This window comes from Xyrauchen texanus, chromosome 17 (genome assembly GCF_025860055.1).
Source record: "Xyrauchen texanus isolate HMW12.3.18 chromosome 17, RBS_HiC_50CHRs, whole genome shotgun sequence".
NCBI classification, from domain to species: Eukaryota; Metazoa; Chordata; class Actinopteri; order Cypriniformes; family Catostomidae; genus Xyrauchen; species Xyrauchen texanus.
Window position 1 is genome coordinate 41,156,491 of NC_068292.1, and position 72,089 is coordinate 41,228,579.

The following is a 72,089-nucleotide window of genomic DNA, read 5'->3' on the forward strand; positions in this document are numbered from 1 at the left end:
AGATGACCCCTTTCGACTGAAAAAACCCCAATGATTTTGTACAAATATAAATTTTTTCATAACAAATGTTTGCTTGTGTTTTTTGTTTTTTTACAGTTACAGAAATACTCAAACCAGCTTGTCTGCCACCAACAATCATCCATGCGATTATCAGCAATTGTGCAGCAGTGCAGTGTATAAAATCTTGCAGATAGGGGTCAGGGGCTTCAGTTAACGTTTACATCAACCATCAGAATGGGGAAAAATATGCTCTCAGTGATTTGGACCATGGAATGATTGTTAGTGCCAGACGGGCTGGTTTGAGTATTTCTGTAACTGCTGATCTCCTGGGATTTTCACACACAACAGTCTCTAGAATTTACTCAGAATGGTGCCAAAAACAAAAACATCCAGTGAGTGGCAGTTCTGTGGACGAAAATGCCGTGTTGATGAGAGAGGTCAACGGAGAATGGCCAGAATGGTTCAAACTGACAAAGTCTACAATAACTCAGATAACAGCTCTGTACAATTGTGGTGAGAAGAATATCATCCCAGAATGCTATTCTGAGATATATATATATATATATATGCACACACACTGATCAGCCACAACTTTAAAACCACTGACAGGTGAAGTGAATACATCAATTATCTCACTACAATGGCACCTGTCAAGGGGTGGGATATATTAGGAATTTCATGTGTTGGAAGCAGGAAATATGGGCAAGCATAAGGATCTGAGTGACTTTGACAAGGTAAAAACGTAATGCATGTCATGATAGAAAGATGTCAGAACACACAGTGCATCACAGCTTGGTGTGTATGTGGCTGTGTAGCCGCAGACCCATCAGAGTGCCCATGATGACCTCTGTCCACCACCAAAAGCACCTACAATGGGCATGTGAGTGTCAGAACTGGACCTTGGAGCAATGCATATAGGTGGACTTGTCTGTTGAATCACGTTTTATTTTAGATATTGTGGACAACCAGATGCATGTGCATCATTTACCTGGGGAAGAGATGGCAACAGGATGCACTATGGGAAAAAGGCAGGCCGGCGGTGGCAGTGTGATGCTCTGGGCAATGTTCTGCTGGGATACCTAGGGTCCTGGCATTCATGTGGATGTTACTTTGACACGTACTATTTACCTAAACACTAAAAATAATTTGAGAGGTGTTGTTGGTGGTTGCTAGGGCATTGCTGTTGTTCAGAGTTGTTCAGAGTGGTTTTTAACAAGTTGCTATGCAACAAGTTGCTATGCTAAACTAGAGTATTCCTAGTGGTTGCTAGGTGGTTACTTACTGGCCCAAGACAAATATGCCACCACTAAAGTCTCTACGATATTCTTGTCCTTAGAAATGGTCCCTTCTTTAATGTAGCTATATGGAATATTTTCCCCTTGTTTTATCATCCACCAGGCAAAAATCATAAATCCAATCATTAAGAAAAAACATAGCACATCTCTCCTCAAAAAGCCACATGATTTGAGGTATCATATGTCTGTAGCACAGAGTTTAATACTTTATTCAAGGTTTAAAATTTAGTGGTAGTGGTTTGTTCCCAACTCCTAGTACAAGCTTGAGTCAATGGAAGAATATCTGGCTTCTTAATCAGTGTAATTGGGTGCTGTGTAATCAGATCATTAGACTGTGCTCAACTTCATAAAAGACTTGTTTGGCAGCTTATTTCTGAACGAGAGCCATATGGTCCACTCATTCGGCACTAAATATTCCTACAGGCAGCATGATCCGCTTTTGACAGTTTATTTGTTTCCAGTGTGACAAGACATTGCAGCAAACAGCTTATTCATGAACGGCAATAAAGACTTAAAAGATCCATTTAAATGCATCTTTTCTTATTTGAAAGTGGAAAGACACAAATAAGTACACATGAGCAAATATCACCATGCAGAAAAGCTCTGACCGCATAGTGAAGGCCACATGGGGGAAAAAGCAGTGATTTCAACTCGCAAAATTGGGTGACAATTTATTCCTCACTTCCTGAGGTAAGCAATGTGAAAATGCTGACACTTTGAGAGAATTTACTGGCCTCTGAACCTTCAACGAGTTTCTCAAAACTCAAGGTTAGCAAGCGCTGAAAGCATTTGTCTAAATCACCTCCAGGCGTCGAGAAAATGCAGTCTGGGTCAAACGCTCACACTCTGACAGAAACAGTGTGCAAGTGGTCTCGGATGATCATCCTCCCTGTTCAAAAAAAATAAAAATAAAACATCAAGCTTTTAGTGTCACGGCGAGCTCAGAGTTTTCTTGTACATTGTCACTGGGCAATTTATTTGCACCCGTGACTTGCAATTCGACTTGACACCTATGCCACCCATAATCTCGTCTTTTGGGAAGTCTCCTGCTCCGTTCCGTCTAAAGGCGAATGTGGGATTCCTACTTGATATCTCTGAACAAAAAGGCATTCTCTTGAATGACATCTAAAAGATGATTGTTCAAACTACACCCAAGTCAGATTTGAAATTCAATTTTTAGCACTGACTATCCACACTCTCATTTTTCATGTGACCTAATAGGATACATTTGTTTAAACTGGGTCACGGTATGGTTTGTTAGCCTGACACGTTAGTCCCTGCTGGTATATGCTGTAACTGTACCACGGGTTCCACACAGCATATTTTTCCTTTGCAGCCATTCAGAATTAGCCAGCTATTCTGAAGAAGTTATTTATTTATTTATTTGCAAACAACCTTCCCAACTTTAGGATTTCCAGAACATTCTGCACTCAAAAAATTAATTCATAAAAATGAATAATATGAAATATAAATGTGTACAGTAATTCTTAACTTAATATTTTTTAATGTAACGTTCTCTTTTGGATAGCCAGTTGTTCTGATCAACTGTTTAATTAATCATTAGCATAATTTATACATGTGATTATAGTCCAGTAGCCATCCATGATCTCATTATTAGACAGGTGGGTACTTGGTACTTGGTGACCACGTGGGAGTGGTCATTGATTGTTCATTCACTTGGAAAGCTTAAATTTGAAATCTTTGTTCTAAATTTCAGCAACGATTGTATATTTTAATTTGGCGTTAATTTGGCATTAATCAGAAGATAATGGTTCTATTTTATCAGGCAGTTCTGGGTATTCTGTTAAATTACAGGATGCAAGCTTGATATGGGAACCTTTCAGTTCAGTTAAAATCACAGCTTGCTTTATGGGAATGAAGGAATCTACATCCCTTCAATTCATATATGAGCAGTTGGTTTTTAGGAATGCACAAAGAATAGTGGCTGATTCAAGTCATGTATTACCATCGGGGAAGTTATAGAGTACCACTGTGTAAAAGCAACTGTTACAATACCATCTTTTGTACCAGTATCTGTTTATATTCTAAATATTCGGGGCCTGGGTTCCTCAGCAAGTAAGGCGCTGACTACCAAACCTAGAGTCGCAAGTTCGAATCCAGGGTGTGCTGAGTGACTCCAGTCTGGCTTCCTAAGCAACCAATTAGCCCGGTTGATAGGGTGGGTAGATTCACTTTGGGTTACACATTCGCTCTTTTCCATTGGTGAGAACTGAAGCCGCCAGTGTCCCGATATGGCGCTGACATCTTGGGACTTGAGTCTGCGCAGTTGCTATTTCGGGACCAGACCTGCGCAGTAGTAAGCAGGAATCAAGGCCCCGCCCTCACTCTCGCTGAATCAATCGCAAGCACACGCCCCTGCACTTTTGACTTATGATGGTGTGAAATAATTAATTATAGAAATTTGTATATTAAATTTAAAGCTCCAATCTCCTCAGTCCTCCAAAGATCCCAAAAAAAAGTAAGTTGGTGCTTCAGTGACTACTTCACTCAAAGAACCTGTCAATCACAGCTGTCAATCATGATGTCACAGCACCGTTTTTATAGCATCAAATAACTAACTAAAAACAAACTTATTTTTGTCAACGTGATAGAAACTACAGTAAATGACAGAAACTATCTTTGGAAAAAAGATATGTGAAGTGTAATTTAATAGTTTAGTTGGTCTCACGTCCCATTGAATAACATGGGGAGGCGGGGTTTATGACCTATACTAGGACCAGTCACCGGGGGGTGATCGAGACGTTTTGGCTTCACTTTTGAGGGCTTGTGCGGCACACTTGGTCTGACCCGGGTCACTCTTGAAAGTTTTGCCATCCAACTGGGGTAGGGTTGCCCCAATGGCCTGCTTAGGCCCCCTTAGATACCAGGCATGTGTTAAAGGAATGTCCAGTGTTTGTTGGGCACGTTCTGTGATTTTTAAGTGGTTCCTGGGGTCAGCTATAAAGTGCTTTCTATCCGCCTCTAATAGTAGACAGCGCTCATCACTCTGCGCACAGAAAATAAAGCTACTCATCAGAATTATTCCAGACAGTTGTGGTCAGTCTGCATTTAGCGGCTTGTGCTTTATTTACAAAGCATTCAGCAGATGGGGAGAAAACATTGCTCTCTTTCTGACATAAATCGTCTCAAGGACCCTGACAGACCGCAGACGACTGTTCAAACATGTCACAGGGTTGGACATGCCTATGACAGCCGTTTAAGATAAAACTATGTGGTGTATTTAAGACGATTTTTAATGGTAGAAGTACCCAAGAAGGTCTGCCTCAAAAACTGTGCCTTTGCTTCACGGTGTCATTATGAAACTGTTTAAAATTCACAATCCGTGTTGAGAGAAAGAAAAACACAGCCGTACTTGCAGCCATACAACGTATATCTTACAACTCACTGTATTTCTCTTGTCTTAATCTGCAGCCTTTTTTCCCTCATCACGCAAATCCTCCATTCATCTCCTCCACCCACACCTTTGCTAAATCAATATTTTCTTTAGGTTTTCAGGATTTACAAGATAATTTTTATGTGGAGGGGTGGTGGTCTCTTCTCATCTCCCACCCGCATGTGCATGGCAAATCTGCAGTTGCCATGGCAATTTCAGAGGGAAAAAGTAAGCGAGTCATGACTTAACGGCGAGATAACCTGTTTCATTTTATTAAGCCGGAGTATTGTCCATCATTACTGACAACCTGATTTGAACAGCGCAGCAAGCAGCTGCTGTTTTTAATCAATGTGGCATATTTCAGTAGTTTGAAGTAACACAGGCACGAGGGGTGCCTATTTCACCAGATTTCATCTCAGGGCCCCTAAAAACTTGTGATTAACTGAAGCTGTCAGGAAAAGAGTTATTTGAACTAGGTTTTAAAGCACAAATGCCACTGTAAGAGATAGAAATGCCACCGAAATTGACTAAAAAAGGCCCCACATACTTTAAATGTTGGGTTAAAAACAAGGACGTAACCAAATATTCAATAAAATAAGATTAAATATGAAATATGTTTCAGAATATAATTTCTAGGTATACATTTAAAACAGCACCTACACGCTGTAACGGCGATCGTACCAAATTAACAAAACATTTTAAAAAGAGAGGGAAAGGCCAACAAGGAGCGGCAGTGGAAGAGAGAGAGGAGAGAGAGAGAAAAAACCACGTACTCACCGATACGCAGTAGCTTGGTCCTCGGCCACTCCTCCACCTTCTAATGGATGACAGCTGTGCCTCCCCAGACGAAATGGAGGCAGACCTCCGGCCCCTGTTGGACGGAATGCCCCGCCATGTTTTTGGTGGATGGTAGGGGTCTCCCCCGCCCCTGACAGTGGTAACTGCTCCAGGTGGTTGTTGGGAGCCCCTCCTCCCCATTCCTCTGGCGGATGGCCACGTCTGCTCTGTTGGGGTGGATGGTAGTGGTGAAGACTCTACTACGGCGCATCCCGAGAACCGGCTTGATAATATAAATAATATTTTAATATAAAACTGAAACAGAAAGACAAACACACAAAGGTGTCGGACAGCTGTCTGTTAATCTCTCTCTCTCGTACTGCAGCTTCCAGTCAGCCTTTATCCCTCTCTAATGCTTGATTAGCCTGATTAGGTGCAAGGTGTGGAATCACGACCCAGCCTCACCCTCCGCCCTGTCACATTCCTCCCTCATTCTCTCAGGCTGGGGAGCCCCTGCATGACGTACACCTCCCCCCCCCCCCCTTTCCCTGGGGAGGGGCGTGCCTTCCACACCGTCTTCCGGGAAGTCATCCCCATCTACCTGGATGAGGGAGGGGACAAGGTGAGGGAAACCCCCCAAAAAATGTGGCACCTACATGCTGTAATGGCGATCGTACCAAATTAACAAAACATTTTAAAAAGAGAGGGAAAGGCCAACACAGAGTGGGAGTGGAAGAGAGAGAGGAGAGAAAGAGAGAAAAACACATACTCGCCGATACGCAGTAGCTTGGTCCTCGGCCACTCCTCCACCCTCTAATGGATGACAGCCGTGCCTCCAAAGACGAAACGGAGGCAGACCTCCGGCCCCTGGTGGACGGAACGCCCCGCCATGTATTTGGTGGACGGTAGGGGTCTCCCCCGCCCCTGGCAGTGGTAACCGCTCCAGGCGGTTGGTTGGGAGCCCCTCCTCCCCTCGCGGTCGGCGGACTTTGCTCCGGCGGTTGGCCGCGGCTGCTCTGTTGAGGTGGATGGTAGTGGCGAGGACTCTACTACGGCGCATCCGAGAACCGGCTTGATAATATAAATAATATTTTAATATAAAACTGAAACAAAATACAAACACACAAAGGTGTCGGTCAGCTGTCCGTAAATCTCTCTCTCTCTCGCACTGCAGCTTCCAGTCGGCCTTTATCCCTCTCTGAGGCTTGGTTAGCCTGATTAGGGGCCGGGTGTGTGGCATCACGACCAGGCCCCGCCCACCGCCCTGTCACACTAATTAATCCACATAAAGAATTGAGGCCTTTTAAGCTAACAGAACAACACAGACCTTCATAAACTTCTAAGGAACACAAAGTTCTCTTGTACTCTGCTGTTTTTAGAATTTACACAACTCCACTTCAGCTGTTGTTTTCAGGAGCAAAGGACATCACATCCTCATCAATATATACGTAAATGGCAAAACTAGATCATGATGATTCAGCAGGCAAGAGAAGCCAGTTCATCTAAAACAAAACGATGAACAGACCATAGTTCTGATCCAAAACCTGATGAGCTGCTTTTCAGTCTACATACACCGCTGCCTCAGGCAGCATCATAACTGATACTATAAAAAAAAAAGTTTAAGATGAACTTTGAAACTTGGCTTGACAAATCTTTGCCTGGAAGTTTTGAAAAGCCTTGAAGTTTGAAGGTTATCAAGCATTAAGCATTTATGCAGCATTAACAGTCTGAGAGACAGGTATAGAAAGCTAGAGAGACAAGATATAAAGACAGATGATAGGTAGGTAGATATTTCAACAGACAAAATTTTCAATAGATGGCTAAATAGCTATTTCAATAGATATGTTATTACATACTTTAAAAAGATAGCTAGCTATATATTTTGATTTATAGAAATTCCTATATATAGAAATCCACTGACAGACAGATACAGTAAGCTCTCGAAGTGTGCTCATGATACCTTAGGAATAGTTCACCCAAAAGTTGAAAATTCTCACCCTCATGCCATCCCAAATGTGTAGGACTTTCTTTCTTCTGCAGAAAAAAACATTTGTTTTAGAACAATATCTTAGCTCTGTGGGTCCATTCAATGCAAGTGAATGGTGACCAAAGCTTTGAAGCTCCAAAAAAGAAAATAAGGGCGCATAAAAGTAGTCCATACGACTGCAGTGGTTTAATCCATGTCTTCTGAAGTGATCTAATCGGTTTTGTAAAATGTAACTCTTTTTTCACTATACATCTTGTTATTGCAGTCTCTAGGCACGATCATGATTTCAAGCTCAATTACACTTCCTAGGGCTTGATGCATAAGCAAAGCACTAGATGGTACCATAGGAAGTGAAATTGTGGTTGAAATCATGATCGCAAAGGAGATTGCTGATGTCAAGATTTATATTGAAAAATAGAGTTACATCATTGATTAAACCACTGGAGTCGTATGGATTACTTTTATGCCATATTTATGTGCTTTTTGGAGCTTCGAAGTTCTGGTCACCATTCACTTTCATTGTATGGACCAACAGAGCTGAGACATTGTTCTAAAAATCTTCATCTGTGTTCTGCAGAAGAAAGTCATACACATCTGGCCGGCATGAGGGTGAGTAAATGATAAGAGAATTTTTGTTTTTGGGTGTACTATCCCTTTAAAATGCTGTCTAGGTATGCAGCTCACTAGGTCTTAGAACAGAATTAAGTATTGATACATTTCATGCAATACAATGTAGAAAACTTACAAAACTAATCAATAGCACACACCTCTTCCTTCCAATGACCTTTACTCACACATAATCATTCTTTTTTTGTTAGAAATAACATGAAAATCTGTATCAAAGGCGGCATTTAACCGTTGTGCGCCGCAGCTCCTGGGTGGGTTCCAGTCGGTAACCTGCTGTGGCACAACATGAGAAATAACGGCACTGATGTACGCTGTTCAAAGAGCACATAATTATTTGTGATTAAAGCCGATCCGACAGCCTCATTAAAACCCCAATTCAGAGGCATTTAGTACACAGATGCAGTATGAAAGCATTAGAGAGTCTACAAGTCTGTGCATAGAGGTTATAATAGTCAAAAGAGTTAGCATTTATTGTAGGAAAGAGCAGTGCTTGCAAGGCAGCAAATATGGCTTTAAAACAGCTTAAACCAGTCTAAGGTGGTTTGCAAGTCTTATCTGGTCTCCCAGTCAGAACAAAATCTCAAATTCCTCTAATAAACCTGCAAACCAGACAGTCTGATAAAATAAGCAAATAAACAAGACTAACCTATTTGTGTGTGTGCGTGTGTGCGTATATATGTGTGTGTGTGTGTGTGTGTGTGTGTGTGGTGTGTGTTGTTGAGGTTTAGAAAAAAAATTTCTAACCAAAATGTTTGAGGCACTGTATTTCAAAACCAGAAAAATTACCAATTCATTACTCTGTGTGTGTGTGTGAGTGTGTGTGTGTGTGTGTGTGTGTGTGTGTGTGTGTGTGTCTGTTTTTCAATCTATGAACATTCCCGTAATCAAACAGTGGGACTCGCTGCCAGTTGTGCTGCAACTTAATGAATAAAATGAATAAAAATCAAAGAGAACTCATAAACAAAACCAGCATAACTTGGCCACATCCAAGTAAAAATAACAAAAAATCTGTGCAGGATTCCCCAAAGCACATCATGAAAAAGGCAGACGTTTTGGTCGTATCTTCACCTGGTCTCTCTTTGAAATCGCTCTAGCTGATGTGGTCCTGCAAAGCTTCAGCCATGAACAGTTTGCTGAGATTCTGTGACATGAGCTCCTTAATATTCTGACAGTAGTTGTTGACTTGTCCTTTTAAAGAAGAAACCAATAAATTACATATACGGTAACAAGAACAACTTTCAAGTTACAGTGTTCTGCCATACAAAGGCAAAACACAGTAACTACACATTTTGTCAAAAGATGATTACTTGGATTTAGAGAAAATAGTGTGAAAATTTGATAATCAGCATTTGGCTGGAAACTCTTAACAAGTTTAAGGCCTTTTTTTTTTCAGTTTCATTGTTGGGGTAGTTACTGCGTTTTGCCTTTGTATGGCATTGTAGGGCACCAGCCATTGGCAGGTGTTGCAATAATTTCATTTTGGATGCTGTCGATCACTTCCGAGCAAAAAATGTTCATAACTAGGGTTCAGTTAACATCATTACTGACGAAAATGTTTTTTGACAAAGGGTTTTTATAATTACAGCAATGATAATGAAGATGAGACTACATAGACGCGTCATGATGATAATTAAAGGAATATTTCGGGATAAATACAAGTTAAGCTCAATTGACAGCATTTGAGACATAATATTTATTACCACAAAAAAAAAAAAAATTATTCATCCCTCCTGTTCTTTTTAAAAACCAAAATCTGGGTTATTATGAGGCACTTACAATGGAAGTGAATGGGGCCAATCTGTAAACATTAAAATACTCACTGTTTCAAAAGTATAGCCACAAGACAAACAAAATGCATGTGTGAAGTTATTGCCAATTTTACAACTTCATTGATGTAATGTAAACAAAACCTGAAACCGTAAAATTACTGTAAACATTACGAATTAAACAACTTTACAGCTCAAATAATACATGAGTTTTAACAGACTAATTAATGTAAGCGCTATTATAAAATTATAATCTTCAAGTTTCTGCCTTTTAAACTCTCCAAAAATTGTCCCCATTCACTTCCATTGTAAGTGCTTTACTGTAATTTCGATTCTTGCTTTTTTAAAGAAACGGAGATACAAGTAGAAATAAATTTTTTTGTGGTAATCAATATCATTATATTTTTTTCTAATGATGGATATTATTTTTATCCATCATTAGTTACATTTATTTTTAGTCATTTATCTCATCTTTAGTCATGGATCTCGCTCACACAAAATCATTTTGTTTTAATTATTCTGTAAGAAATTAAAAAAAGAAAGTCCTGGTTATTGCAACCTCTGGTTAAATTTACTTAGATTACATTTACATTGATTAAAATGTTTTTTTTTTTTCTTGAAGTTTTTTAAATCACTTAACATAAAAATGTGTATGTCTTGATGTATATTGTTATCAACCTATAATTAAAAAAATATAGCATTAAAAATGTTTTACTCATATCGCTTACCTCATTCATAAATAAATGTTAATGAGAAGGCCACAATGAGACTGCTGTGGACAAGTGGCAAAAATGTTTTCTTCATTAAAAGAGGAATTAACTGCAGTAAAACTTCATTTTGAAAGGAAAAGTACAGGCAAACTTTAGAATTCAAAGATTAATCGTATTAATGCCAAAAAATAGAGATTAACTAACAATCCATCAGAATCATTTCTGTAGAAAATGACACGGTTTAAAGATTTAAGACCTGCAATTAAGGTGCATTCCCATTTCAACTGATCCATTCAGTGCTAAATTGATCAGTTTATGGATCAATTCTTTCAGACAGAGGACCATAAACATCTAATATTCTGCAGACTGTGCAGAAAGTCAATAAAGGTGTTTAACTGGGGCGTAATGGTGGCTCTTGACCGCTCAGATACCTGCGATGAGGAGCGAGTCCATGCGGGGAGGAGGCTAAGGGGGTTTAAACGTCTTAGTGATGTCTTCTACCGTTAATGACTCTGTCGCTGCACGTTCTCTTGCTGCCTCCTCTTGAGATACTGCAGACAGAATGTAAGAAAATACAGAGACATTATACTTAAGTTTGGGTAATTTGTCAAATTATAAATCTATTAAAAATTCAAAGTATTGAGCCAAAAACATGAAAACAGTCAAACATATTCACTTTGTTTTTATGGAAAAGAGATGCAATGAAAGTGAATGGTGAAGGAGGGTAAAATTCTACCTTTAGTGTTCCATGGAACAAAGTCAAACAGGTTTAGAACAACATGAGGGTGAGTATATGATTTTAATTTCTGGGTGAACTGTCCTTTTAAGTATGAGTTCTGTGTCAAAAGTGTAACCGTTTTCTTTTTTTTCTTATAGGGATAGTTCATCCCAAAATGAATATTCTCTCATCATTTAATCACCCTTATGTTATCCCTGGTGGGTATGATTTTCTTTCTTCTGCAGAACAAAATATCTCAGCTCAATAGTTCCATCAAATTCCAGTGTATGGATATGGACAGAGTAGAAGAACATTTCTGGTCATCCAATCTTTTATTTCATTGATACACTCTGCTAATTTGGAGATTGTGAAGTCTCATCAGGTTCTGAAGAAATACAAAGTTGTGTATCGTCGGCATAACAATGGAAACTTATTCCACGATTCCTGATAATATCTCCCAGGGGAAGCATATACAAGGAGAAAAGAAGAGGCCCTAAAACTGATCCCTGTGGTACTCCATACTTTACATTTGTTTGGTGTTACAATTCCTCATTTTCATATACAAAGTGGTAGCGGCCTGCAAATTAGGACCTAAACCATGCTAATGCAACTCCACAAATGCCAACATAATTCTCTAGCCTATTCAAGAGAAGGTCGTGATCTATTGTGTCGAATGCAGCACTAAGATCTAAAAGCACAAGAAGTGCAATGCAGCCACGATTAGATGATAAGAGCAAGTCATTTGTAACTCTGATAAGTGCAGTCTCTGTACTGTGATGAGGACTAAATCCTGACTGAAATTATTTGTATATACTATTTCTCTGTAGAAATGAACATATTTGAGAGGATACTACCTTTTCTAGTATTTTCGACATAAACAGGAGATTTGAAATCGGTCTATAATTAGCCAGTTCTCCAGGATCAAGTTTTGGCTTCTTAATAAATGTTTGATAACGGCCATTTTAAAGTTTCTTGGGACATGTCCTAAGGATAACGAGGAGTTAATAATATCTGGTTCTTTTGAGACTTTATTCATAACCAATTTAGCCACAGTACTGAATAAACATCTAGGATTGTTGTGGTTATTTTCTATGAGTTTGCTAAAATATGCTGACTTGGCAGCTTTTAGTGCCCGTCTGTAGCTACAGACACTATCCTTCCATGCACTGCAAAATACCTCTAATTTTATATTCTCTCCCTTGGGAGCATGAGTGTGATCATTGTAGCATGGGGCAGGGCTTTTTTCTTGAATTTTCTTTAATCGAGGGATGGAGTCTGTCTCTTTTAAGCAGGTCAGGTCTACCCCAAAAACACTTCCAATCATCTATAAATACTGTTCTATTCTCCAGACACCACTCAGACATCCAGCCATACAGTGACACTAATCTACTATAAACATCATCACCACGATGAGCAGGGAGGGAGCCAGAGCATATTACAGTGTCTGACATTGTTTTTGCTCTAACCTCTTTAACATTATCTCTAGTGATTTCCAACTGGCGAAGCCGGACATCATTAGTGCCGACATGAATAACAATTTTAGAAAATCGACGTTTAGCATTAGCCAGCACTTGTAAATTTGATCTGAAATCAGACACTCTGGCACCAAGAATGCATTTAACAATAGTGGCTGGAGTCTCCATTTCCATGTTCCATACAATAGAATCACCAATAACAAGGGCTCTTTCAACATGATTCTCATTGGGTACATCACTGAGTGGGTAGAATCGATTGGAAACCCTAACAGGAATGGGAGGAGTGGTGTTGCTTTGCTGAGCGAGTATGCCGTCGAGACGTCACCCAAATACCCTGCTGCGGGGGCTCTACAGCCGGAACAAAAATGTGTATGTTGCTCTCTGTACTGCCCACATCTGAATCAGTATCTACCGGTTAATTTTTCTCACTGACCGCCACTAGCATTCTGATGCATGTCTCTAACTCATTAACCTTCTCCTTCAGCCTGACTAATTAAAGAAATAACATGATCGGACGCCATTACTTACCTCAACTGATTGATTGTTGTTGTTGTTTGTTGTTGCTGAGCGGTGAGGGTTTCAAATCGATGTGAATCCCTCATGCAATTGTTTGTTTTTATGGTTGTTCTTGGTAAGCTGTACTTTGAGATTAATGCAATAACACAGAGGAGAAAAATAGTGCGCACTGTAAAATGTAGGCAGTTTAATCGCAATAAAAATAGAAAGTGGATGCATGTGGAAAATGCACGCAGTTGAATCGCAATAAGAGAATAATGTGGAGGGGTAACCCAATGCATGCTGAAAAATTGCAGATGTTAAGGATTAAAAGCTGAAAACCGATATTTAAGCAATGCTAAAAAAGCTAGCAGGCTACAAACACAGACTCGAGCTAGGTGCCAGAAGCAACAGGTAAAATACACACAGATGAAAAGCAGAAAAACCCGAAACGCGGTAAAATGACAAAGGATAAAACGACGAATGTATGAGAATAAGAATAAGCATTGCTAAGCAGGCTAGCAGGTTACAAACACTCGTGCAGCATGCCGTCAGCAACAGGAACAGGAAGTCCAGGAACGGTCACCTCTAGAATGCACACACTGTACAGTGTTCCTCCTATTCAGTTGTAAACAGTGTTGCTCTTCCATGTGTCACACGTACATCAATTCTTGTGTGTGTAGTGCCAATGCGATTGCATCACACATGCTTACCGCTGCTGAACAGAAAAGTTAAAAAGTACTTAAATATTGATCTTTTTTACTTCAAAAGTAATCGTATCGCTTTTAGAAGACATTAATTTAACCTCTGGAGTCGTATGGATGACATTTATGCTGAGTGTCTGTGATTGTTGGAGCTACAAATTCGGATCACCATCCACTTGCATTTTAAGGACCTACTGAGCTGAGATATTTTTCTGTTTTTATTCAAACGTGTTCTACCGAAGAAAGAAAGTCATACACACCTGAGATATCATGAGGGTGAGTAAATAATGAGATAATTTTTATTTTTGGGTGAACTTTAACTTTTGAAATGGAATTGGGGTTTTGGGTTTTTAGTAAGATGCATATAAAAAAATACTTTTTACTCCATACAATTTAATTTAGACTTTCCAAGTACAAAGTGTGATGTTTGTCTTGGAATTGTATTAAAACAGTTCAAGTGTTCAGACAAGTTGTACAGAAAGTACAAATTCCCCAAAATGCTAAAGGGCATTTATGTCTTCCGTGGAACACAAAAGAAGATGTAAGCAGTGTTATTACAATTAACAGAAACTAAACAAAACAACATTAAAACATTTTTGTTAACTGAAATAACTATATTCATATCTGTCTATAATAATAATAAAAATGAACTTTTATTAATTTTAGATACAAAGTATATTACAAAATTTGAAGCGTTTACATTTCACCTTAATTATACATAAAAATGCCACTAGATAGACTAGAAAAAACTAAGGAGAAAACTAAATGAACTAAAAGAAAAAGAGTGAAAATGAAAACTAAACTTTTTAATTAGAAATTGAATGTAAATAATAAATTAAAACAATATTAAAAATCCCAACCTATAATAACCCTGGATATTAGGTAGAATTTTAGGGACCGACAGCCTCAGTCACCATTCACTTTTATTACATGGAAAAAAGATGCAATGTAAGTGCACAGTGACCAAGGCTTTCCAACTGCCTAACATATCCTTTAGTTTTGCATGGAAGAAAAAATAATAATTTTTGGGTGAACTATCCCTTCACAAATAGTAATAAAGTAAATTTATTCATGTACTTTACACTCCTGACAAGAGGAAGCAGACAAGGAGAACATTCTGAGCCAAACAAGGTAAAAAATGTAATCAAAATTTCATGGAGGAACTACACGACCTGGTCCAAAACAACAAGACATTAGGTTTCCAAAAGGGTGAGATTGACAGGGAACTGGAGACTTCTAATGGAAAGAAAAATATTCATGGCTGGTGAGTTCAGGTGTCATTGCAGCAGCAATTCATGCTGCACGAATACAAATGCATTTCTAGGCCATATTGGCCACCGTATTCAGTGTTTGTGTGTAGCATCATGGGTTTGCAGATGCCACTTAAGTGTGATAGTTCGCAATCTAATGCAATGACATTCACATATTTTTAAGTGTGATTTAAAGGCATAGCACACCCAAAAACTGTGCCAGCATTTACTCACCCTCATGTAGTTCCAAATGACTTTTATACATTTTTTTTTTAAAGAAAGTCAATATGGGTATGGAACAACATCGAGTTTTATGTAGAAATTCATATCCTATTTTAGTTTGTGCGGCTTATGTCACCGTTGAGGATACTGTCAATTTTTGTTGAAATTAGGCATATGATTTAGGAATGCAAACTGCCAACACATTGGCAATTCTCTTTGATATTAAATGGTGATGGATGCAGGTCATTTAGTTTATATGGTCCACACAGGGGCTGACATACGCAGCACTGTGCAGAGACTGAGACGGGTAGGATATGATCGATGACGAGTAATTACGGCAGATTTCAGCATGGTTGATATAGGGGCCATTGTGGTGACCTGATTGTGCTCAGGCTGCTGGGGTCGGACCACATTTGCGGCACTGTTTGAAAGCACCCTTTAAATTTCTTTTGAAAGGCTCAACCTTCCTGTCAAACAGAAAGTGCTAATATTCTACTAAACACTGAAGTCCCACTGGACAAATGCTCAGTGGAGAGCGCGCTTTGTTCTGGATGATTGTAATGTTGCAAAAATGGTAATGAAAATGGTGAATGCCGATGACTAAAATTAATATTCTGTCATCATTTACTCACCGTCCAAACCGTAATAACTTCTTTCTTATGTGAAATTCAAAGTGAGATGCTTAGCAGGATTGTCCCAGATTCCCAGAAGTGAATGGGGATGGATGCTGTTGAGCTCTGAAAATGACATAAAAAGCACCATAAAAATTGTCTAAATGACTCATGCGGTGTATTCCAAGTCTTCTGAAACCATATTTAAGTTAAACCAGAAAAAAACATTGGCGCTCCAAAATCAATGTAGGTTAAGTTACTCTTAAGTAATCCTCTAGATACACACTATAGAATTACTTCTCTAAAAATTGCAATCAGAGTACTTTACTGATTACTTCATTGAATAGTAATCATGTTACTAATTCATTTACTTTTAGGTTACTTTCTAAAACCAAAAGTTTTAGTTTTTATCTCAACAAATTCAAATGTCAATACACTCACCTAAAGGATTATTAGGAACACCATACTAATACTGTGTTTGACCCCCTTTCGCCTTCAGAACTGCCTTAATTCTACGTGGCATTGATTCAACAAGGTGCTGAAAGCATTCTTTAGAAATGTTGGCCCATATTGATAGGATAGCATCTTGCAGTTGATGGAGATTTGTGGGATGCACATCCAGGGCACGAAGCTCCCGTTCCACCACATCCCAAAGATGCTCTATTGGGTTGAGATCTGGTGACTGTGGGGGCCATTTTAGTACAGTGAACTCATTGTCATGTTCAAGAAACCAATTTGAAATGATTCGAGCTTTGTGACATGGTGCATTATCCTGCTGGAAGTAGCCATCAGAGGATGGGTACATGGTGGCCATAAAGGCATGGACATGGTCAGAAACAATGCTCAGGTAGGCCGTGGCATTTAAACGATGCCCAATTGGCACTAAGGGGCCTAAAGTGTGCCAAGAAAACATCCCCCACACCATTACACCACCACCACCAGCCTGCACAGTGGTAACAAGGCATGATGGATCCATGTTCTCATTCTGTTTACGCCAAATTCTGACTCTACCATCTGAATGTCTCAACAGAAATCGAGACTCATCAGACCAGGCAACATTTTTCCAGTCTTCAACTGTCCAATTTTGGTGAGCTCTTGCAAATTGTAGCCTCTTTTTCCTATTTGTAGTGGAGTGGTACCCGGTGGGGTCTTCTGCTGTTGTAGCCCATCCGCCTCAAGGTTGTGCGTGTTGTGGCTTCACAAATGCTTTGCTGCATACCTCGGTTGTAACGAGTGGTTATTTCAGGCAAAGTTGCTCTTCTATCAGCTTGAATCAGTCGGCCCATTCTCCTCTGACCTCTAGCATCAACAAGGCATTTTCAGCCCACAGGACTGCCGCATACTGGATGTTTTTCCTTTTCTCACCATTCTTTGTAAACCCTAGAAATGGTTGTGCGTGAAAATCCCAGTAACTGAGCAGATTGTGAAATACTCAGACTGGCCCGTCTGGCACCAACAACCATGCCACGCTCAAAATTGCTTAAATCACCTTTCTTTTCCATTCTGACATTCAGTTTGGAGTTCAGGAGATTGTCTTGACCAGGACCACACCCCTAAATGCATTGAAGCAACTGCCATGTGATTGGTTGATTAGATAATTGCATTAATGAGAAATTGAACAGGTGTTCCTAATAATCCTTTAGGTGAGTGTATTTCCTCCTTGTTCATTGTGGCTCGTTCAACTGTCAGAGAAATGCAAGTATTTTCTATTCTACATGTAATCTACATAAATAATATTTTAGAAATACACGGATCAGCAACAACTTTAAAACCACTGACAGGTGAAGTAAATAACATTGATTATATTGTTGTCAAGGGGTGGGATATATTAGGCAAGTGAACAGTCAGTTCTTGAATTTCGTGTGTTGGAAGCAGGAAAAATGGGCAAGCGTAAGAATCTAAACAACTTTGACAAAAGCCAAATTGTGATGGCTAGATGAATGGGTCAGAGCTTCTCCAAAATGGCAGGTCTTGTGGGGTGTTTCTGGTATGAGTAGGGTGGTTTGTGGAGTGGCTAAAGCACAGGGCTGTTAATAAGAACGTCGCTGGTTCGAACCCCAAGGCCACCACCACTGTTCCCTTGAGCAAGGCACTTAACTCCAGGTTGCTCTGGGGGGATTGTCCCTGTAATAATTGCACTGTAAGTTGCTTTGGATATAAGCATCTGCCAAATGCATAAATGTATGCAGTGGTTAGTACCTACCAAAAGTGGTCCAACGAAGCACAACTGATGAACCGGAGACAGGGTTATTGGCACCCAAGGCTCATTGATGCATATGGGGAGCTAAGGTTAGCCTGTCTGGTCCGATCCCACAGAAGAGCTACTGTAGCACAAACAGCTGAAAAACGTAATGCTGGGTCTTAGATAGAAAGGTCTTAGAACACACAGTGCATCACAGCTTGTTACACACTGTATGAGGCTGCGTAGCCGCTGACCTCTGTCCACCACCGAAAGCACCTACAATGGGCACGTGAGCGTCAAATTGTTGCATTCATCAAAGTTTTTATATTTACAAAATGTTCACCTGCTCCTGACCATGTGTAAATCGTTTCATGTACTTTCAAGGCAGACTGCCTTTCGATAGAAGAAAACTTGTAAAAACATGTAAAAACGTCCTAATAATTGAATAAGTGAAAATAACCTTAAAAACTGTCATAAATTAGTAAAAAAAAAAAATAATAATTCAAATGTAATTTTTCCCCCCATTTAATTTCATGTACTTAAAAAAAAATATTATTCTCTCTTTTTTTCATCAGAAACAGCATGGGACATATAGGTTGAGGGAAGATGCAGTTTGTTTTTGCGAATGTCTTTTCACAAATGTTTGGAATTCTGTTTGTAAATCTGTCATAAAGTTGAGGCCTACTGTGAATGAATGAGGCCCACTTAGTTGAAAATGCAACTTGGAGATGCTTCAAAATAGTTTATGCTTTATAGAATAGAGAAAGTGATACAAGTCTGAAACAATATTAAGGTGAGAAAATGTATCCATGTATTATATTTCCCATTAAGCTTCTATATATTCTCATTCCTTAATTGATGTCTGTAAACTGAGTTAGATTAATCGCTGATTATTTTGGCACAATAGCCTTAGAATTTCAGCCACAGAAGAACAAACCTCTTGGGTAGAGACAACAAGAATAGGACCAAACATTGACAAATGTGCACCCATTCCAACCAGTTCTATCATATTCTATTTTGAAAATGAAAAATAGGGATGTTGATATCTGATTTCAAGGGTGGCCTCTCTTCAAATGATCCTGCTGTACATACATGAGGTCAGATGAACAAGTCCATCCATCCATCCATCCATCCATCGTCAACCGCTTATCCTGTGTACAGGGTCGCGGGGGGCTGGAGCCTATCCCAGCTAACATTGGGCGAAAGGCGGGGGACACCCTGGACAGGTCGCCAGTCCATCGCAGGGCCACACATAGACAGACATACACTCACACTCACCTCCACATCCACATCTAGGGCAATTTTTTTGGAGACACCAATTAACCTAGCCTGCATGTCTTTTGGATGGTGGGAGGAAGCCGGAGTAATGAACAAGTCCAGACAAATGAATTCAATCCCTTCTTATGCTATTTCATGTTCTTCTTTCTTGTTTGTGATGTGCTTAGAACTTGTGTTTACAAAATGCCAGCAAAGCAAACACCTGAAAATATCACGTGCATTTATGGCTGATTCGTCAGCCGGGGAATTGGATAAAAATATTAATTTGAAACGAGTTAGGGTTTTAAATCAGACAGCCTGCATCAACGCTAAATAACTACCTATTGACCGGTTTTATCTCAGGCACAGAAGGACGTCAGCTGTTTACGGTATGTGTCAGTACTACTAAGCAATACACATGCCATGGTGTGAGTTAGTGCCATGCACACACTTCTTAAATGAACAATTGACCATTTATTATAGTTAAAAAAACACATATGAACATAGACAAAGTGTATACCTGCTGCTGCTTCTGCTGTTGTTGCTTGCTGAAGTTACGGGAGTATGTATTATACATGACGATTTATTGGCTCATGTCATCCACTCGATCCTTCAGCAGTTGAAGGTTTTTGTCCTGGTGGTTACTATGGCAACAGATTGACAGACAGTTTAGTCAAACAAAGTTTTGTGTATTAAAAGCTTGGCTGCACATTAAAGCATAGCTCTATTGTGAATCCTCCTAAATGAAAAACCCAGGACAACAGAATTATGATCAATCTGATAAGGGCGACTATCTGTGCTGAATTTACATGGTTCTGGGAGACTTCTAATTGTAGCATGTGGCATTTTCTGAGGGTCACCAAATGTCTAAAACCTCCTAAAATACCAGCTTGGTTCCTAAACCTAATGAGCACCCTATAGGCTGCATTTGAAGATAGGTTAGCAATGCAAATGCTGTTCCAAAAGGTATGCGGCGTGATTATAATCCCTGCCGTGTTGCCTTTTTTTTTTGTTTTTTTGAAGGATATACCATTAAGGAAACACGTTACATCCTCCAACTCCCACTAAAGACAACACTTTAACATTCATACTTCCATGCTTTCAGTTTGTGTGTTTCTGAAGTGACACATTTGCCCTAAAGACCTATTGGTATTTGCTAAGAAAGGAAAGGGCATCTCTGTACACAGGAAGACCCAAATTACACACTGAATACATTATGATTATGTGCGCGCTAAACGATTTCACCAGCAGGGCCTATTAAACACACCAGCTCCCGGGATTCTTGGAATTACAAATGAAAGACTTACTCGAAATGGCAAAGATTTTGCTTGCTCATAAAGCGTTAAAGACTACAACACCTGCTCACATCCCAAGTATTTAGTTTATCAATTAGTCTGATTCTGAGGACAGCCCGACCAGCTGCGACTGCTGGAGATGCATAAGCGGTCAGAAAAACTGCATTTTCAGTCCCTATGTCTGTTAAAAGGGACGTATCCCAGAAAACAGGACTTTCTCAGCACTTTTGAAATAGAAGAAATAACTATGCAGACTACGTCTGGGCAATATATCTATTTTTCTGCACTGTTGACAATATTTGAAATGCATCACAACATAAACTTATTTGCTCTGAAATGGCTACATTTCAGCCTCAATGTTTGACATGTTTGTTCAGAAATGATTTTCTGCACAGCACTGTTGTAACATGTGGTTATTTAACTGGTGGTGGTTGAGTAGATTCCCCCTATACTATGTAAAGTGCTTTGAGTGCCTCAAAAAGAGCTATATAAATGTAAGGAATTATTATTTGGGTTACCGTCACCTTCCTCTCAGCTTGGACCAGGCTGGCCATTCTCCTCTGACCTCTGTCATTAACATGCCGTTTCTGTCACAGAACTGCCACTCGCTGAATGTTTTATCTTTTTCGCACCACATTCTATACACTAGAGACTGTTATGCATGAGATCAGCAGTTACAGAAATACTCAAAGCAGCCTGTCTGGCACCAACATTCATGTCAGAGTTGAAATCACTGAGATCATATTTTTCCCCATTCTGATGGATGATGTGAACATTAACTGAAGCTCCTGACCCATATCTGCATGACTTTATGCATTGCACTGCTACCACACGATTGGTTGATTAGATAATTGCATAAATAAGTAGGTGTACAGGTGTATATTGTTAGATTATTTCTCCTATGCAGTTCGTAGTTTTCACCCCCAGCACTGTCCGTTGTCCTCTCACTCAGGAATATGCTAGCAAGGGAAGAGACTCTGACACAAAATTGATATCAAAGCGTCTTCAAAGGTTTATTGACAGTCAAACATATTTATACCATGCGTCAAGGATAACAGACATCTCTATATGTGTGCCAGTCTAAACAAGGCTCTCAGAATACCATTTTATACCAGTTTGTAATAAAGGACGAGCTTAAGAAATCCTTGAGCTTCAGATAAGGAGAGCAGAAGGAACAAAAAAAACAAGTGCTACTTGTCAGTAAAGATTAGTGACAATGGAGGCCCAAAATGAAAAAGTAGGCCTGAAACTGAGAGCAAATCTATATTTCTCATATATATATATATATACACACAGTGCATTCGGAAAGTATTCACAATGCTTCACTTTTTCCACATTTTGTTATGTTACAGCCTTTTTCTAAAATGGATTAAATCCATTATTTTCCTAAAAATTCTACAAATAATACCCCATAATGACAACGTGAAAGAAGTTTATTTTAAATTTTTGCAAATTCATTAAAAATTAAAAAAAAAAAAAAAATCACATGTACATAAGTATTCACAGCCTTGGCTCAATACTTTGTTGAAGCACCTTTGGCATCAGTTAAAGCCTCAAGTCTTTTTGAGTATGATGCTACAAGCTTGGCACACCTATTTTTGGGCAGTTTCTCCCATTATTCTTTACAGGACATCTCAAGCTCCATCAGGTTGGATGGGGAGCGTCGGTGCACAGCAATTTTCAGATCTCTCTAGACATGTTCAATCGGGTTCAAGTCTGGGCTCTGGCTGGGCCAATATGAGGTCCAGAGCGCTCTGGAGCAGGTTTTCATCAAGAATGTCTCTGTACATTGCTGCATTCATCTTTCCAACGATCCTGACTAGTCTCCAAGTTCCTGCCACAGAAAAACATCCCCACAGCATGATGCTGCCACCACCATGCTTCACTGTAGGGATGTATTGGCCAGGTGATGAGCGGTGCCTGGTGTCCTCCAGACATGATGCTTGCCATTCAGGCCAATCTTCAGACCAGAGAATTTTGTTTCTCATGGTCTGAGAGTCCTTCAGGTTCCTTTTGGCAAACTCCAGGTGGGCTGTCATGACTTTTACTGAGGAGTGGCTTCCGTCTTGGCCACTCTACCGTACAGGCCTGATTAGTGGAGTGCTGCAGAGATGGTTGTTCTTCTGGAAGGTTCTCCTCTCTCCACAGAGAAAGGCTGGAGCTCTGTCAGAGTGACCATCGGGTTCTTGGTCACCTCCCTGACTAAGGCCCTTCTCCCCCGATCGCTCAGTTTGGCCTGGCGGCCAGCTCTAGGAAGAGTCCTGGTGGTTCCAAACTTCTTCCATTTATGGATGATGGAGGCCACTGTGCTCATTGGGACCTTCAATACTGCAGAAATTTTTCTGTACCCTTCCCCAGATCTGTGCCTCGATACAATCCTGTCTCGGAGGTCTACAGACCATTCCTTGGACTTCATGGTTTGGTTTGTGCTCTGACATGCACTGTTAACTGTTGGACCTCATATAGACAGGTGGGTGCCTTTCTGAATCATGTCCAATCAACTGAATTTACCACAGGTGGACTTCAATCAAGTTGTAGAAACACATCAAGGATGATCAGTGGAAACAGGATGCACCTGAGCTCAATTTTGTACATGTGATTTTTTTTCATTTTTGATTTTTAATAAATTTGCAAAGATTTCAAACAAACTTCTTTCACGTTGTCATTATGGGGTATTGTTTGTAGAATTTTGAGGAAAATAATGAATTTGATCCATTTTGGAATAAGGCTGTAACATAACACTATGTGGAAAAAGCGAAGCGCTGTGAATACTTTCCGGATGCACTGTGTGTATATATATATATATATATATATATATATATATATATACAGTATATACAGTATACACCGATCAATCACAACATTAAAACCACCTGCTTAATATCATGTTGTTTCCCCTTGTGCTGAAACAGCTCTGACCCATCAAGGCGTGGACTCCACAAGACCTCTGAAGGTGTCCTGTGGTATCTGGTGTCGTGTTTTCAAAATAAGACATGGGATTCAAACTGTATAAGCGTGTTTACTGATAACTCTTGGCAGCAACAACATAGCAATACATGTGCTCTCACTCTGGCGTGTCGTCGCATTCCTTTCTGTCGTCATCTCCAAGCGACTCCTTAACAACCAATAGCAACAACACCACATCTGGCACCAAGATGTTAGTAGCAGAAAATCCTATAAGTCCTGTAAGTTGCGTGGTGGGGCCTCCATGTTTCAGACTTGTTGGTCCAGCACATCCCATAGATGCACAATCGGATTGACATTTGGGGAATTTGGAGGCCAAGTCAACACTTTGAACTCTTTGTTATGTTCTTCAAACATTCCTGAACAATGTGTTGCAGTGTGGCAGGGTGCACTATCCTGCTGAAAGAGGCCACTGTTAGGGAATATCGTTGCAATGAAGGAGTGTACGTGGTCTGCAACAATCTTTAGGTAGGTAGGTCGTGTCAAAGTAACATCCACATGAATACCAGAACCCAAGGTTTCCCAGCAGAACATTGCTCAGAGCATCACACTGCCTCCGCCAGCCTGCCTTCTTCCCATTGTGCATCTCAACCCTAAGGAAGACATACTCTAATGACATCACAACTATGAGCTAATTAACATATGACTGCCCAATTTTACATATCAACACATATTCTGCTCGATAGGAGAAAGGTGATATACGTTCCTAACAAACTGAGGCCCTTTTGAACAATGGGCCCTATTCTGTTATTCAGGTCATACAAAACTCTTAAAGAAACAGTAGGAAATTCAAAGGTTTAGAGGGAGTTATGTAAAACTAAAACAGGAAAAATAAATCTTTAGTGCAAGAAACATTGACTACTATTATAAGTGGATTTCCACAAAGGGAAATTCATAAATATTGCAACTGGGTAATACGTCCCTTTAAAGACTCTTAACTTTCCACTAAATTCAACACTTTTATATCCTGTCCTTGAAGCTACTTGTCATGTTAATAAAAAATAATACTTTTCAACTGTAATGAGACTAATTTCTAGGAATACATTTTCTGTTCATGGAAACAGTCTTGTTTCTATCTGTGAGAAAATTTAATGGAATCTAACTGGGTTAGTTGAATCAGTTTAGAAGAGGAGAATATTTGCAGAAGAACACAATGCCCTACAACATCTAATCCCATTACTGATTGACCTGCCCTACCAAAAATTCATTTTAGGTCAGCGGTTCTCAACTGGTGGGTCAAGAACTGAAAATGGGTCTCACATCTACATTGATGGGGTCATGGTTAGCAGGAAAAAAGCTATTCTAAATGCTTATTCTTAATAGACTATCACTGGACTTTGGAGATAACTTTGCCTTTACTTTTTATGTGAATAAATAACTACATTTCTAGTTTCAACATTATTTGTACTCCAGTCCTTTGTTTTATTGGGGATAAAAACAAGCTTCATAGCATATGACCTAAATTTGTTTTTTGATCATTGAAAATGGGTACTATTTAACAATTTGCATATGGAGCCACATTGAGAGCCCCATATCTCCAGAATAAATTTACAAAAAGAAAAACTTGTTCTGAACTAGAATCTAAAAGAACATTAAGATATCTTTACTACTTATGGAATTATAGGGGCTACAAATTTGGAAAAACAACACTAAAATAAATGTTTCCCCATTTTTGGACACCATTGGCATATAATGCAACAAGGGGTGCTGAAGAAATCTTATTTGAGTAATAGACCTACCTATCTTTGTGTAAAAATAATGATGCTGCTACCTTTCTTGCCCAAAATAACAGGCGGAAATTGTCATATTGACCCATCTCTACAAAATAATGGATTACTCTGTAAATATTGATCCATGGCATTTCATAAGTTAGCTTTCATCATCATTTATGGTTGACTTTCACTAGTAAAAAATAAAAATGTAGGTTTTTATTGACAAGAAACCAGTTGAAAACCACTGCTTTGGGTTATACTGGGGCAAGAGGATATACAAGAAGCAAAGTATGCATCTATATCTGAAGTATGAAGTTTGTATTTGGTTGCCTGAAAGCATCTAAACAACAGGATTGAACAAATGCTGGCATAAAATCACAGCTTTGCATTTGGTACATTTCTCTGCTCCCAGAAGGCTGGTTTTTATGGCAGTTTTCTTATTGCTTTGAGTACAGGCAACATTCAAGCCATATTTCAGGGGTCAGGATTAAACTGTACCATCAGGGCATGTCAGCATGTATTGCATTTTCTCGGTCAACATGCCTTAGTAAAGCATGGTAGAGAGGCTTAAAAGATACAGATCAGCAAGATGAATCAGCAAATTACAAATATTTTCCAAATACGCCTCAATGCATTCTGACCAAATACACCATCATCATTAATAGGCATGCTGGGCAGAGAGGGCAGGGTCAGGGGTGATACTGACCTGCTTGACATATTGAGCAGCTCATGTTTGTCAGCCACTGAACTCTTCTCCTGAAGTTTCCACATGAGAACATTTATAAGATGAGAGTTCTTGATTACGATGGGGACCTCCTCAAACATGTGCTCGAAGCCGATATTGGCTTTCTTTAGCTTGTAGAAGTGGAGAATTTCAGAGTAACAAACAGAATGGTTTTCATTGTATCTGCATTTTGCACAATTTTTCATTTAAACGTACAGTGGATGGCAAGATTATAAATTAATAATGACAAAAATGACAGTTTGTTCCTCACACAAAGCTATATTACGGCTTCAGAAGACTTAGAACGTAGCACGTACTGTATTGACTACTTTTATGGTGAGCTTCTATTCTTTCTTTCTTTTTTTTTTTTTACTTATTCTCATTTCTTGATAGGTTTTGTGAGATTTGTCCACATCCAATCACAGCATTACATTGATATTCTGTATCAATCCGGCAAAGAAATCTGTATTCATGTTTGACAATGATCAACCCCCCTTTGTTAGCAACACAATAAGGGGCTTATTTTAATAATCAATAGCCTCCCTGTCTTTAATTTGCTGAATATTCAAGAAGCAGTGTTGAATGGCAAGTGCACATGTCCTGTCTGCTTAGGGGCACTGGAAGATGATGAGGTCACAAAAAGTCTCGGCTCAGATATTTACAAAGTTTCCGGAGTTGATATAGTGAGCACTTTTCAAAGAACCACTAATCAATGGATTTGGCAAAGTTAGCCAGGTTAGTGGCCTGAAATATTAATTAACTCAAAGAGTTTTTCAGGCACTTATGGCAAGTTAACTAGATTTCTATCAGGAGGACTCACAGACTTGAGTGAAATTTAAGATGACATTTATTTGATGAATATAAAACAGAAAAGTCATGTCTCTCTTTGGCATCTGTCAGTCCGAAGAAGTTGTACTCGGAACCGTCATATCCTGCCAGAGATAGGAGGCAGGGGCGAGGACCCTACCCCCATGCAGGACAGGGCTCAACTGGTGGTGGTGGGGTAGTGGAGGTTGCTGTGTTAGCATACTGAAACAGCAATGTGATAGATTGTGAGCAGACTTATAAAGCAATGGCTTACATGTGATTGGTTGCTAGAACTACACTGTGCTTACATTTCCAGGAGCAAAGCTGTATAATTGTTTTGTTTTCTGAGTTATGTCGTTAAAATAATCTGTATTTGGGTTTCTTCAACTTCAGACAATTTCAAGTCCCAGGGCTTGATTTTTATTAAAACATAACAAGAACATTTTTGGAATATATGTTCTATGAAGATCACATTAAAACTTAACTGGAAACATTTGACCAGGTCCTTATCATTTATAGTTTGGTGCTTTACAAATCTTTTAGCCTTGCCCCAGACTTTCAATATCAATCTATGAAAATCCATTATAAAAGTGCAAATATTTTGTATTATTATGTTTAAAACTATGATAATATATACAAATAGTGAAATAAACAAACCATTTCAATATTCATTGTGTAAAAAATTACAGATGTCCCACAGTTTTGCCCCAAATAACTTTTTCTTTTTAAAAGTTAGTGTTCTTGTTAACCAATTTTACAAAAGTCTCAGTGAAGAGCAAGCTGGAGATGAAATATCGGACAAAAGATGTTTGAAGAATAAATAAATAAATAAATAAAAATAAAAAATATAAGGTAAATATCACTTGTAATATGAATATTGTTATTGGGAGTGACTTTCTGTTAAGTTGTACTATATATATATATATATATATATACAGTTGAAGTCAGAAGTTTACATACACTTAGGTTGAAGTCATTAAAACATTTTTTTTAACAACTGCACAGATTTAAAGGGGACCTATTATGCAAAATTCACTTGTACATGGTGCTTGTACATAAATGTGAGTTGGCAGCATGTGTACACAACCACCCTACAATGTTAAAATTCCACCCACTCCTCTTCCTTAACAAAAACAGTGTGTCAAAATGAATGGTTTTCATTTCTGCTCTAAAGTGACTTCACATTAGAGCAGGCCTCGCCCACGACTGGTGACTGACTCCACCCTATTATCATAGATCCTCCCCTGAGTGATCTTCAAACAGTCTGACATTTGTTTCCACGCTGGAGCAGATGCAGTGAGAAGAACAATGGCTCAGCTTCGTAAGCATCATAAGTGTTCTGTTGTTGGCTGTAAAAGTGAACATAAGAGTCTTCATGTGCTCCCGGCATCAGAGCCACTGAAGACGCAGAGGACAAGTTTTGTTCCCCGTCTGTTGCTCACTTCGACGTTGTGTCAAGTGAAACTATACTAGGGTACTTTCTTGAAGGCCTCGGTTACCTGTGAACTTGAGAAAAGGCCAATGAGAATTTGGCAGACAGAATTTGCATATCCCTCCCCAGACATATGGAATAAAGGGAGGGAATCATGCCTCTGTTCAGTCAGATTTCTTCTACGGAGCCGAGTGGATCAGCGAGCTGAGATCACTTACTGTTCCACTCACCTCTGCAGAGCTAATGCTGTTGGATCTACGGCGCATATCAGCAGCTTTCTCCTTCTCTGCATGGCAGTGCAGCTTTGCCACTGGGTGCTTTGACAGTGCTGCTAAAAGAGAATATTTTATAAAAGAGTTTATTTTCTTTAAAAAGAGCAATACACAGCTGGCTTTGAACATCCTTTTCAGGACGAGTCTTTATAAAGATGCCCTTCCGCCCCTGTGTAGTTCCTGGATGCGGTGGATTTCTCTCCGCTCCTGACGCGATCACACTGAGGCACTGTTTGTGGATAGTTCGTGTTCTCACTGTGAGAACCTAACCATGTTAACGTTGCGGCCGCAGCTTTCCTTCTTAAAGATGAACGCCACTCCAGCCACCCCCCGCGTTGCTCCTTCTTCCCACAGGATTGATGATGACCTGGCTGGCAATGGAGGTGATTTAGGGATGCAGCGGGCTCAGTTTCACCGGATAGATCCCCACGAACCACCCCCCCCGTTGACTTCTGTCCGAGCTCGAGGTGAGAGATGCTTGCCCGGGCCGCCGTCAACATGGGGTTGTACTGGAACCTTCCGTCCTCCCCACAGCCGATTGGTTCCTCGGATCCGGGCACCGCTCACAGCCAACCCCCCCGATTCCGTTCTTCCCGGAGGTGCATGATGAGCTTACAAGGTCATGGAGGGCACCTTTCACTGCCTGCAACCGACCTCCTCGCTCATCCGCTCTCACTATCCTCGACAACAGGTAGGCCCACTGGTAATCGGAGGTCCCCCAGGTGCACAGAGCGCCTCTGCCCTGCATGCCATGGCCCTCCTGCAAGTTCACCAGGCCAAGGCACTCAAAGATCTGCACTTGGGTAATCCTGACCCCGATGTGTTGCAGGAACTGCGCTCGGCGACAGACCTCACCCTCCGGGCCACGAAGGTCTTTGGCCTATGCAGAACGTCTGACCGGGTGTTCCGCTTGCACATAGCGCCCTTCCCCTCCACTGAGGAGGGTGGCTTCACTCAGCACAACTTTGCAGTCCAAAGTTCCCTCCATCAGGGAACGGAGGTTACAACAGTAATCTAGATGTTTTTGAATGAAATGTGCCTCAAAACATACAAAATGTGTGTGTGTATGTTTGTGCAAATAATTTTACACCGGACTGCTTTGTGAATGAGTGTCAACATAAAGCAGGATTTTCAAAAAAGTTGATTCTCAAGCATGGATCAGTACAACTGTTTGTGTTCCAGCTTTACCTCCTGAAGATTTTAGTATTGCACTTTATATTATGTGAATGTATTCACAAGAGATCAGATATACAAATATTTATATTCATACATATGTGGCTGAACTCCAGTATTTACACTGTCAGTCATATTGGTTCTGATTTGTTGTTGCTGTTGTATCCGAAGCACAAGCTGTAAAGGCACATCCCTCTTCTTGAAAGGGGCGGAGAGCAGCAGCTCATTTGCATTTAAAGAGACACAAGAAAACAGTGTGTTTTTGATTCCACTCAAAAAAAGAAATGTATAACATGGTATAATATATGATCCGTGGGGTATTTTGAGCTGAAAATTCACAGACACATTCTGGGGACGCCTGAGACTTATATTACATCCTGTAAAAAGGGGCATAATAGATCTCCTTCAAAAGTTGCAAACTGTAGTTTTGGCAAGTCGTTTAGGACAACTGCTTTGTGCATGACAAAAGTCATTTTTCAAAACTTTGTTTCTAGGTGGACTGATCAAAAATACTATGTTGTGTAGCACCAGCCAATCAGATTAGAACTGGTGATTTCAGCCAGCTCTTGCTATTTAAGTGTTCAATATGCATCAGATTATCAGTGAACAGTCTGCGGGTGTGCCGTCAAATGCTGCATGACACCAGGTCAAAACAGGCCAAGGGAACACCTTTTAAGTGTCTGGGAAACCGTAACCCGCAGGCATTCCTAGAGCGCTTCAGTCCCTGGAGCGAAAGACTTTCCGTGAGCAGTTTGAATTTTTCCTCCTTAATGCTCAAACATCACTGCATTGCTGATACATTCTCCCATAAGACGTACGTCTAGCGGCAATTTAAAAGCAATTACCAGCTGCCAAGAAGCCAGGGAGGTTGTAAACTTTGTGCATTTGTTTGTTTGGCAGACAGTGCTGTCTACCGCTTCAAAGACATCCCATCATGACAAATAAAAGCCCCTCACTAACAGCTCCTTGATAGAGGGAAGGATTTCTTTTTGTGTGTGTTGTGGAAGGTTCTCATTAGTAAAGATTTATAGCAACAAGAACAGGTAGTGAACAAGGCACTTTCCACTAATAGTGTACACATTAAAGGCTGACATTCTTAAAAATCAAGTCTTTTGCTTTTTTGAATGGAGGTGCTTAATCTTCATGAAATGCTGGTCGTTAAACTCAGGAGGTTAAATTAAATATTATATCAACTTTTCTATTTTCTGATTTTGCATTTTGTTATCCAAATTTGGGACATGTACAGTATAAAGACCTGATTTTCCAGCAATAAACATTAAACAGGTAAAATATGATGTATCTTACCCTTCTGTAGAGAAGTTTTTCTTCTTACATATCTCCATTATTCTGGGCGTTAACCTGCAGGTCTTGATGCACAGAGAGCCCTGTGCAATCTTTATGGGATCTACAATTTATTGTAATTTTTTTTAAAACACGTTATCTGTATGTGGGTTTAATGAAACAGTCTAAAAAAAAATGAATGAAGTTTGGACAGAAATATATAAGTTAACTATTACATACTATATTTTCTAATATTCCAACATAATAGAAATAATAATAATAATAATAATAATAAATTGTTTTAACGTGTTATTCAGGTTGGAGATTAATTTATTTTTATTAAATCAAGGCAATTATCAAACTTAAAATATTAAACTGTAATTTTGCAAATCATGCAAAATGTGTGAAAATACTATTTTCTGCATGGATTTAGATTAAAAAAAAAATCATTGTGGGTTTAATCCAACAGTCTTAAAAACATGAAAATAATTAAATTTGTATGTATATATAATAGTAATAATAATAATAATAATGATAATAATAAAAACTTTTAAAATGTTATTCAGGTAGTGCAATATTTGGTGCAAAGTGCTCCAAAAAAAAAAACAATTTGTTAAATATTCAGTTTTTAAACTATTATTTTGAATGCCATAGAATCCTTGCACAATATTCCAAGTTGCATGTAAAAGAAAAATGACAACATAAAATATTTTAGGTGGCTTCAATATGTTAAATATTTTTATTTTCAAATTTTTTTCCAAAAATATAACTAATAGTGTGGTATTTTTCAGGTCCAAAAAATAAAAGTGCAAATGAAAAGTCAAACCTTGTGCAACATTTGTTTAGAAAATTGGTTATATGATTCCAAGGTCGATGTCAATAACTCACTTAAGGTAAATGTGTATTGAGCATACACTATTAAACACATAAACAAAACAGAGAATTAAATCATTTGCAATTATTTAAATGACAATTAATCGTCAGCCAATATATCATGATCTTGTCTATACTACTTCAGAATTCTCTTGCCGATACCTATTTGGTATTTTTGGTGAAACTTATGGCTACTGGCTACCATGAAACATTTTTAATAGGCGAGATACAGTTCAACATTTAATAAAACCTCAGAAACAGATAAAGAATTCCTTTCATAATAAAAAGCCTATGGTCTTCAATCTAAAATGCCCAGGCAGTAGATGGTTCACTTGTAATAGGAACAAAAAGGCTCATTAGAATATCATAAAGGTCACAGAGTTAAACATCACAAAACAACCATTTCCTCGTCCCTCTGTTCTGCAGCTACAAGACATTTATATTCACTCTGCAGATAGCCAATCTCAGGTCCGAAGGACAGGAGGTCACGCAGCACAGACATTTTCCCCTTTTCAAGAAAGAATTCATGGACTGCAGGTGCTGTCAGTTTTCATAATCAAGATGAGAGAGCCAAAAAACTTGCCATTGCTTTTAGTAACCGAGTTACATTGAAATAATGTGCTTGTCAGAGGGCTGTTAAAAGACTTCGGAAGTGTTCTTAAGAGCCTTATCAGTGCCGTCACTCACATCGGCCCTACAGAGGGTCATGCGCACTAAAAACGTCCTTCCAAACATTTGACCAGCTGCAGTTATGGGTGGACCTTTTCAAGTCGGAACATTTGATTGACATTCAAAATAAAAAGAAACTTATTGCAAATATAAGTCATATTTAACCCTAGAATACATACAATACTGTGCAAAAGTCTTAGGCTCATAAGATTTAAGCCCAATATTTATGGACCTGACTGTATATAGTCTACATGTGCAGCGCTTCACAGTGCATTAGTGCTCTGCTCTGTCATCTTATTTAACACACAGCGCTCATGATTATGTGGAGTTTGGAGTTATGAGCAGTCTGCTTCACACATTCACTTTACAGCACGCAGCTCATGCAGACTAAGATTGCTTCCTTTCACGGTTTAATAATCACACTAGGAGATGTCGTGATTTTAATTTGATTGACTGTGCATTATTTTTTCCCCCAAACAGGTCAAATTTGTACCAGTACATTTAACATCACTGTGATGAGGAGGAGGGCATGGCGGGCCGTGAGGGTGCACAGCTGGCGCTGAGTCACCTTATCAGCCTGGAGGGGGTTAAAGACGAGCCGGGGGGGCCAGTTTGACAGAGAGAGAGAGAGAGAGATAGAGAGACAAGCAGCCGCTCTGTGTGTGCGTCTATGTGTTTTATGTTATGTTCAGTTCTTTTATGTCATTAAAGTTAAGTTGACTGTTCTGCCAGTTCCCGCCTCCTCCTTGCCCATCCTTACCCGTAACAATCACTAATGGATATCATAAAAATGTCTCAGTAGTCGAAGTGAGTCAAAGCATTTTGGATGGTTTCCCTCATCATGTATAGGTTTACATTTCTGGATTGTGCATTTGAATTCACAGAGTTTTAACAAAGTGTGTTGATAAATAATTATAAATAAACCGTTAGTTTTTCATATATATGTTCATGCTTATAACCATTAACCATATAACCAGCTGCTGGTTTTAATCAGGCCAATAACTGGCCAATAATATCGGCGGCCAATACATTGGTGCATCCCAACAAAAAAATCGGTTCTACAAAACGGTTATCGGTGGTAAAAAGATCTGAAATGGACTTCTTTCCTCAATAAGCAGAGAGATGTTGGCAGAAATGTATTTAATGACTTTAATCTATCAGTATGCATTATTTATGGGTTTAAAAGTGGCATGATTAAATGTAAAGAATGGCACGGCAGTGTGGCTTTCTCGAATGTGGAGTCGTATGTGGAATGACGAGGAGAGAAAATTCTGGACTTACTGAGAATGGCCATAAACCTTACATAAGCTGGGCCGAACGGTTCTGAGCACGGTACGGAATAGTTACAGTAACATTTTCACTTGAGGACGGTTTGGCACGGCACGATTATAAACATTCTCTGCCTGGAATCCTTTGCATGGTTAGATAACCAAACTCAACCATACTAGTGGAATGGCTTAGTATGTGGCGACTTGTTTAGTGTATCTTTATTATTTTATGATGATGGTTTAACTAGTATTTTGGCCTACATTTATTTTTCTATATGCCTTTTTCAAAACGGAAGTAGATTACTTGCTCATTAAATATAACAATATATTCTCATGTTCTATTTTCTTATAATACTTGTATTATATTTTGTCAATAAATATCCTTTTTAGCTAGTCAGGGAACTTTTACCTTTCTGCCTGTTCGTATCCAGTGGTATACACTAGCACTCATGAAAGCCTTTCGCCTTTTACTTCTTGCTTTCCTTTCTGTGACATGGTTCGTGTCAGAGTAAAACCAGGGAAAAAAGCAGTCCTAAAAACTGGAACATGCAATCATCCTCCATAGTGCACTCGCTCCAATGTTTACCACTCACGTCTCCTGATTTCACCGCACCATAGTGGAAATAGAAACTGTAACCAGGTCAACTGGTCCAGATCGGCACGGACTGGTATGGTATAGTTTTGCGTTGAGAACTGTTCTGTCAGATGGTGGAAAAGCGGCTATAGTCCCTCAACATCAGACAGACCTGATCAAAGCAACCATGTGATGATTCATTCCATTCTGCTGTAAATTAATCATCTAAATCAAGACAGCAGCAGGATTATAATTGCATATTGTAAAAACACTAAAACAAGAAAAATTTAAATAAAATAATTCTGCACGAAAGTGAAGGAAATACAAAGGAAATTAAACTTAAAGCATCACTTGAAAACCTAATATAATTCACACATCTACAACAATAGTTGTTTGAGGTTAAAGAAGCACATTATTTCCCTCTGTATTGATGGCTGTATTAAAAAGAAAATTCTGACTGAAGTCTATTTAAATAGTTCCTCTGTCTAGTTGCATCTTAAAATCTAGAAATGTTCTGTTGTTTCTAAAACGTATTCCTAAAGTCAACTTTTATCGTTAATCAAAATTGAGCCAGTTTACTCCCTTAAATGTATGCTATTGGTCTTGTGATACAAATAAATGTAAAAAAAACGGTCTTTGTAATCTTGTTCTTTTATGAAACATGCATTAACTTGCTCCGTCTATGAAAAGACATTCCTTTTTGGCTGATGTTAACAATCCCTCTTTTTTTTCAAACCCTCCTGTCCAACCACTTCATTAATTGGTCTGCATGCAAAACTCAGGTCATTTTTTTTTACTTACACAGGATAGATTTGAAGAAAAAAAAGTGTCTATTAATTGAATCTATCTATTGAATCTATTCATTTCCAGGATCTTACAAATGGAAATCTGCTCGTGTTTCTCACTATAATGATAGTGAGAAAGTTTAATAGTCATTTAAATGAAAATAAAATCATAGTTTTTTTTATGTATTTTCAAAGTATTTTCTATGTGGTAAGATTGCCCAAATGTTGACATTTCCAAACTGCTGAAAGTTGGTAGGGACATTTCGTATCCATGGTAACAGTAGAATATTATTACGGTAAAACCTTGCTCACTGAAGTAAATCCATTAACGGTTTCCCTTAGCTAAGAGAAGTGTCTAAGGGATTATATGCAACACCCTCATGGGAGGTAAGGGGAAATCGCACTTTAAGTGTTATAATTAAGGGAAAAACTTAAGGTGTTTTATGCAGCCGGGCATTGTGCCTTACTTGTTATTCTTATTAAATAATATACAATAAATATTGGCTGGACTGGCCTTTCTCAGTTTAGAAAGTATAAAAATATATCATTTATATACAATTACGTTGTATAATTTATGGCAGAAAAATTTTAATATGTTTGTTGAAAACGTCATGGTTACTGTTGTAACCTCTGTTCCCCGATGGAAGGAACGAGACATTGTGTCGATTGTAGTGACACAAGGGGTCTCTTCTGAGAGCCTCGCGTACCTCTGAACTTGAACTTGAGAAAAGGCCAATGTCAAGTTGGCAGACAGAATTTGCATGCCCCGCACCGGACATAGGGGTATAAAGGGAGCGGGCGAGTGAATGCCAGACAGGCTTTCACTGAGGAGCCGATACTACGGTTACAGTGCATTACAGTGGTAGGGATAGTGACGTGGCAAGGAGAACACAACGTCTCGTTCCTTCCATCGGGGAACGGAGGTTACAACAATAACCATGACGTTCCCCTTCTGTCACTTACTCGACGTTGTGTCGATTGTAGTGACACAAGGTGTCCCAGTTAAAAAAGCCATGCACTACCCCGTGTTACGTGGCTGCCGAGCCAGGTGCAAGCAGGCTGTTGCGTGCTAGAAGCAGCTGGGTCGGCTGCACATAACCCTCCCCAACGCCCCCAATTAAAGGTGTCATATACCGCTCTTAGGTTCCCCGTACCATACGGAAAGAGGCAACATGACTTGCATGGGAGCCAGCCGGCCAGCCGGGGCTATCTTAACGCTATAGATGCGTTGGGGAAGGTGTCCTTTCCCGTTCCTATTCTTTCAGGGGAAAAAGGCCCTGCAGAGACCATGACCTGCCCAAACTGGGGGGAGGTAACTTGTGGGGGTTGACAATACACAAAGGGGTTGTCAAGCCACCCGTGGACATGTTGCGGTGGTAGATCCTGCCTGAAAAGGGTGGATTTGCTACAGACACGACGACCGGGGGGCAGCAACGACTGCCCCAGGGAGACGCGGGTCCTGCCATTGGGGGGACCGTACCGTGGAAAATAAGTCACAGAGAGTTGCCTGAATCGGGAACTATGCCTGTGGAGTCCAAGCCCAACACGGAGCACTCGACTCATGGTGGGTCTGGTGGCTAATTCCTCTGCTGAATCTGCGGCCAGAGGGCTAGGGATGAAGAGCATCCAGGAAGCGAGAGCTTGCTGGCTCACCTGGGAAAGAAGGCGCACTGTATCAGCTTGGTGAAGGGCGCAAGGTGCAAGTGGAACACCCGGTCGGTTGTTCCATATTACCAAGTTCTACTGGCTCGGACCTGTCAAAACACTGGACGAGACTGACTCAAATATTATATCTTACTGTTGTACCTTTATGGCATTTTGGCATGAAAAAAAATGAAAAAAAAAGTCCTGTACTTTTCATATAACTGATCTTTTTGTATTATTGTTCTCAAATTCATATTGTGTTTTTATGCCAATTCCTGCTGAGTTTACATAATTGTGCAGATGTGGTCTTTTGGGAATCATTTACCAATGGAGCTTGGCTGTTCTCTATTGGACATTTCTGGTACTGAGTCTGCATAAAAACTGCCTCCAAAAGGTCATTTTTTATATATATCGACATCTATTTTGGATCAGAACTGGCTTAGACATGTGGCTTTGATTTTCTAATATATTTACATTTCAGTTGATATTTTAGTTTTATTTATATATTAAATAAAAAGTGTGTGCTGTACATTTTAATTACAATAATCTTTTTTATTTCACTTTAAAAACTGTTTTCACTTGCACAATAAATGTAAAATGAGACCAGGCTTAGGACTGTACTCCCTAGCTCCCTGTAACACTTCATGAGTTAAAACCGGTTAAGTTTATACCAAAATATAGGAAGAAAGGAAGAATAACAGTGAATGTGTTGCCATGGCAACACTATTTAAGATTTCAAATATCCCTTTAAAATTTTACACCAGCAGAGTCTTGGCATTATTCTAAAGAATTTTGAAGCAATTCATGTGAACAGAAGAGGCCTATTTCAAAGTCTGTTCAAATTGACTTAGTTCTTGCTGCCAGTTGGTGGCACTATGACCGTGACCCATAATAGCCGAATAAATGTGATCAGCCCCATTACCAAACATACAGCTGAATTTTCATCAAAATCATACAATGACACAGAAGATATAAGGAAATTCCTGTTTCACATTTTTGCCCTTAATTTATTACATCGCCATGGCAACACCATTTGATATTTCAAAAATGTGTTCATAATTTAGCATCTTCAATGTCTTGGCATTATATTGCCTAAATGTGGTGACAATCACATGAATCCACTAGGAGGAGTATTCAAAATTTCAGGGCCTGCAATCTTCAACAAATGCACATTCAATCCAAAATGGCCGACTTCCTGTTGGGCTGGGTGAATTACTGTCATTTTTAAAGTTGTCTGGCTTGATGAGAACAATATATGAAGTTTGGTGACTGTAGAAGAAACTTTCAGTGATTGGGCCCTAAATATTTTGAATTGTGATGGGGTTTTTTTTTTATACAATGCAAGTCAATGGGGTCCAAAACTTTCAAGCTCCAAAAAGGACATAAAGGACTTGACTGGTTAAATCCATGTCTTATTAAGAAATAAAATTGCTTTGGGAGAAAAAAAGACTAAAACCTTGTTACCCCATTAACTTCCATTTAATGAACTAAAACACACCACACATCCTTTTAAATATCTTTTTTTGTGTACTACAGAAGAAAGTGGTTGAGGTGGCATGATAAAATCCGAGATGCATTTCTACTGACTCCATAGCCTGTGAGCTCACTGTAAAGGTGGAATTATTAATCAATTATATTCAACATGAATGAGCACGACAGGCTCCTTGATGGCATGCTGGTAGCTGTACTGGGAATCCAGCAGTGCTCAACTCACAAAAGAGCCAAAATATCTGGACTGATACCAGCTGACATTGAGATGATCGATATTTGCATGTCGAAAATTCCTCATCATCTCCATTTGATATTGAACTGAAAGAGAGTGAGTGAGAGAGAGAGAGGCATGTGAGTTTATATTTTTCCTCTATAAGGAATGATTGTAATGGGCACAGAAAGTTTGACATCTCCAGGGCCAATCATTAAACAAAAGGTTCACAGCTGGTGCCTTATGGGAGTGTGTAGGAGTGAGGTGCTGGGAAAAACTTGATGGTTTGGGGAGATTCAGCTTGAGTGCCCCGAAAAGGCCCAGATGCTAGCGCACATTCATTTGACCAAATGATAGTAAGAAAAACACTAAAAGGGGACTTTTGAATGGTATATGATGGAATAGTGTCTTCTCCATCCTACTCTATATCACTCACCTAAATCTAGTTATTTGCAAAGAAATGATAAATATCTAATTATGAAATGGATAGTTCGGACTCTAAATCCTGACCGGATGAGCCATATTCCAAACAGTTGTAAAATGCACATCTGTGAATGCACATTCTATCAGGCAATTACTGACCAAATTAAAACCATCTGCATATCGGTCCTAAGCATGAAAACTGCGATATGAAAAACCAATGGTTTATTTAGTATTACCTACATTTACTGCACTGTATAAAGTTTAATAACTTTTTCTATGTGATATTTAAATAAATGGCTACCAAAATAAATGAAATATTAAAAAGCATGTCACTGTGCATTTGAATTATAATACGTAAATGTGTGTTCTTTTGTTTAGAACTGCAAAAACTCGTGCAAGAATTATTTAGAATCACCATTATATTTTTTAAATCTTTTTATTTTATTTAAAATGTATCTGTTGAACCCATCCAATCAATGTTCAAAGGAAATTATTACAACAATATAATATAGCAAACAGTGATCTGAAGACAAAATAAGGTGAATAAATAAAAATAAAATCGGTATTGGACATAAATTGTTAACCTTAAAAGCCCTACAGTTTAAATACCTATGTAACTTGTAGGATTATTATTAATATTAATAACGTAAAAAAATATTTTAATATATATCAATATTTATTAATCACGGGTGTCTTTTATTATATTGTTGTTGCCGACACCGTTTTATAATCCTGCTTCATATTGAGCCTAAAATTAATGGGGAAATAAATTTCATTCAAAAGTTATGTTTGGGGTTCAATATTTCAGCACTAACAGTATCAAACGTAACAACAAAAATACTGACATTTCAAACAGGTTTCACAAACACTTCTGTGGCAGGGCGGAGGGTGGGTTGTGATTATACACACCCTGTCCCTTATCAGGCTAATTAAGCCTCCGAGAGGGATGAAGGCCTATTGCAGACGGTGGTGCGACGAGAGAGAGATCGTTTACGGACATGTCCGTGATGTGTGTGTGTTTGTCTTTTGTTTAGTTGCTCATTAAAATATAATTTATATTGCCAAGCCGGTTCTCGCCTCCTCCTTTCCATTGAACAGCTTTACAACTTCCTTGTTTACCATTGGTTGGCCAAACAGACAGTCCCGCCCCAACCTCACGCCATTGGTTGAGCTAGTAGTTGACATGTCTGCCTGCTCAAACAAACATAACAGTGTTTACACTCTTCGGCTAAACTAACCTAAGAATGGCTAACTTGCAGTTGTGTCTACAACACATATTGAGCTGGGATATGAGAAATAATTTTAACATTAGAAAAAATTACATCATTTTTAATATTTAGGGAAAAGGGTTTGTTTTAATCCCTAACTTAAACTGTGAGCAATAATAACAGTTACACTTGCCTTAGCAAACACAACGAATTATAAATCACAGCAAATCTCCTCTGGAGTAAATAGGATTCTACGTCCTACTCTGTTAAGTCCCAATACAAATTTTATTTCCACAGCCTGTATAAAATTCAGGCCTTGGCAAGTTTACTCGAGTGATCTGGCACATTCAGATAGGTAAAGAGAAAGGAAAGGGGCAGCAGATTATGCGCTGAGATGTCAGCGCGTCAGAATGCAGAGAGCAGAATGGGACAGCGGTGAACTTTAATGATGATTCACACCGGGACAGCTCATTTTCCCTGAAAGGAGTGGTAACGTCACATCTACAGGTGAGGAGAGAATGAGATAAATCAGCATGAAAAAACTAAGTCAGACTCCACACCTCAACTCGTCTCGCAGAGAACTCCAACGCATCTGCTTATAAATAAACCCTACTGGGAAACCGCCACATATCGACTTGGAACAGTTAAATTAAATGGAACAGCAAATTAAAATTCTGTACTTATTTATTCACCTGCATTTAATTCCAAATCAGTATGACTTTCTTCTTCCGTGAAACACAAAAGGTGAATTTTTCTGTAGAAAATCCTGGCTATCTTCTTCTATATACAGTAGTGAAAGTGAATGAGGACTGAGACGGTCAAGCTCCAAAAAATTACAAAAAAGCACAATAGGAGTAGTCCATATGGCTCGAGCACCACTTTCATGCACCCTATTATCATATGATAGCTTTATGTGAGGAACAAAGCAAAATGTATGTCTTTTTTCAATAATAATCGACCAAGGCAGTGGTGGCTCAGTGGTTTAAACCTCTGGGTTACTGACCAGGGGCACCGTATCATGGATGACCCTGCACTTTGACCCCAGCTTAGCAAAGATGCCACTGTTGGGCCCTTGAGCAAGCCCCTTGACCCAATCTGCTCCAGGGGCGCCGTATCATTGCTGACCCCAGCTTAGCTGGGATATGTGAACAAATAATTTCACTGTATATGTTTGTAAAGGTATTCAATGGAAAGGAGGAGGCGAGAACCGGCTTGACGATATAAATAATAGTTTAATGGTAAACTTAAAAGACAACATAAACACACATGACGGACATGCCCGTAAACGATCTCTCTCTCCCGCACGACACCCAGCAGTCGACCTTTATACCTCGGAGGCTTGATTTGCCTAATACGGGACCGGGTGCGTAGGATCACGACCCGGCCCCGCCCTCTGCCCTGCCACATTCCTCCCTCATTCTCTTACGTACACCACCCCCCCCCCCCTTTCCCTGGGGGAGGGCGCGCCTTCCGCGCTGTCTGCTGGCAGGTCATCCCCATCTACCTGGACGAGGGAGGGGACAAGGGGAGGGAAACAGAAATAATTAAAATGGGGGGTACTTCCTCTAACAGTGTAGTACCCCCCAAAAAACTGTAAAATTTAAAAGAGGACAAAGGCCAATGCAGAGCGACAATGAGAGAGAGATTAAAAAAAATAAAAACTCTTACTCGCCAGTTCTCCGATACGCCGCAGCTTGTTCCTCGGCCACTCCTCCACCCTTTATCGGACAACAGCCGCGCCTCTCTGGCCGGATACGAGGCAGTCCTCCAGCCCCTGGCGGACGGAACACCCCACTGCGTTCTCTGGGAACAGAAGGGGTCTCCCCCGCCCCTGGCAGCGGTCCCCTCGCTCCAGGCGGTCGCCAATGAGCCCCCCCTCCGCTCGCGGTCGGTGGTCTTAAACCCCGACCCGAGGCGAGAACCGGCTTGATGATATAAATAATAGTTTAATGGTAAACTTAAAAAACAACATAACACACATGATGGACATGTCCGTAAACTATCTCTCTCTCCCGCACGACAGTCGACCTTTATACCTCGGAGGCTTGATTAGCCTAATACGGGCCGGGTGCGTAGGATCACGACCCGGCCCCGCCCTCCGCCCTGCCACAATGTTCAACATGTATAATGTGTGACAAAAAATAAAGGCTTCTTGTTCTAGATTGAGTCAGTAAGTTAAACTGTGTTTAACTCATGTCCGGTTTGTAAACTAATCATTCAGACAGGTTTTGCAAAATGCATAAATGTTTTCTTTGAAATGATCTGACTCAAAACCCCATGAATGTGCCCCAAAAAATATACATATCTGACTCAAAAGATTGATTCATTCATGAATCGGACAGTACACATTTTCTACTGATTGAGTCAGTGATTTGAACTCGAGAACCGTTTAAGTTTGATTCGTAAACAAATCATATAGACCGATTTTGCAAACTAGGTCAATCTATTTTTTTAGGTCTGAATGAGTAATTAGTTCTCAACTCAGACATCGCTACTTCTCTCATGAATGTGCCATTGAGTCAGTGAGTTGACGAGTCATTTAGACTGGTTTTGCAAACTGGATCAATCTATTCTTTAAAAAGATCTGACATTAAACAGTAAATCATTCACAAATCAGACATTGATTCGCTACTTTTCACATGAACACACCAAAGAAATATCCAACTCATGTGACTGATTCTTTTATGAATCTGACATTGCTACTTCTCTTATGAACATGCCATTGAGTCAGTGAGTTGACCTCGAGAATTGTATAAATCCGATTCGTAAACTGGATCAATCTATTGCTTGAAAAGATCAGACGTAAAATGGCGATTGATTCACAAATTGAACATTGCTACTTCTCATGAACATGTCTGCGAAATACTGTAGCTTGAAGGCCACTCCAGGTCTCCATGTAACTATTAGACGATCAGGTGGAGGATTGGTGATGATCAAGCCACGTACAAGGTTTTCCTGCAAGAAAACTACAATCACATTCTTTAGGTCTGTAAGTGTGATTTCGCAAAAACTCTGACTGTATACATAACATTTTAACTGTTGTTTTAGTCTAACTGAAAAACTTTTAAAAGTGCATGTAAACATACTGAGTAACTGACCTAAAAGAAAGTTGCTGCTTTGCGTTGTGTTGTGGTTAAGGACATGCAAGAGTAATTGAGTACCTGTTCAGCACCAATTACATGACTAAAATACACTACATCAATATCACTATTTGATGTTCCTTTGCACATTTACCTGCCATGAGCATTATGAATTATACTGAATTATACTGTTCTTTGCAACTGAATCTCTTTACCAGTCTTGCAGTCACAGTCAAGTCCACTGGGGGCACTGTGGATAAGTGTCGTAGAGGTTTTGGATGAGAGAAGGAGAAATCATGGTCTGTGCTCAATTGTAAAGCCAAGTGTGGCATTATTACTCATTAAATTGTACTCTATTTGTATTAGTAGAGTCATGTAAACCAACAGACGAATATCTGCTTTTATGAGGGCAAAAAATGAAGTGGTACAAGAAACTCTGAAGCTTATCTGATCAGTCTGTGTGTATCACCGGCCTTTAGGTATGCTCAAGAGTTTATATACATGCGTTAAACTAATGACATCAGTATTGGTTTCTTTAAACCGTATAATTCGGCGCTGCTCATGGCAGGCAAATGCATAAAGGAAAATACATTTTCAATATTCGAGAAGTGTCTTTAATTTTCGAGTAGCTGGTGCAGAACGATTACTCACATCCCTAGTACAGACTAGATCTATATGATTTAGCAAGACAGTCCAACAGGTGTATTTGATGTCCGTCTTGACCAGCGCTCTGTCATGCAATGTCATCACCAACAACAAGGGTCTGCAAATCAGACAACAAGAGAAATAAACCCTCCACAGACATAATATTTCAGCAGACAAACAAAATCTCCACAAATATCAAGGGGATTAGGCCTCTATCAGTGCTTGTGTGTACAAAGAGCAAACACAAATCTAAAATTGGTCTTGGCTTAGTAAAAACATCAAATTAGACTCCTTTGGCCTTAATATTTCCCTCAGGAGATGGACATGTTTGATGTGTACCGACTTTAGCCATCAATCTCATGCGGGAAAACATATGTGCCAAAATGTACCAAACCCAAAGAAATCCTGATTTTCAATCACAAAAGAGCAAAAAATAGACTTCCCTTTGAAGTTAATGCAAAAAGTACTTTGCAACCCATTTTACTGCCATAATCAGATGTTTTTCTGAGAAAAAACATTTACTTAAAATTAAACTCAATTTCATCCAATAAGGAATTACTAAATCATAAAAAGTGGACAATACAATCCAAAAGGCAGCTGAGTGATTCTCACAAAACCTGTCAAGATAACTACTTTTGTTGGACGATATACAGTATTTTTCCGGAAATAATTGGGATAAACGATATTATTGTCATTTTAAGACCATTTTAAGCCACTGATATAATTATAATATAATAGCATAATAATGCAAGTACACCCATTCAAAGAGCAGTGAACTTTTAATTCTTAAAAATATTCAGACATTGGGATTGGAATGTCAAAAAAAAATATATATATATATATATATATATATATTAAATAAATAAAACATATATAAACTAAAACAACACAACCAGGGGCCTGGGCATCTCAGCGAGTATCGACACTGACTACCACCCCTGGAGTCGTGAGTTCGAAACCAGGGTGTGCTGAGTGACTCTAGCTAGGTCTCCTAAGCAACCAAATTGAGCAACCACGCCACCATGAGGGACTAGAAGGTAGTGGGAATTGGGCATTCCAAAATTGAGGAGAAAAAGGGGATAAAAAAATGAACACACAACCAAAACAATACATAAAATGGACTCTCGGGTTCCATCAACAAAAATTGCACTAAATATTAAACATTTGGCACAGGGGTATAGAGAGTCTTTCATTCCTTAACAGGCAATATACTGCCAATTCAGTTCTCAATGGCTAGGACCTTTGTTAACAAAAAGTAACAACATATTAGCTATAAGTCTGATATAAGTAACAAGTAGAACAGGATGGGATGGTTATGTTTTAGATGAGCTTTTTGGTTATTTGTATTGCCACTTTTCGTTGCCACGGTTTTTAAACCAAGTCAACATACCGGCTCGTTCACGTTAATGCGCTCTCATCTCATCTCCTCTCTCATTCGGCTTTAAGCCAAAGTGTTCCCACACCGGAGCTGTGGAATACAGCTTTGAAACCAAGTCCAGTTGGACTTATTCTTCCAAATTTCTGGCTGGAATTATGCAGTTGTCAGGAAAAACGCCTATTAAAACACCTAGCCTGAGTAACATGCTATCTTCACCTGTCGCTGTCCGCTTTGTGTGTGTGGAGGAGCTGCCTGAGTCCCGCCTCCAACACAAAGAGCAGACGAGTGGACAGAAGCAGCGCGACTGGCTAAAATGTTGGTGACATTCATTCTTATGTAAAAAAAAAAAAATCACACATGTAAACACAATGGGCAATATCAAGGTCAGCAAAAATGATCGAGGTCATGTCCATATATCGTATGTTCATAACATAATTATCTAGATAGGCCTACTAAAACTGAAAGAAAAAAAAGATAAATTATATTTTGGATATAGAATATGAAGCATATTTTTAGGGCCATTAAGTCTTTTTTCCATTGTGACATTATTTTAAATAATAAAAAATATTTTTAAAATAGCCAATAGGCTTTACTTACATCACATACTCAAACCTATTTGCTAGTTGGTTGCAGTCAGGGGTGAAAAGTAATGAATTACAAAAACTTGTCACTGTAACTGAGTAGTTTTGTACTTTAAGTAGTTTGAAAATGGTATACTTTTACTTGAGTAAATTTTATGTGTTGTAACTGCACATACGCTCCGCTATTTTCCCTCCATCTGTGTTCGCTACATCGCTGTCCTGATTTTATTTTGATCTATCAATGCGATTGGCAAAGGAGAGTCTCATGACTTCCATAAAATAAAATCACGTGGTGGAGTTTCTGGTGACCCCCTCGGGTAAGATTGGTGCCTCCCTAGGGAGTTGGTGCCGAATGCAGACTACGTAATATGCGATACTGGGTCAAATGCACTTCATAATTCTGCCAAACTACCCTAAACAGTAAGTTATGTCTAAAGTGAACATAAACATTGGGACAAAATGCTAATTTGTATACAAATTTTGAACTTGAAGCGTAAATTATTCATATAGTGTTTATCATTGGCCATGCCTACATTAATCTGGATACATTTGAAATAGGCGTTTTCTAAACGCTCTGTCCACACTGCTTTCAAGTTTTTTTTCCTAAAGTTGCTTGTTCACACTGAAACATATGAAAATGCTTAAATCCCCTTAATGTGCATGCGAAAAATCGCCGTTGCTTGTACAGTCTGAAAAGCAATTGTTCTCATGCTCCGTGGCCAGACACCAATTCAGAGTAAATTTCACGTTGCCTTTGAAGGAATGCAATGTGAAAGTAACATTCATCTTTAACAATGCTATCAAAGTGACTATCAGGCACAACAGTGCCACAATAACATGGGCCACCATCTTGATTGTTTTGGTTGAATGGACCCCAGCTTACGTGTTGGGGCAGAATGTTTGGTTGTCCTCAAAGGACATTCCGCTCCGACTCCCCTCACGTAAGCTGGGTCCCAAGTTTATTGGGTCGTTTCCCACCGCCAAGGTAATTATTCTGGTGGTGGTCCATCTCAAATTACCACCATACCTTAAATGCATCCATCCCATTTTCACATCTCTAAAATAAAACCAGTTTTTTTTTTCTAATTTGCATCACACCACACCCATCCCACCTCCTCTGTGTCTTGTTGAGGGCTCTTCGGCGTACACGGTTAGGAGACTAATCAACATCAGGCAGCGGGGCAGAGAGTTTCAGTACATGGTCGACTGAGAGGGTTATGGACCTGAGGACATTGATTGCTACCAGGGGAACACTGATCATGCCACTAACTAGCATGCTAGCAACACCTGGTTCTCCTCTAATTCACTCCCTACTTAAACCCTTCATGCTCTCAGAATCTTTGCTAGATCATTGTTTGATGTGAAGTAATTTACCTCACTCTGTCTGCATAGTTGGTCCTGTCTCATCTCTCTGTTTGTTTGCCCGTCTCTGCCCGCATGTAGGGAGTGTAGTTACCTTCCAGATTTCTGTACGATTGTTCTCTGCGCTCACAAATCTTCAACGGAGGATTCCTCCTCTCTGCTTGCGTGTCAGGAATGTGAATACCTTCAAATCTGCTGGACCTCTAGTTGGCGCTGTTATACTGTTGAAACAAGGAGTTCAGACTGTAGAACCCTCCAGTGCCAGCCATGGAGAAATTCAACCAAAAATAACTATCATAAACTATCGAACTTGATATTTTCAGATAGCCGACAGTTCAAAAATGTGGTTCGAACCACATGTGAAAGCACCCTTAGTGTCATAAAAGCAAAGATGCGAGATGAAAAATGAAATTGCTAAAGCTACCACATAATTTTTTGGTGCTTCTACGACACTTTCGGCCTTGCAATATAGACCCAGCTTAAAAGCATAATAAAAGCGGAAGACTTCTTTTCCATCTCTCTTACATGCTCCACTAGTGCTCTCAGCACTCAATGCCAAGTGATGATATTCCTCAGAGAAGGGCACTTTTTCTAATCATGCAAAACATTGTGCTGCGGGATTTTTCGTTTTTGTCATTCCACGCCCATTTTGGTCATCTTTTTTGCTGACAGGTTACTGGCAGCTTACGTATCCACAGTTATGTCCCTGAGCTGTGTGTGTGGAATGAATTCCACATTACCGTTTGTGATTGGCAAATTCATGCGTGTCTACAAGGCCTAACAAGTAAATTTATCATTGCTAGCTTCTGACAGGCAACACTGAATATGAATGAGACACTCAGATGCAATTTGTTCTGAAACTCTTGCTTGGTTTCCTCGAAGTGAATGCACAAGAGGGCGACATTTTAAAGAACTAAATTGAAGCCAAACAAGCGATTCAAATGTCCTCAAAATAAACACACACACTCACACAAACTCTTACATCCCTGCTTTCAGTGGAAAGAAAATTCTGTCAACAAAGTAAACAATCCCTACAGCCCTGTAAAATCTGATAGGTACTGTGAGGCAATACATTCAGCGCAAGATGCAATTTGCATTCCTATGGAAGCTTTACAATGACATTTCCTTGATATGAAACCCTATAAAAATGGCCGTACTAAATGAGGCAAGGACAAGAGGCCAGTTTTATGGAATTTTTACAATACTCTCCAGTGTAAAAGGAAATAAATGAAACATTGAATATGCATTACAACAATGAATACATTATTTATAAATACAGTGGCCCTAAAAGTTATTTGGACATTTAAACTGACAATCAAAAATGCGCAAATACTGTATCTTTGCATAAAATAGCAAAATTATCAAATTAAGTGAAATTTATTTTAAAAACCCCAAAAATTGAATTTTGTGGCTTTTAGTGTATGTGTACTAGCTTAAAGGGGTCATGACATGGTTTTTTTTATTGTATTATTATGTTCCCTTAGGTGCAATTATAGTATTAATATATTTTTTTTTAAGAAAAACTTTTAAAATCTAGTGATTTATGACCTTTTTCCACCCTGTTTCTCATCCTCTGATTCAAACAGTCTGTTTTGGGGGCGTTTTCCATTTAAGACTTCAGTGTTAACGCCCACTGTTATGATTGGCTAACGTCAGTGCCTATGTATCAATTATTGACGCCCCCAGCCAGAACAATATGCAAGTAAACTAAGTAAAAACACTGTGATTATTCATAATGAATGAAATTGCGCTTTAAAAAGTAGTTTAAAGTTTAAAATAGATTACAGTTTGCGTCGTCGTTGTTCCCAGAATAGTCGGCACGGACTTATCTTTGAGCAACAGTTTTCTGGCAAAGCCAGCATCATATTGAGATTTGTTCTCAAAACAGTCATCCTTAAAATGTACAGAACAAACGCTTAAGTTAACACTGCCGTGACTGGAACGTCCGCAAAAAATAAACTGCATCCATTTTTCCCTGACGTCTGGATCTTTCGGCAGCTTATTCAGAGGTTTTGTTTGACCACAGCCAGGAACAGCACATCTGTGTGGCATCGTAATTTTCCTGTGCACAAGTAGTCTCTGTCAGAGCTCGCTGTCCATCGACTGAACACTTGTGAGGCGACGGCGATACTGAAATGAGCGTAGTTGTCTTGGCGCTTAGAGCGTAGTTATCTTGTGCTGGAGGCGGTCATATGCAAACGCTGTTACGTCACTTCTAACCGACACGTCACTTCTAACCATGAATCCAGAACGAGCTGTATTTTGAGTTTGATTAAATAAATGATTCGTTTAGAATGGGGAGGACGTCTTAAAATATTAAACTTGCAGGACGTTTTAATGATACAAAGACCTCTTATATACCAAAAGATCAAGGCAAATTTGGTATCTCATGTCATGACCCCTTTAAAATCATCCATATGCTAGTGTCAAAAATTTTAATTCTCATATTATTTACTCACCCTTATATCCCAGGTGTGTATGACTTTCTTTCTTCTGCTAAAAACATTTGAAGAAATATATATACATTATAATAGAAAAATATCTCAGCTCAGTAGTTCCTCAAAATAGTGGATGGCGATTAGGCTTTTGAAGCTCCAAATAATCAGTTAGCATAAACGTCATCTATCCTACTCCAGTGGTTCAATTAATGTCTTCTAAGAGAAATTATCTCTTTTGGTGCAAAAAAGATACATTTTTACTTAAAATTTTACTTCCAGTCACCAGCTGTATATGCATTCATGAGAACGCTGAGTTCACGTGGTCTCTCGTGTGACGAATTTGTGTTGGCATGTCACGTAATCGCACGTTCCTCTCTCGGTTGAGACATACTGGATAAGCACACATATGCACCATTGTGAGTAAACAAACAGATACAAAAACAGACCTAAACCAAAACCAACGAAGCTCCTGTACAGCGTTCCTCCTACTCACTTGTAAACAGCGCTGCTCTTCCATGTGTGTCCCACATGTATCAGTTCTCGCGTGAACTTGTCAACGCGACTACGTTATACGGGCATACTGCTGCTGATCGGAAGAGATGGTTTATTGTTTTAAAGTACATAAATCTTTATCTTTTTCACACCAAAAGCAATCATATTGCTTTATAAGACATTCATTTAACTGCTGGAGTCATAACGATGACGTTTATGCTGACTGTCTGTCCTTTTTGGAGCTTCAAAAGTCGGATCACCATCCACTTGCACTTTAAGGACCTACTGAGCTAAGATATTCTTCTTCATATGTGTTCTGCTCAAGTAAGTGAGTAAATTAGTGAATTAAAATTTTTGGGAGTACTATCCCTTTAATACCAGTCATGGTTTGACCACATCTTTTTATGCTGTCAACACTGCAAAATTAATGTAGAAAACACACCAGATTGAGGGCGCTCCTTCAAAACTCTCCCTTTGAGCAGTCTAAATGCCTTTTGAACATGGCTATTTCACAACAATTATTCTTTCCCTTGATCTTCAACAAGCTGAAGTCTCATTTAGCTGGGTGAATGCACAAAGCAAAGATTGCAGACTGTTGCATGCCATTGTTACTCTAGCTAAACCAGTTCTCATTGCAAGTGTATAATTTAAAGAGTTCTGTGTGTGACAAGCACTTGAGTAGCATCCTGTGATTTGTCCGATGTGTTCTCAGAACACGGACAGAATCGTGGAATGCTACATTCCTAAAAATAGCCTGGATTAAAAAAAAAAAGATACAAGCATGTAGAAGAGGCCATCTGAGATGACTAAATGGCTGTTCAGTCTGAATGCATTCTTACACTAAAAAGATACTGCACAACAAACAGAGCAGAATGAAGGTGTCTTGAGACACATTTTTGCTGAAACATGCTAGCAACGCATAGCTAAATGCTAAAACATGCTATCAATGCATAGCAACATGCTAGCACTGCCTAGGGACAAGCTAGCAACACCTAGCTACTTGCTAAAACAAGCTAGCTTTAAATCTTTCAAACTCTTTCTATCTCTCTGTCTGAAAGGCCTGTAAAACATTCAAATTATTAAAACTACTTTCAACGTACAGGTCAAGTTTTTCAAGCCAACATCAAAGTTTGTCTAAAAACTCTATGTAGTTTAACTCTGTTGTACTACATTTAGAAAGAAACATTAATATCCTGATACACTGGGTTCCGCTGGCAAACCCTGAGTGTAAAACACAAGCTGAGTGACAGGCAAAGATGTCATTACCTGGACGCACAGTGACATTTGATTTGCCAGCGAATGTGCCGGAAAATTTCTTCCCCTAACGAAATCCACCATTAGCCCTTCTATGTAGACTGACACAGCTAATAAGAGCTTGTGTCAGGCAGCAGAATAATTTATTGCCTTTCAAAGGGCCTGATTTCTTAGTGTCAGGGCAACCATGAATTCCCTTCAGCAAACAGGCCCGTCAAACATAAGAGCAATAACTGGTGTCTGGAATTGCACTCTTTTACATTCACCAAGTTCTCAGGTGACGGCCAGCTCAGCCACACATTGTAATTCATAAAGGCTTTGGCTTGAAAATCGATTGCTTATTATTGGCAAGAACTGATAGACTGAACCTTAGGCTAGAACACATACAGTATGTATAGTTCCAACGCAATTTTTATTCAACTCCAATTTCCGCATGTCAGTTAAAGGAACAGTTCAACCAAAAATAAAATTGTATTTATTTACTCAGCCTCATGACACAGAAAACATTTTTGTAGAACATGAAAGATTATATGGAAGAATCAATAATTTCTCAAGACCATCTGTTCCATGTAATGAAAGTGAATGGACACTGGAGGTGTCAAGCTCTAAAATAACAAATAAAGAAATACAAAAATAAAAAACATTTAAAGAATGAAATGTAACGAAAGTAGCTCATATCACTTGTGAGTAATCTTCCAAGTCTTTTGAAACCAAAAGATAACTTTTGCATTAAATCAATGTTTACTGATCATCTTCCACTTAACATACTGGCTTGAGTTAGTGATATCTAGAAACTGATCTGTCTGATTTGTGAAAGTTTTGTGAACTAGATAAATTATTTCACACAAAAGACTGATTAATTCACGAATCGGACATCGCTACTTCTCTTATGACTGTGCAAAAAAAAGACATCTGACATCAAGATTTTCAGTAATAACATAAATTTCAATCTGTTCCACACACAACATATGAATCCAAATTAACAGTTTAAAGGGATTAATGGAAAGGAGGCGAGAACAGGCTTGACGGTATAAACAACATTTAATAAAATAAAAAGACACACACACAAACAAACAAACACTTATGACAGCTGCCCGTAAACGCTCTCTCTTTCTCGCACCACTGTCCGCAGACGGCCTTTATCCCTCTCAGAGGCTTGATTAGCCTGATAAGAGGCTGGGTGTGTAGAATCATGACCCGGCCCGCCCTCCGCCCTGTCACATTCTTACCTCGTTCTCTCAGGCCGGGGAGCCCCCGGCATGACGTACACCCCCACCGCCCTTTCCATGGGGGAGGGCGTGCCTTACGCCCCGTCTGCCGGCAGGTCATCCCCGCCTTCCTGAATCTGGGAGGGGACAGGGAGAGGGAAAAATAGGGAGTACTTCCTGTAACTGTGTAGTACACCCAAAAACAAAAATAACACTATCAAATTTAAAAGAGATGGAAAAGGTCAATGCGGAGCAGCAGTGGGAGAGCGAGAGAGAAAAAAAAACACTTGACATTTATGCTTTTGGCAGACGCTTTTATCCAAAATGACTTAGTGCATTTATTACATGGACAATCCCCCTGGAGCAATCTGGAGTTAAGTGCCTTACTCAAGGACACAATGGTGGTGGCTGTGGGGCTCGAACCAGTGACCTTCTGATTAACAGTTATTAGTTTTAGCCCACTACGCCACCACCACTACTTATCCGATACGCTGTAGCTTCTCCTCCACCCTCTAACGGATGATAGCCGCACCTCCCCGGACGGATTGGAGGCAGTCCTTCGGCCCCTGGTGGACAGAACGCCCCGCCATGTTCTCGGGGGACAGAAGGGGTCTCCCACGCCCCTGGCAGCAGTTCTCCCGCTCCAGACGGTCTACCGGGAGCCCCTCCCCGATCACGGTCGGCGGTCCTCTCTTAACCCCACCGCGTTTAGCGGCTGGTAGGCCCTTAAATGCTCTCTCTCTTGCGCACCACCGTCCGCAATCGCCCTTTATCCCTCTCACAGGCTTAATTAGCCTAATAAGGGGCCGGGTGTGTAGAATCACGACCCGGCCCCGCCCTCCGCCCTGTCACAAACATGTATTTATTTAAGTAATACAAGAATGACTACAAAAGATTTAGAAGTGAGTCGTTTTTCGAGATTTACAATTATACTATAAATCACTTTCACATATCTGCCACCAAATGTACTCCTCATACTTCAAGGTGTCCAGCAAGGTCTTGATGCTGTTGTAAACCTCTTTGAGGTATACCAAGTGAGCCACGGGAAGAGACAGGTACTTGTTACCATTATAGAGCAGTACAGCTTTGAGGCTCCTGGGCTGAGCTGTCAATGAATAGGTGCCACTCATTCTGGTTACAGGAGATTCTGATTGCCTCAAACAGACTGGTCGCATTGTGGCAGAAGCAGGGTCCATCTTGATGGGTGAAGAAGCTGGAAAATGGTTGGTGATGCTTCCTCTGATCAGTGACTTGCATACTATCATCCAACAAGTTTCTCTGCTTGAGCCTAGACGTCAAAAGCTCAGCATTGGACTTGGTGAGACCAAGATCTCTAATAAAGTCATTGAGGTCTTTTTGGTTGAGGTAGTATGGGATTCTCTCCTCAGCTCCACATCTGAACTTGTCGTCTGGATCTACAATGTATTCCTCACACTCTGACTTGCTGCTCTCTTCTAAAGACGGCTGATCTCTCTCTGGAGGACTGGGTACAGGGAGCTCATGGCAGTATGGCACCGGGACGATGGATGAAGGAAGGTTCGGATACGTGATAGCAGGTGCATTCTTGCCAGTCTGACGTTTGGAAGGGTCCACCGTGCAGAAGTAGCAATTGCTTGAGTGGTGAATGGGTTCCCACAAAATTCTTGGGATAGCGAACTTCATGGCATTCTTTTCCCCTCTGTACCGTCCTACCAAAAATACATTTATTTCACTCATGGCTATTGTGTAAGAGATTCTCACAACATGTTTCATATTTGATATATTTTATCAATAACATTGAAAATTGTAAAACATTTTCAAATTAAAAACTTTTACAATTTTAAAATTAACATATTTTATAGCATAAAATTCCAAGCAACAATTGTCCATCTACCTTCCAGATTTTTAATTTTTTTCAGGTGAGGTGAGGTGCCTGTCTTGATCCTTGACAGGCATGCCGAAATATGCCTTGTAGGCCTCACACATCTAAGCAGATGCTTCCACAGAGTACTTGTCTTGATAAATTGTCTGCAGACATAGCAAAATGCGTCTGCCGGATGCTTGCAGCCTCTTGATGCCATCTCAGAAAAATCCAGATATGTATCCACTTAGGCATCTTAGGAACTAAACTGAACTGGTGGGTTTAAGGTCCCTGTATTTATACTACTATTTATATTACTGGAAAGTTCTAGAAGTTAGTCCAAGTTTACTCAGCTCTGAATCTATCTGATTGCTCGGGAAAATAGGTACATTTCAAAATATCACAGTCCTGGTCACAAAAGCAATGTTTGTGGGGAATAATAGCCATTTTCTATACTTTTGAGGCATAAGCAATTACGAAATAACACACTACCCAGGAACCAAAAACAAAAAATGTGTTACACGTGATGTCACAAATGCTGTCAATTGAGCTTAACTTGTATTGACCCTGGAATATTCATTGAAGATTTTATAAATTTTCATGATGTTTTCAGGACTGAAATCACAATTTAAAAAAACGGATGCCAGAATATTGGAAGATAATCAGTCAATAATGACTTGAATTTGGGTCTTTCTCAGCAAAAGCAAAGGTGTGACTTCAGAGGACTTGAATTAAATTGCATAAGCCATATGGACTACTTTTATGATCATTATATGGTTTATTTTATTATTATAATTATTTATTTATTTATTAGTCATTTTTAAGCTTGACTGTCTCAGTTCTTATTCACTTTCATTATATGTAAATGAGGAGCCAGTATACTCTGCAGAAATTCATTTTCTCTATTCCATGAAAGAAATAGTCATATGGATTTCAAACGATAAGAGGTTGAGTAAATGGCAGACTCCTTTAACAGCTACACATTGCCAAACAGACGTGGCATACTAAATTAAACATCAAGGGCATGTTATCGGCAGTGCAACAGCGCACCGCAGGTCCGTCTGTAATGTGTGCTCACGAGCTTCCAAATCCTCACGACACGCATATCATTTACAACCAATTAACCATAGTGCAAGAACTAGCCATGAAATGCCTGAACCACATGTTCATGTCAGATATTAAATGTTGAATAATTAATTCCTTAGAGAATCCTCATAGATGGTCAATTACAGGCAGTAATCGCAATAACATATTTAGTTTCATATATTGATATATGAATCAAAAGTTAATCAAAAATTTAAAATGAACAACAAATATGGTCAGAACTTGAAATATTATTTGCAATTATATGAACTAAAAGTGCAAGAAATCTTTAAATGTAATTTTATGCTTATTTATTTTCTAAATTCAAACAGCAGTTTAGGCATATTAGCCTTTTTCATTTACCACAACATTTCTACAGAACAGTCCCCCTGCTAAAAATAGATTTCAGAAACGTTTACATCTATAATGGCATACATCTATACCTCTGAATTACACAGCAAAGATCCATCAGAGCCATAGCAATAATTAGACAAACTACAACCATATGCAGCCCGACTGGTAGAAACCAGAACCTCCAGAGATTATCATCATCCATTCCAACTTAATTTTCCTCACAATGAAACCAGCGAAGAAGCCGTGACTATAGAGAAAGACAATGCCACGGCTCCTTCAGGCCGCAGCCACCACAATCTAATGGATGGAGTTGTGCATTATGCATGCGTCTCAGTCATCCAAAACTGCGATTCTCTAATTTAATACGGCTGAGCAGGGCCTGCGTGATTGTACTGCAAAACAGTCAATCCCAAATGCCAGATTTAGCCCAAAAAGATTGAGCGCTGATCGTTTGATCCCACCACTGCACACGTTCAAGTAGCAAAGGTCAACATCAGGCCCTCTGACACCCTGCATTACTCTATTTTGAATTCAACAAGGTGTCTCCTCCGGTGGTAATCCACAGCGTCATGGCCAGGTTTGCAAATATTTGATGAAGTTAAATTAAGGAACACGGGATGCCTGCTTCATTAAACACAAACACAGCGAAAATGAATACAGGTAGCAGGCCAGAAGAAATACTCTTGCGTGTTGTGGGCCTTAGTCAGGGTAGACGCCATATTTAATTGAATCCCTGTGAGAGATAGACATACAGACTTTCAAAGGGTAGCACCACTAACAGTCATTTATGTTTCACATATTCTTAAAAACTTTTTATCTAAACCTTCTGATCTTTTGTAGACAAATATATGTTGCCAACGTACTCGTATATTTAAAAAAAAAAAAATAAATGAATACAGAAAGCACTGCAGAGCTGTAATCCAGGCAAGGATAGGTACAGTGAACTAGCTAAAATACTGTACAAGATCTTAAAATATAAGTTTTTAATAGTTATAGTAATAAAATCGTTTACTAACCTTGTCTGTGTAAAGGGATCCAGAATTTCAACTCAACTCTGGCTTGATTTCGTAACACTGGTAAACGATGGGCATAAATCCCGGAAAATGTATGTAAAGTAGATCAAAAATAGAGTTGACATGACTTTGAGTTTTCAGTTTTCATCAATGTTTTTTGTTTTAGTAATCAGATGCGACTAGCACAGCACATCATAATGAGTGCTATCATTGTTTTCAGTGATGTGCAACCTGTTCATATCTTTTCACGTCTCAAAAAATGTGTTTTGGGGTTTCACGACCCTTTCACTTTTTGTTTCATACCATATTTCCCATACTTCCAAATGTGTTTTTTCATAGTTTTGATGACTTTACTATTATTCTAAAATGTATGTTTGTTTCTTCTAATGCTATTCTCATGGCAAAATGCAGGTTAAAATTTAAAAACATTTAATTGCAAGTGTTTACTCTAAAATGTTGAAATTAATCAGTGTTCCCACAACTTTCAACCAATGAATTTCCATGACTTTCCACATTAGCTTTAGATTTTCAGAAATTCATAAAAAATAGAGATTCCAAAATCCAACTTAATAGAGATTGTACCTAGAAAGAGGAATTTATTGCCAATTAAATATATATATATATATATTAATATTATTAATAGGATCACTTTTTTTTTTTGAGTGAATCTTAAATTAACCAAAAAAGCAAAAAAACATTCATTATAGAAATTTCTAAAGAAGATTTTAAAGACTTTTTTTTACATTTCTGTAATTTACCACATAAGACTAATTATAGCATAAATGGGCACCAAGTTACAGTTTATGTACTACAAAATATTTTAGCATTGCACCATTAAACTTAGTTAAAACGTAACCCAACAAGTTAACTATATTTACAGAAGCCTCAGAGGCTCAGACCAAGAGTAACAGTTGGAATACAAAAGCAGACTGATTTAATTACATCTATGTTTTGCATGGTGGGCTTCAATCCTTTTGACATATTTAATGATGTTGACTTTTACACCAGATTACGTTTAGAGAACATTATGTAAAAACATAACTTCTTAGCAGCTCTTCAGCATGAAACATATGAAACGACGCACTTTCCTGTGTACGTAACTCTGTCTCTGATATGCCAAGTTTCAACATATTTAAAATATATAGGATAGGCTTATTAAACTGAATAAATGTCCACTTTTCCAGTCTTTCATATTTTTAATTACTGCCTTATTCATTTTAGACTCATTTTAGCACTTACAATGGAAGTGAATGGGGCAAATCTATAAATGTTTAAATAATACATTTCAAAACTATAAACACAAGACTTAAACTGTATGCAGGTTAACATGATTTTATTGTGATAAAATTTCTTAACAACTTTTTCTTGTGAAACATATATCAAATCTTACAACTTTGTTGGCATAACAAGCACCCCCAGATCATCACAGATCCTCCACCAAATTTCACAGTGGGTGCAAGATACTGTGGCTTGAAGGCCTCTCCAGGTCTCCTTCTTACCAGTAGACAACCAATGGAGGTTCATTGATGATCTGGGGGTGCTTCAGCAAGGCTGGAATCAGGCAGATTTATCTTTGTGAAGGACACATGAATCAAGCCATGTACACGTTTATCCTGGAAGAAAACTTGCTTTCTTTTGCTCTGACAATGTTCCCGAACTCTGAGGATTGTTTTTTTTTCCCAGCAGGACAAAACTGCCTGCCACACATCCAGGTCAATCAAGGTATGGATGGAGGACCACCGGATCAAGACCCTGTCATAGCCAGCCCAATCTCCAGACCTGAACCCCAATGAAAACCTCTGGAATGTGATCAAGAGGAAGAGGATGGCCACAAGCCATTAAACAAAGCCGAGCTGCTTTAATTTTTGCGCCAGGAGTGGCATAAAGTTCCCTGACAGCAATGTGAAAGACTGTTAGCGAACATGCCAAGACGCATGAAAGCTATGATTGAAAACGTCTTGGTTACTGTCGTAACCTCTGTTCCCTGATGGAGGTAACGAGACATTGTGTCGATGTAGTGACACTAGGGGTCGCTCTTGAGAGCCCCAAAACTCCTCAGATCTTTGAGAAAAGGCCAATGAGAATTGGCAAGTGGAATTTGCATGCCACTCACCTGGACATATGGGTATAAAAGGAGCTGGAATGCCCACACACCTGAGGGGGGGAAGCGACGTAACTAAGATGGGAGCAGGCTGCGCCAGCCATGGCCTTTTCTCTCTATGTTTTCTCTCCACAGAGTATTAGATTTGGCTGGGGCCATCTAACACTATTATACGCACCGGGGAAGGTGTTATTTTCCTTTCCTATTCTTTCAGGAGGAAAAGACCCCACAGAGGCCATATCCTGCCCAAAGGGGAAATAACATGTGGGCTAACCAGCTGCACATGGAAGAGGCACGGTTGTAGGTCCTGCCTCAAAGAGGAGGAGCTCTACAAACACAGCGACTGGGGGTAGAGACAGCTCTGCCCAAGGGAGATGTGGGTCTGCCAACAGGGAGGCCGTACCGTGGAAAATACATCACAGGGGGTACAGAGTAACCAGCACCTGTGGAGTACCTATCCCAGTACAGGGCATATTAGCACCCATAGTGGGTCTGGCTGCGAATTCCTCCACCGAATTCACGAGCAACAGAGCTAGGGAGGAAGGAAACTGGCTCAACCCGGAGATTGGAAAATCTCACAAAAGATTTTGGTAAATGCCCAGCCCGCTGCTCTGCAGATGTCTGCTAGAGAGGTGCCATTGTCCTGTGCCCATGAGGAGTGTGCTCATATTCCCAAAAGGGCAGGCACGGCCTGGGCCTTGTATGCCAAAGCAATGGCATCCACATTCCAGTGGGCAAGCCTCTGTTTGGAGACAGCGTTCCCTTTACACTGACTGCCAAAGCAGACAAAGAGCTGCTCAGAGCATCTAAAGCTCTGTGTACGATCCAAGTAGATGTGCAAAGCACGCACTGGACACAGCAACAAAAAGGGCTGGGGGTCTGCCTCCCCCTGTGGTAGCACTTGCAGGCTCACCACCTGATCCCTGAAGGGGGGTGGCCGTGGGCAACCGTCTGGGCACGGACTAGCTCCGGCACTCGGCAGAGTGCATGCAGGTCTCACCTCAATGGGTGGCAAGACCTGATGATCAGGCACTTCCTAACGACTTACACGCTTCAACGCGTGGAGGGGGACAGCTGCCCCTCCAGCCTCTCCTGCAGGAATGAGAGCACTGGCCTGACTGCGCACCTCTGTGGGTCTTCAGATCGGAAAGAACACCAATTTGCAAATAAGCGCCACTTAAGGGCATAAAGCTGCCTGGTAGAGGGAGCTCTGGCTTGATTGTGTCTACGACGGCTGGTGGTAGACCGTTTAGATCTTACACATCCCATCCAAGGGCCAGCTGTGGAGGTTTCAGAGGTCTGGGCGTGGATGCCAGAGGGTGCCCTGTCCCTGAGAATAAGGTAATTCCTTAGGGGAATTCACCAAGTGAGGTGCTGTCGCAAGGAGTGTGATATCCGAGAACCAAGTCCAAGTGGGCCAGTAAGGGGCCAAGAGAGTTACTTGTTCCTTGCCCTCCCTTACCTTGCACAGGACTTGTGCAAGTAGGCTCACTGGGAGAAATGCGTACATGCGCAGCCCCCGGGGCCAGCTGTGTGCCAGCACATCTGTGCCGAGGGGGGCTTCCATCAGAGAGTACAGGCAGTGGGTGGATTCTTGGGCGGCAAACCGATCTGCCGAACAGATCCCAAATCAGCTGGACTGCCTGAGCTTTACCTGCCGTGACAGCGTATCTGCTGTGGTTGCCCGGGATATGAGTGGTGCGTAGCGACCCAGCCGCTGCTGACTCCAAAGGAGGAGATGGCGGGCGAGTAGCGACATGTGACTAGAGCGAACGCCGCCTTGGCGATTTATAGATGCTACTGTCGCTGTGTTTTCTGAGTGGATCAACACGTGCTTGCTGCAGATCAGCAGCAGAAATCTGCACAGGGCAAGAAATACAGCCAGCAACTCCAGGCAGTTGATGTGCCAACCCAGTAGAGGGCCTATCCAGGAGCCAGCGGCTCCATGCCTGTTGCACACAGCGCCCCAGCTCGACATGGAGGCATCTGTAGTAACTATGACACATCTAAATACCTGCTGTAGGGGGACTCCTGCCCATAGAAAAAAGAGGTCTGTCCAAGGGCTGAATAAGTGATGGCAGGAAGGGGTGAGGGTCACACGGTATGTGCCGTGGTGCCATGCCCATCTCGAGTCTGAAGCCAGTGCTGAAGCAGTCTCATTTGCATCAACCCGAACCCCGAGGATGACCCAGGAGCCTTTGAAATTGTTTCAGTGGACGTACTCAGGCAGTTCAGCACAGATGTGCACTGACATTGAGACACTGGCAGTTGACCCGCAGCCATAATCGGCTGAGGTGCCTGAGCACCAGGTACCTGTGTGCACAGGGCATCTATCAAGAGTGTGCTAGGATTAGCCAATCATCGAGGTAGTTGAGTATGCAAATGCCTACTTCCCTTAATGGAGCAAGAGCTGCCTCTGCGACTTTCATGAAGATGCGAGGGGACGGGACAGACCTAAGGGGAGGACCTTGTACTGATACACCTGGCCGTCAAATGCAAACGTGTAGAATTGGTCTGTGATGGGGTAATATTGAGATGTGAAAGTATGCATCCTTCAGGTCCACCACCGCGAACCGATCTTGATGCCGGACATATGTCAGAATAAGTTTCTGCATCTTGAACGGGAGTCTGTGTAAGGCCCAGTTCAGAACTCGCAAGTCCAAGACATTTACATTTATTCTTTTGGCAGACGCTTTTATCCAAAGCGACTTACAAAAGAGGAAGAACATCAGCGAATCATCTTAGGGAGAAAAAAAAAAAAGTGCCATATTACAAAGTTTCACTATCATCATAATAGTATACAAAACAGATTTAAGTGCAACAAGAAATGTAAATATATATTTTTTTTTATTTTTTTTATTTTTTTTTATTTTTTTTTTTTTTAATTGACCGGTTAAGTGCTTTTGGAAAAGATGTGTTTTTAGCCGTTTTTTGAAGATATAGAGTGAGTTAGCTTCCCGGATTGAGTTGGGAAGGTCATTCCACCACCGTGGTATGATGAAACTGAAAGTCCGGGAAAGTGTTTTGGTGCCTCTTTGTTTTGGGTTAGGCGGATTGGCTGTAACCCACCGCCTTTCTTGGGTAAGATGAAGTAAGGGCTGTAGAATCCCTTCTCCATCTCGGCTGGAAGGACAGGCTCTATCGCATCCTTGCGCAGAAGAGTTGTGATCTCTGCACGCAGGGCGGAGGCTTTTTCGCCCTGCTCCAAGGTAAAGTGGGGCGGCGCCTGCCGAACTGAATCATGTAGCCGAGTCAGATGGTCCTGGCCAGCCACCACAATGGGTTGGAAAGCGTAAACCACGCATCCAAGATCCAGGCGAGGGACACTAAGGGGACGATCACGTGTGATGTACCTGGAGGTGAGGCCTCATGGCAGGGGGGGAGCAGGCGGCATCACGTCGGGAAGGGTTGCTTCATCCCAAAGTGGATGTGCTGAGGAGAGGCTCGAAGCACTTACCTTGCTCCGCGTACCTGGCCTGGGTGAGCAGACGGGATGTGGGATCTTGAGCCACGGTGGGGCAAGATTTGTTGAATGGACGCCGTCTGTTTCTTCACCACCGAGAACTGCTGTGCAAAGTCCTAAACGGTGTCGCAAATAGGCCTAGATGCCGAATACAGACGACATCAACCTATAGGCCATGGAGGGGAGTGCCGGTCGATCCTGCCAGGTGGCAGTGTTTTGCAGGCACAGGTACACCGCAACTGCCTTATCCATCTGGGGGAGCTCCGTGTAACCGTGGACCACCCCGCCATCAAGGGTAGTGAGAGTGGACGAGCGAGGAAGTCGGTTTCGGGCAGTGAAAGGTGCCCTCTACGACTTTGTCAGCTCATCATGCACCTCCGGGAAGAAAGGCACTGGGGGTGGGGGGCACCTAGAGTGGCTTTCCACCAGAAGAAGGAAAACCATGACCGCAATATTGCCATGGTCATGTTCTCGCAGTGAGAACATGAACCATCCACAAACGCTGCTTCGGTGTGATCTCTGCCCAGACACGTGAGGCAGCGCCTGTGGCTGTCAGAAGTGGAGAGGTAACAACCGCATCCAGGAATGATACAAAGAAGGAAGGGCATCTTGAAAAAGACATGTCTTTAAAAAGACGTTCAAAGTCAATGTGCCTTGCTCTTTCAGAGAATATATACTCTTTTTTTTAGAGGGCTGTCAAAGCCTAGAAGAAGAGAAAAGCCATATCTCCAACAGCATATGCTCTTTTAGAGTTGAGTGGAACAGCAGTGGGTTTTACTCAGCTTGCCGAAACACAACCGCTCGGCTCCGAAGAAAAAACCTGTCTGACCAGACGCTTCCCTACTTTTATACACGTATGTCCGGTCGAGGGGCGTGCAAATTCTGTCCGCCAATTGTCATTGGCCTTTTCTCAAAGATAAGAGTAACCGATGCTCTCAATGGAGACCCCTAGTGTCACATCGACACAATGTCGAGTGAGTGACAGAAGGGTCACTGTTATATTTTAGCATCTACTTCTCAACCAACTTCTTGAGATATCACCCCGGGATTCTTTTTAAACTGTATTGAAGAAGTTCCCATCTATATGCTGGGCACTAAGTGGCTGCTTTTCTTAATTATTCAGTCCAAGTCATTCATTTCAAAACCTTTTTTTTTTTATTTATTTTTTTTTTATATAAATTATTGTATTGTAATTAAATAAATTAATATGTTGGCACAATTATAAATTATAAGCACAATCTTGTTGCCATCAATATATATTTAAACATCAAATGCTGCATTTTCTTCATTTTAGTGTCTCTGTTACTTGATTTAAAGTAACAGTTTTTGTTCAGATTTTCTGCTTTATTTTCTCTTTCAGCCAAAACCGAAAATAGCAGTTTCGGCAGCAGAAATTTGGGTGCATACCTAGAATGCAGGTGTCTCAAGACGAATCTTTGCTAGCTATGCCTAGCTACATGATAATACATGGAGGGATAAGTCTAAATAAATTTCTGTGGTAATAAACACCGTGCCACAAATGCTGTCGTCAGAGCTTAACTTGTATTGAACCCGGAATATTCCTTTAAGACAGTCTAACTTATAAAACAGACTGCTATCCCTTACAGCATCATTTTCACCCATGTAAGATTAAAGATGCCATCTACCCTGACTAAGGTCCATAGATGTGGCACGTTGCGCTCATTGTGAATTCAGTAGTCAGAGGGAAGTTATTAAAACATATCCCTTGGTGAAATGCCGGAGAGAAGGCCTGGGAAATCTCACAGAGTGAACGAGCTGGCACTTGCCCCTGAAGACAGTCGTGAGTGGAATCATGTAAGATTGGAGAGGAGCACACTGCAGTCACAAAAGGAGGGGCCTGGGAGTCACAAAAGGAGGGGCCAATACAAGAGCTTGACTGATGGGATGCGTTTGTCAAATGAAGGGCTTCTTTGGTCACCTCTCGTCCCATTAGAGCACATGATATTGATCTGTACGAGCCAGCTTGATGTTTATTTTCCCCTCTGCCTTATTCTGCAGCAGTGGCAGAGTTGCATCCCTCCCGATGCAGTCGAGTGTCACACACACACACAAGACTCTCTTAACTAAGATTAATTGCAGCTAATCTGCGATGCCCGGTGGAAAGCAGAACAAAGCAAGGCTTAGATCTTATTATGCAGCTGCTCACGAGGAGAAAATTAGCTAGTGTTTCTCAAAACAGTGAAGGGGACACGTGTTCTGGGCAATATGTCACCACGACCAGGCAAGTTGATCTTGGAGTATCAGTACTTTCGATACTGATGTTGTATTGAGAGGATTGATTCTCACTTAAGATAAGATAATAAGATAAGATTCAACTTTATTGTCATTGTGCAGAGTACAGGTACAGAGCCAATGAAAAGCAGTTTTTCACATATCCTAACTATGTTGGGGTCAGAGCGCAGGGTCAGCCATGAAACAGCGCCCCTGGAGCAGATAGTGTCAAGGGCCTTGCTCAAGGGCCCAACAGTGGTATCTTGACGGTGCTGGGGCTTGAACCCCCAACCTTTTGGTCAGTAACCCAGAGCCTTGACCGCTGAGCCACCACTGGTCTAATATATTGATCATAAGTGTTTTTAAGCTAGTGATTTTAAATATTTATTTTGTATGAAAATTAAATCAGTTTACACAAAAATACAAATATCTATCAACATGAACTCACTCTCATGTTGTTGCTAACCTGTGTGACTTTCTTCCGTGGAACACTATAGGAGATGTTAAGCAGATGTTATGGTCTCGGAAACCATTCTCTTTCATTGATGGGGAAAAGAAAATATGCAATGAAAGTGAATGTTACTGAGGCTGTCAGACCCTAACATTCTGCTGTTTGTGTTTCATTAAAGAAGATGGGTTTTTTGGGGTGAATTATTCTTTTAATGTGTATCATAGGCTTTGCCCATTGCTCATTTTAATGTGCAAATAATTATGTAATTATGTGTGATTTTCAGCAGTACCTTGATTGACAACAGAGACGTCTCATAGCAACAAAACTGATAAACGATGCTGCAATGCTAGCGTTTGTTCAACAAGTTTATGATAATCAAAAGAATGTTTAATCCACCGTGTTTTGAACATCTGTCTCTACAAACGTTTGCTAAACCAGTTTTATTGTCATATAATGTAGAAACTTTTACTCATTAACATATATTATGTAATACATTAATGTATATTATTTAATAAAAGTGAAGGTTTATCATTGACTGTAAATCTCCCTCGGTGCCGACATGTTTTGATGAGTTGTAAGTCCAATATAAAGTGGTGTTCCACTGCATGAAGTTTAAAAATCCAAGTTAAATGGGAGGAAACATGAATCATCACAGCCACAAACTCCAATAGAGAGCAGAGTGACTTTCTGTCCAGGGCAAAGACAGCACTCTAGACTCTGGAGAAGCTTGCGCACACACACAAGGCAAAATCTTTCATTCAAACATTTAGATGAAGCACAGCTGAATGTAACAGAGCGCAGGTTCTTCAAGACAGTTTTCAACTTCACACAGAGTTTTAAAAATGCGATGGTTATTTCATCTCCAGCCACTGCAACCGCGATTTGCAGATACACAGTTCAGAAACAGTGGTGTGCACCTACTAAGCTTATTACGGAAGCCTGAAGGAAGAGTATTCTGAGCATTGATTCAACGAGTTAGCCAGCGAGTCTTAACATAATGATAAAATATCATGCATTATATTTTTATTATGCCCTCTTTTGTACTTATTGTATCAGACTACATTATAACAGCCTATAATAACGAATAGACACTGGAACAATGACACGCAACACAGTAGCCAAAGACATATATCATATATGTACATACTATATATGTACATGTCTACGCTATGTACTTTTTACTATAAATTGTCCTCCCTGCGCAGTAGGTGGCGGTATGCATGCAGAATGCGAATCACCAAAAACAAAAGAAGAATATGAAAGTGACAATGGAGATTTATAGGGGAAAAAAAATAATATTAATCATTTTCTCACCCACATCTGTCATATTGCTTATGATGATATTGATTTAACCACTGTCATCGTATGGATTACTTTTATGCAGCCTTTATTTGCTTTTTGGAGCTTCAAAGTTCTGTTCACCATTCACTTGCATTGTATGGATCTACAGAGCTGAAATATTGTTCTAAAAATCTTTAGTGTTAGTGTTCAGCAGAAGAAAGAAAGTCATATTTATCTGGGATGGCATGAGGGTAAATGATGAGAGAATTACATTTTTGGAAAACTAGAGACTTGGTATTGACTCTAATAAAGGAATTGTTCACCCAAAAATGTCAATGCTTTCCCTACCCTTCGCCAGCATTGGGGAGTAACTAACAAAAAGTAGCTGGACCACTAACTTCAACACAATTTTTTGTAGCGTGAAAGTAGATGAGCTATTTTGTTAGAAGCTTCTAGTGTAGCAAACTACATGTTATAAATGGCAGCTTGACTGTTGTTGAAATACATTCAATTATGAGGAGCTTGTAGCTTGGCAAGCCATAGTTTGTAAGGAGCTTTCCCAACATGTCACGCAATCTCATTCCTCCCCGCTTCCATGAAAAGAAGGGACAACAGAAGTCCCCATGCACATCTGCAAATGCTGGATATGATTTCATATTTTACACTTGTTCTGTAGAACTCCTGGTGAGTCTCTAATTACCTGTAGGATTTAAAGTGCAGCAACAACAAAGTACAATACAACTTACAGTGGCACAACATCAGAATAACAAGGGCGTAAGCGGCGTGCACGCTCTGAGCCGATGCGCATTGCCCTCAAAAGGCACACCAGGAATGAAAGGGACTCAAGCATTCATGTATGCCTCATTGTTTGCCTCATTGTTTGATACCACAAAAGAGTAGAGTTCCTGAAGTATATCCAACTCTGTGGATTTGTTTCATCCACAGAGTTGATTTTTAATGATAATGTTTAAAGCTTTCAAGACAGAAATATGCATTTAAGATTTAACAAAGTGTATAATCTTATCTTTAGGTTTGCATATTTATGTATGCCTCGTGGTAGTAAAGTTAATTCCCTTATGCTATTGCTTCCAAGTTACAAGTTTGTAATGCAGCAATTCATTTTGGATCTGGTTGGTTTGAATCATAGCTTAAAACTAGTTTTTGACAAATGTTGCTGAAAAAGTGGGCAGTTACAGTTGCGTTCAATACAACAGGCGCCAAACGATGGCATCTACTCAGCATGACAACTGCATCGATATCAAGCTCCACGCTCTAATCCCTGCTACTGCTCGACCTGAACTGCAGATTAAGGGACAGGAGAGGACAAATAAAACGACTATGATACACACTGCATGTTCAACGCGGACTTCATATTTCAGGTAGTCAATTAGGACTACAACACACAAGGGAGGCAAAGCACAATAACGATTTTATGCAGAATTGCCTTATGGCAGCTCACTGGATGAAATGTGGTTCTCTGGAGAATATGATTATAACGTTTTAGCATAATAAGCATTTTTTTTTTACTAAAGAGCTGCTGTCATTGTTTTTCCATTAACAGACAATTGTTGCATTCTATTAATATACATTTTAATAACATGTTGCTGATATCTTTACAACTAGAAATGTCGCCAATGGCATGTCTTTAAACAATACATTTGATGCGTCATGTCTGCCATAGGCATGGTGTAACTAGATTTTTAATGGTTGCCAAGCAATATTGTAACAATGTGAATTAATATAGAGGCTTTGCAGTTGCAGAAGTGCATGTTTGCGTCCAAGTTCTACATAAAAATAAAACTTTTCCTTTGTAGCTTATTTAATGAACTGGATTTTAACTGAATTATAAAAGTAGGCATTACTACATGGTTGAATAATAGATATAAGCATGAATAATGGTTCATGTTAGTTCATATTGCATTAACAAATGTTAATGTATTTACATTTACATTTATGCATTTGGCAGACGCGTTTATCCAAAGTGACTTACAGTGCTCTTATTACAGGGACAATCCCCCTGGAGCAACCTGGAGTTAAGTGCCTTGCTCAAGGACACAATTGTGGTGGCCGTGGGGATCGAACCAGTGACCTTCTGATTAACAGTTATTCGCTTTAGCCCACTACGCCACCAGCGCTCCAGTATTCAACTTTAAATGTAAAAACTATATATATTTGTGCAAGGCTCTACACTAACAATTTTGTTTAGGAGCAATCGTGCCCCCTAGGGCTGTGCGATATGGCGATATACTGTATATCATGCCGATGATATAAAGTGTCAATCGTTAGAGATTTTGCTATGTCGTGTATATCACGCTATGTAAATATGCATGCAGCATGGGCTTAACTATTGGTGGGCAGGGATTCACATGAATGACTGCGAGAGTTTAAAAATATGCTGGCGGCTACCCAAGCAAATTCAATTACATTTATCTCACGTTCAGCATTTCATAAGCGCTTAAGATGCTTCTCATCTGGTGCACAAATCTGTGTTCCCTTTACAAAAAGCTTCACTTTGATGCTGCGCTGCTAAGCGCTACGGGGAACAACTCTAGCTGTGAACCGAGCTGAAATAGTGTGTGTAACACGTCAATGAACATTGACCGGAATTTATAGCCTCGGTTGATGTAATCATTAGATGCACCTGTGGCCAGGCTATAAATGGATACGTCACCAGGTGTCGTCAGAAACTTTTTTTCAGAGCGATTCTGTTTCTGTGTGTTTCACAACCTTGTCAAAACTTTCTTTCCTCTGTTAGGAGTTAGAATCAGTTAGGCAGTGTGCAGTGAACGTTGTTCTCTTTGTTCTCTTTTTTCTTCTCTCTTCTGTTTAGAAAATATTTTATATATATATATATATATTTCTAAAAAAGAAAGAAAAAAGAGAGAATGACTGAAAGTCACGAACGGTGCGTGTTCCCCTCTTCTTGCTCTATAGCTGAAGAGGACACACATCAGTTATTGCTCTGTTTGTTTGGGGGTAAGAGCACGCTGCTCTCGCGTTGCAGCAGGGCGGGTGCGAGCACTGCGATTTGCTTTAACAGGCAGAGTGCTTCGTGCTCGCCTCGCTTGCTTCCGGGAGTCAGCACTCACAAAAAAAAATAAAAAATAAAGATCGTTCGTGGGGCTCTTGCATGGATTTGGCTGAGGAGCAAGAGACGGGTTGATCCCTTTCTCTCACTCTCTCCCCAAACCCAGCTGGTCTTCACATGATCTCAAAGCGCGTTCTGACGCTTCTTCGGATCATGAGGTGGATCGCGATTCTCTTCCCGCCTCCGAGCTTTCCGTCCGCGATAAAAAATCTACGGAGGAATTGCTCGATGTTGTTTCTGAAGCGGTTGCCTGATTGGACTGGCCACGTGAAAAAGAGACACCAAACCCTCCAAATTAGGGGATAGATTTTATCTTCCAGTCTAAGAAAGGGAACGCCTCATGAGTCCCTTCCCTTCTTTGATAACCTCCATGAAGAGCTTTTTCGCTCATGGAGGAACCCCTAAAAAATTAAAATAAAAAATAAATAAATAAATAAAATATATATATATATTTTCTTCCCGTGTTCACATACCCTCGACGTCATTATATTCGACCATCGTGGGTGCTGAGGCATGGGGGTATTCAGTGATGCCGCCGGTCGAAGAGACGCTTGCGGGCTATCTCTCGCCGGGCTCGGCATCGTCACTTAGAAGCCCTCTCTCCCTCAAAGCCTTGTAGGACAACCTCCACTTTAGTGGGAAGGGCTTATCAAGCAGCAGGTCAGGCTGGTGCTGCTCTGCACACCATGCTGTTTTAGAGGCGTACCAGAATGACCTCCCGGACGACCTGAGTGTGGGTTCTGCGCTTGACGAGCAAGCCTCAGACCCGCCTCAGTCCTGTCTGAACGGAGGCTCAAAAGCAAAGCATGGCGAGTCGTGCTCCTCCTTCCAGGGATTGGGGACAGTCTCGCCTCCCTCGCCAGCCCCCGAAGCAAGACCTCAGGGCTATCATTTCTAGTAAGAGAAAACCCTGACGGTCTTGCACCTAGATTAGGGGGTAGCTCCCCTCGGGACTGGGCGCGTGCTTCACCTGACCCCTCCCGGTACCCCCTCGAAGCCCCTCCATTCTCGCCACCTCTTGGTGTTTCGGGTTGCAGAGGCAAAATTGGGTGTTTTCGCTGTTCCTGCATTTTATTCAGGACGCAAAACACCCGACAACCCCTCAACAGGAAGTGTTCAAATATAATACCCATCTCAGAGATCCTGGCAGTGTGGAAACTTCTGCCAGATATATTCTTTTCTGTGGGTCTTATAAGGGCGTCAGGATTTAATTCACTCGCCTCTTTTCCGTGTTTCCACGGCATGTTCTCACTACCGTAAACCGGATTTCTTTTTTATGTGAAAATAAAAAAAACCTCAATCTCCTTGTTAAAGGGGCCATGATATGTGTTCCCCTTCCAGAGAGAGAGTTAGGTTATTACGCTAAATACTTCCCGTTTCCCATGGAGGGTGAGGGGTGGCGTCTGGCTTAGGTCTTAAAGCTTGAACTGCCCGTGGTTGTTCAAGTCCAAGATGATGCCTGTCAAGACGGTCTTGTCTCAAGCCCTACAACTCATTTGGCTGGTCACCATCGATCTTATGACGCACTTCTATACTTCATTTAGAAGTTCTGCCACAACATGGAAAGTTCCTGAGGTTCGCTTCCGGGGGCGAAGTCTTCCAGGATCAGGATCTTTCACTCGGCCTGGCCCCTAAGGGTACCAAATGAGGTTCACAGGGTTTTCTCTTGAGATTATCGAGACCATTTCAAGTGCTAGGGCTCCCTCCACTTGGAACTGATCTGGGTAGATTTTACAGGGCAGAAGAGGACCTCTTCGCCTCTGTTGATAGCGCAATGTCTCCTCTACTTCTCCCCGAGTCGCCCAGTCCCCCCCTCCCCCTCGGGAGGGGCTGAACGTAGTAACGCAAATGCACCTGCATGCGTTTCCTTCTACTAAAGTTCTTATTACAGAACCAGCTAACTGCCAGTTTGCTTCAGTTCTGGATTTTCTGTAGAAAGAACTGTCAGCAGGCACTTGCCTCGCCACTGCCAGGTTCTATGTGGCCACTGCAGTTTGCCACGGCTTGGTGGGCGGGGTGCCCTCAAAGTGGCATCCTCATTATTGCCCGAGCCTACAAGGCGCGCGGTCAAGCTTCGCCAGTAGATTTCAGGGCGCACTCTACCAGAGGGCTCTCCTCCTCTAAAACCTCGGCTAGAGGTCTCCATCTGCAACAAGTTTGTGATGCGGCAGGCTGGTCCTTTCCGCTCACATTCATCAGTTTTTATGACAAGTTTGTGTTGCGATCGGGTTCTCTTCGCACACATTCATCGAACTTTATGGGTTAGATGTTTATGCTACTCCGGGCTCTTATGCCCTTGAGTCGACATCTCAAGCTCATGTCTGAGACCTCTCGCGTTTTTGTGAGTACACTGCACAACCGTAGGGGTCCGGACAGCCCCAAGTGCAACGGTGTGGGTATTGCGTTCCCCGTAGCGCTTAGCAACGCAGCATCAAAGTGAAGCATTTTGTAAAGGGAACGTCTCGGGTT

The 72,089-nt window shown here is 40.4% G+C and overlaps 1 pseudogene; it reads right to left on the bottom strand.

The window, feature by feature from the left end:
* Window positions 1-9,170: 9,170 nt before the first annotated feature.
* On the bottom strand, window positions 9,171-38,747 carry LOC127658299 (eukaryotic translation initiation factor 3 subunit H-like; annotated as a pseudogene).
* Window positions 38,748-72,089: the final 33,342 nt, after the last annotated feature.